The following is a 72,089-nucleotide window of genomic DNA, read 5'->3' as shown; positions in this document are numbered from 1 at the left end:
AGTGCCAGGACTATACAAAAGAGTGAAATTTTGATCCTGGTAAGTCTATATGCATATATATAGGTCTTTTATGATTGGTCCCAGTCTAAATAAGCCAAAAATGATCATAATTTGACATTTTTTGATAAAATACAAATTTTTTGAAAATTTTCGATGTCGAATCTAGAGTGCCAGCACTATACAAAAGAGTGAAATTTGGATCCAGGTAAGTCGATATGCATATATATATTTCTTTTATGATTGGTCCCAGTCTAAATGAGCCAAAAATGATCATAATTTGACATTTTTTGATAAAATACAAATTTTTTGAAAATTTTCGATGTCGAATCTAGAGTGCCAGGACTATACAAAAGAGTGAAATTTTGATCCAGGTAAGTCGATATGCATATTTATAGGTCTTTTATGATTGGTCCCAGTCTAAATAAGCCAAAAATGATCATAATTTGACATTTTTTGATAAAAAACAAATTTTTTGAAAATTTTCGATGTCGAATCTAGAGTGCCAGGACTATACAAAAGAGTGAAATTTTGATCCAGGTAAGTCGATATGCATATCTATAGGTCTTTTATGATTGGTCCCAGTCTACATAAGCCAAAAATGATCATAATTTGACATTTTTTGATAAAATACAAATTTTTTGAAAGTTTTCGATGTCGAATCTAGAGTGTCAGGACTATACAAAAGAGTGAAATTTTGATCCAGGTAAGTCGATATGCATATATATAGGTCTTTTATGATTGGTCCCAGTCTAAATAAGCCAAAAATGATTATAATTTGACATTTTTTGATAAAATACAAATTTTTTGAAAATTTTCGATGTCGAATCTAGAGTGCCAGGACTATACAAAAGAGTGAAATTTTGATCCAGGTAAGTCGATATGCATATCTATAGGTCTTTTATGATTGGTCCCAGTCTAAATAAGCCAAAAATGATCATAATTTGACATTTTTTGATAAAATACAAATTTTTTGAAAATTTTCGATGTCGAATCTAGAGTGCCAGGACTATACAAAAGAGTGAAATTTTGATCCAGGTAAGTCGATATGCATATATATAGGTCTTTTATGATTGGTCCCAGTCTAAATAAGCCAAAAATGATCATAATTGGACATTTTTTGATAAAAAACAACTTTTTTGAAAATTTTCGATGTCGAATCTAGAGTGCCAGGACTATACAAAAGAGTGAAATTTTGATCCAGGTAAGTCGATATGCATATATATAGGTCTTTTATGATTGGACACAGTCTAAATAAGCCAAAAATGATCATAATTTGATATTTTTTGATAAAATACAAATTTTTTGAAAATTTTCGATGTCGAATCTAGAGTGCCAGGACTATACAAAAGAGTGAAATTTTGATCCAGGTAAGTCGATATGCATATATATAGGTCTTTTATGATTGGTCCCAGTCTAAATAAGCCAAAAATGATCATAATTTGACATTTTTTCATAAAAAATAAATTTTTTGCAAATTTTCGATGTCGAATCTAGAGTGCCAGGACTATACAAAAGAGTGAAATTTTGATCCAGGTAAGTCGATATGCATATCTATAGGTCTCTTATGATTGGTCCCAGTCTAAATAAGCCAAAAATGATCATAATTTGACATTTTTTGATAAAATACAAATTTTTTGAAAATTTTCGATGTCGAATCTAGAGTGCCAGGACTATACAAAAGAGTGAAATTTTGATCCTGGTAAGTCTATATGCATATATATAGGTCTTTTATGATTGGTCCCAGTCTAAATAAGCCAAAAATGATCATAATTTGACATTTTTTGATAAAATACAAATTTTTTGAAAATTTTCGATGTCGAATCTAGAGTGCCAGCACTATACAAAAGAGTGAAATTTGGATCCAGGTAAGTCGATATGCATATATATATTTCTTTTATGATTGGTCCCAGTCTAAATGAGCCAAAAATGATCATAATTTGACATTTTTTGATAAAATACAAATTTTTTGAAAATTTTCGATGTCGAATCTAGAGTGCCAGGACTATACAAAAGAGTGAAATTTTGATCCAGGTAAGTCGATATGCATATTTATAGGTCTTTTATGATTGGTCCCAGTCTAAATAAGCCAAAAATGATCATAATTTGACATTTTTTGATAAAAAACAAATTTTTTGAAAATTTTCGATGTCGAATCTAGAGTGCCAGGACTATACAAAAGAGTGAAATTTTGATCCAGGTAAGTCGATATGCATATCTATAGGTCTTTTATGATTGGTCCCAGTCTAAATAAGCCAAAAATGATCATAATTTGACATTTTTTGATAAAATACAAATTTTTTGAAAGTTTTCGATGTCGAATCTAGAGTGTCAGGACTATACAAAAGAGTGAAATTTTGATCCAGGTAAGTCGATATGCATATATATAGGTCTTTTATGATTGGTCCCAGTCTAAATAAGCCAAAAATGATTATAATTTGACATTTTTTGATAAAATACAAATTTTTTGAAAATTTTCGATGTCGAATCTAGAGTGCCAGGACTATACAAAAGAGTGAAATTTTGATCCAGGTAAGTCGATATGCATATCTATAGGTCTTTTATGATTGGTCCCAGTCTAAATAAGCCAAAAATGATCATAATTTGACATTTTTTGATAAAATACAAATTTTTTGAAAATTTTCGATGTCGAATCTAGAGTGCCAGGACTATACAAAAGAGTGAAATTTTGATCCAGGTAAGTCGATATGCATATATATAGGTCTTTTATGATTGGTCCCAGTCTAAATAAGCCAAAAATGATCATAATTGGACATTTTTTGATAAAAAACAACTTTTTTGAAAATTTTCGATGTCGAATCTAGAGTGCCAGGACTATACAAAAGAGTGAAATTTTGATCCAGGTAAGTCGATATGCATATCTATAGGTCTTTTATGATTGGTCCCAGTCTAAATAAGCCAAAAATGATCATAATTTGACATTTTTTGATAAAATACAAATTTTTTGAAAATTTTCGATGTCGAATCTAGAGTGCCAGGACTATACAAAAGAGTGAAATTTTGATCCAGGTAAGTCGATATGCATATATATAGGTCTTTTATGATTGGTCCCAGTCTAAATAAGCCAAAAATGATCATAATTTGACATTTTTTGATAAAAAACAAATTTTTTGAAAATTTTCGATGTCGAATCTAGAGTGCCAGGACTATACAAAAGAGTGAAATTTTGATCCAGGTAAGTCGATATGCATATCTATAAGTCTTTTATGATTGGTCCCAGTCTAAATAAGCCAAAAATGATCATAATTTGACATTTTTTGACAAAATACAAAATTTTTGAAAATTTTCGATGTCGAATCTAGAGTGCCAGGACTATACAAAAGAGTGAAATTTTGATCCAGGTAAGTCGATATGCATATATATAGGTCTTTTATGATTGGTCCCAGTCTAAATAAGCCAAAAATGATCATAATTTGACATTTTTTGATAAAATACAAATTTTTTGAAAATTTTCGATGTCGAATCTAGAGTGCCAGGACTATACAAAAGAGTGAAATTTTGATCCAGGTTAGTCGATATGCATGATATAGGTCTTTTATGATTGGTCCCAGTCTAAATAAGCCAAAAATGATCATAATTTGACATTTTTTGATAAAATACAAAATTTTTGAAAATTTTCGATGTCGAATCTAGAGTGCCAGGACTATACAAAAGAGTGAAATTTTGATCCAGGTAAGTCGATATGCATATATATAGGTCTTTTATGATTGGTCCCAGTCTAAATAAGCCAAAAATGATCATAATTTGACATTTTTTCATAAAAAATAAATTTTTTGCAAATTTTCGATGTCGAATCTAGAGTGCCAGGACTATACAAAAGAGTGAAATTTTGATCCTGGTAAGTCTATATGCATATATATAGGTCTTTTATGATTGGTCCCAGTCTAAATAAGCCAAAAATGATCATAATTTGACATTTTTTGATAAAATACAAATTTTTTGAAAATTTTCGATGTCGAATCTAGAGTGCCAGCACTATACAAAAGAGTGAAATTTGGATCCAGGTAAGTCGATATGCATATATATATTTCTTTTATGATTGGTCCCAGTCTAAATGAGCCAAAAATGATCATAATTTGACATTTTTTGATAAAATACAAATTTTTTGAAAATTTTCGATGTCGAATCTAGAGTGCCAGGACTATACAAAAGAGTGAAATTTTGATCCAGGTAAGTCGATATGCATATTTATAGGTCTTTTATGATTGGTCCCAGTCTAAATAAGCCAAAAATGATCATAATTTGACATTTTTTGATAAAAAACAAATTTTTTGAAAATTTTCGATGTCGAATCTAGAGTGCCAGGACTATACAAAAGAGTGAAATTTTGATCCAGGTAAGTCGATATGCATATCTATAGGTCTTTTATGATTGGTCCCAGTCTACATAAGCCAAAAATGATCATAATTTGACATTTTTTGATAAAATACAAATTTTTTGAAAGTTTTCGATGTCGAATCTAGAGTGCCAGGACTATACAAAAGAGTGAAATTTTGATCCAGGTAAGTCGATATGCATATATATAGGTCTTTTATGATTGGTCCCAGTCTAAATAAGCCAAAAATGATTATAATTTGACATTTTTTGATAAAATACAAATTTTTTGAAAATTTTCGATGTCGAATCTAGAGTGCCAGGACTATACAAAAGAGTGAAATTTTGATCCAGGTAAGTCGATACGCATATCTATAAGTCTTTTATGATTGGTCCCAGTCTAAATAAGCCAAAAATGATCATAATTTGACATTTTTTGATAAAATACAAATTTTTTGAAAATTTTCGATGTCGAATCTAGAGTGCCAGCACTATACAAAAGAGTGAAATTTGGATCCAGGTAAGTCGATATGCATATATATATTTCTTTTATGATTGGTCCCAGTCTAAATGAGCCAAAAATGATCATAATTTGACATTTTTTGATAAAATACAAATTTTTTGAAAATTTTCGATGTCGAATCTAGAGTGCCAGGACTATACAAAAGAGTGAAATTTTGATCCAGGTAAGTCGATATGCATATTTATAGGTCTTTTATGATTGGTCCCAGTCTAAATAAGCCAAAAATGATCATAATTTGACATTTTTTGATAAAAAACAAATTTTTTGAAAATTTTCGATGTCGAATCTAGAGTGCCAGGACTATACAAAAGAGTGAAATTTTGATCCAGGTAAGTCGATATGCATATCTATAGGTCTTTTATGATTGGTCCCAGTCTACATAAGCCAAAAATGATCATAATTTGACATTTTTTGATAAAATACAAATTTTTTGAAAGTTTTCGATGTCGAATCTAGAGTGCCAGGACTATACAAAAGAGTGAAATTTTGATCCAGGTAAGTCGATATGCATATATATAGGTCTTTTATGATTGGTCCCAGTCTAAATAAGCCAAAAATGATTATAATTTGACATTTTTTGATAAAATACAAATTTTTTGAAAATTTTCGATGTCGAATCTAGAGTGCCAGGACTATACAAAAGAGTGAAATTTTGATCCAGGTAAGTCGATATGCATATCTATAGGTCTTTTATGATTGGTCCCAGTCTAAATAAGCCAAAAATGATCATAATTTGACATTTTTTGATAAAATACAAATTTTTTGAAAATTTTCGATGTCGAATCTAGAGTGCCAGGACTATACAAAAGAGTGAAATTTTGATCCAGGTAAGTCGATATGCATATATATAGGTCTTTTATGATTGGTCCCAGTCTAAATAAGCCAAAAATGATCATAATTGGACATTTTTTGATAAAAAACAACTTTTTTGAAAATTTTCGATGTCGAATCTAGAGTGCCAGGACTATACAAAAGAGTGAAATTTTGATACAGGTAAGTCGATATGCATATCTATAGGTCTTTTATGATTGGTCCCAGTCTAAATAAGCCAAAAATGATCATAATTTGACATTTTTTGATAAAATACAAATTTTTTGAAAATTTTCGATGTCGAATCTAGAGTGCCAGGACTATACAAAAGAGTGAAATTTTGATCCAGGTAAGTCGATATGCATATATATAGGTCTTTTATGATTGGTCCCAGTCTAAATAAGCCAAAAATGATCATAATTTGACATTTTTTCATAAAAAATAAATTTTTTGCAAATTTTCGATGTCGAATCTAGAGTGCCAGGACTATACAAAAGAGTGAAATTTTGATCCAGGTAAGTCGATATGCATATCTATAGGTCTCTTATGATTGGTCCCAGTCTAAATAAGCCAAAAATGATCATAATTTGACATTTTTTGATAAAATACAAATTTTTTGAAAATTTTCGATGTCGAATCTAGAGTGCCAGGACTATACAAAAGAGTGAAATTTTGATCCTGGTAAGTCTATATGCATATATATAGGTCTTTTATGATTGGTCCCAGTCTAAATAAGCCAAAAATGATCATAATTTGACATTTTTTGATAAAATACAAATTTTTTGAAAATTTTCGATGTCGAATCTAGAGTGCCAGCACTATACAAAAGAGTGAAATTTGGATCCAGGTAAGTCGATATGCATATATATATTTCTTTTATGATTGGTCCCAGTCTAAATGAGCCAAAAATGATCATAATTTGACATTTTTTGATAAAATACAAATTTTTTGAAAATTTTCGATGTCGAATCTAGAGTGCCAGGACTATACAAAAGAGTGAAATTTTGATCCAGGTAAGTCGATATGCATATTTATAGGTCTTTTATGATTGGTCCCAGTCTAAATAAGCCAAAAATGATCATAATTTGACATTTTTTGATAAAAAACAAATTTTTTGAAAATTTTCGATGTCGAATCTAGAGTGCCAGGACTATACAAAAGAGTGAAATTTTGATCCAGGTAAGTCGATATGCATATCTATAGGTCTTTTATGATTGGTCCCAGTCTACATAAGCCAAAAATGATCATAATTTGACATTTTTTGATAAAATACAAATTTTTTGAAAGTTTTCGATGTCGAATCTAGAGTGCCAGGACTATACAAAAGAGTGAAATTTTGATCCAGGTAAGTCGATATGCATATATATAGGTCTTTTATGATTGGTCCCAGTCTAAATAAGCCAAAAATGATTATAATTTGACATTTTTTGATAAAATACAAATTTTTTGAAAATTTTCGATGTCGAATCTAGAGTGCCAGGACTATACAAAAGAGTGAAATTTTGATCCAGGTAAGTCGATATGCATATCTATAGGTCTTTTATGATTGGTCCCAGTCTAAATAAGCCAAAAATGATCATAATTTGACATTTTTTGATAAAATACAAATTTTTTGAAAATTTTCGATGTCGAATCTAGAGTGCCAGGACTATACAAAAGAGTGAAATTTTGATCCAGGTAAGTCGATATGCATATATATAGGTCTTTTATGATTGGTCCCAGTCTAAATAAGCCAAAAATGATCATAATTGGACATTTTTTGATAAAAAACAACTTTTTTGAAAATTTTCGATGTCGAATCTAGAGTGCCAGGACTATACAAAAGAGTGAAATTTTGATACAGGTAAGTCGATATGCATATCTATAGGTCTTTTATGATTGGTCCCAGTCTAAATAAGCCAAAAATGATCATAATTTGACATTTTTTGATAAAATACAAATTTTTTGAAAATTTTCGATGTCGAATCTAGAGTGCCAGGACTATACAAAAGAGTGAAATTTTGATCCAGGTAAGTCGATATGCATATATATAGGTCTTTTATGATTGGTCCCAGTCTAAATAAGCCAAAAATGATCATAATTTGACATTTTTTCATAAAAAATAAATTTTTTGCAAATTTTCGATGTCGAATCTAGAGTGCCAGGACTATACAAAAGAGTGAAATTTTGATCCAGGTAAGTCGATATGCATATCTATAGGTCTCTTATGATTGGTCCCAGTCTAAATAAGCCAAAAATGATCATAATTTGACATTTTTTGATAAAATACAAATTTTTTGAAAATTTTCGATGTCGAATCTAGAGTGCCAGGACTATACAAAAGAGTGAAATTTTGATCCTGGTAAGTCTATATGCATATATATAGGTCTTTTATGATTGGTCCCAGTCTAAATAAGCCAAAAATGATCATAATTTGACATTTTTTGATAAAATACAAATTTTTTGAAAATTTTCGATGTCGAATCTAGAGTGCCAGCACTATACAAAAGAGTGAAATTTGGATCCAGGTAAGTCGATATGCATATATATATTTCTTTTATGATTGGTCCCAGTCTAAATGAGCCAAAAATGATCATAATTTGACATTTTTTGATAAAATACAAATTTTTTGAAAATTTTCGATGTCGAATCTAGAGTGCCAGGACTATACAAAAGAGTGAAATTTTGATCCAGGTAAGTCGATATGCATATTTATAGGTCTTTTATGATTGGTCCCAGTCTAAATAAGCCAAAAATGATCATAATTTGACATTTTTTGATAAAAAACAAATTTTTTGAAAATTTTCGATGTCGAATCTAGAGTGCCAGGACTATACAAAAGAGTGAAATTTTGATCCAGGTAAGTCGATATGCATATCTATAGGTCTTTTATGATTGGTCCCAGTCTACATAAGCCAAAAATGATCATAATTTGACATTTTTTGATAAAATACAAATTTTTTGAAAGTTTTCGATGTCGAATCTAGAGTGCCAGGACTATACAAAAGAGTGAAATTTTGATCCAGGTAAGTCGATATGCATATATATAGGTCTTTTATGATTGGTCCCAGTCTAAATAAGCCAAAAATGATTATAATTTGACATTTTTTGATAAAATACAAATTTTTTGAAAATTTTCGATGTCGAATCTAGAGTGCCAGGACTATACAAAAGAGTGAAATTTTGATCCAGGTAAGTCGATATGCATATCTATAGGTCTTTTATGATTGGTCCCAGTCTAAATAAGCCAAAAATGATCATAATTTGACATTTTTTGATAAAATACAAATTTTTTGAAAATTTTCGATGTCGAATCTAGAGTGCCAGGACTATACAAAAGAGTGAAATTTTGATCCAGGTAAGTCGATATGCATATATATAGGTCTTTTATGATTGGTCCCAGTCTAAATAAGCCAAAAATGATCATAATTGGACATTTTTTGATAAAAAACAACTTTTTTGAAAATTTTCGATGTCGAATCTAGAGTGCCAGGACTATACAAAAGAGTGAAATTTTGATCCAGGTAAGTCGATATGCAAATCTATAGGTCTTTTATGATTGGTCCCAGTCTAAATAAGCCAAAAATGATCATAATTTGACATTTTTTGATAAAATACAAATTTTTTGAAAATTTTCGATGTCGAATCTAGAGTGCCAGGACTATACAAAAGAGTGAAATTTTGATCCAGGTAAGTCGATATGCATATATATAGGTCTTTTATGATTGGTCCCAGTCTAAATAAGCCAAAAATGATCATAATTTGACATTTTTTGATAAAAAACAAATTTTTTGAAAATTTTCGATGTCGAATCTAGAGTGCCAGGACTATACAAAAGAGTGAAATTTTGATCCAGGTAAGTCGATATGCATATCTATAAGTCTTTTATGATTGGTCCCAGTCTAAATAAGCCAAAAATGATCATAATTTGACATTTTTTGATAAAATACAAAATTTTTGAAAATTTTCGATGTCGAATCTAGAGTGCCAGGACTATACAAAAGAGTGAAATTTTGATCCAGGTAAGTCGATATGCATATATATAGGTCTTTTATGATTGGTCCCAGTCTAAATAAGCCAAAAATGATCATAATTTGACATTTTTTGATAAAATACAAATTTTTTGAAAATTTTCGATGTCGAATCTAGAGTGCCAGCACTATACAAAAGAGTGAAATTTGGATCCAGGTAAGTCGATATGCATATATATATTTCTTTTATGATTGGTCCCAGTCTAAATGAGCCAAAAATGATCATAATTTGACATTTTTTGATAAAATACAAATTTTTTGAAAATTTTCGATGTCGAATCTAGAGTGCCAGGACTATACAAAAGAGTGAAATTTTGATCCAGGTAAGTCGATATGCATATTTATAGGTCTTTTATGATTGGTCCCAGTCTAAATAAGCCAAAAATGATCATAATTTGACATTTTTTGATAAAAAACAAATTTTTTGAAAATTTTCGATGTCGAATCTAGAGTGCCAGGACTATACAAAAGAGTGAAATTTTGATCCAGGTAAGTCGATATGCATATCTATAGGTCTTTTATGATTGGTCCCAGTCTACATAAGCCAAAAATGATCATAATTTGACATTTTTTGATAAAATACAAATTTTTTGAAAGTTTTCGATGTCGAATCTAGAGTGCCAGGACTATACAAAAGAGTGAAATTTTGATCCAGGTAAGTCGATATGCATATATATAGGTCTTTTATGATTGGTCCCAGTCTAAATAAGCCAAAAATGATTATAATTTGACATTTTTTGATAAAATACAAATTTTTTGAAAATTTTCGATGTCGAATCTAGAGTGCCAGGACTATACAAAAGAGTGAAATTTTGATCCAGGTAAGTCGATATGCATATCTATAGGTCTTTTATGATTGGTCCCAGTCTAAATAAGCCAAAAATGATCATAATTTGACATTTTTTGATAAAATACAAATTTTTTGAAAATTTTCGATGTCGAATCTAGAGTGCCAGGACTATACAAAAGAGTGAAATTTTGATCCAGGTAAGTCGATATGCATATATATAGGTCTTTTATGATTGGTCCCAGTCTAAATAAGCCAAAAATGATCATAATTGGACATTTTTTGATAAAAAACAACTTTTTTGAAAATTTTCGATGTCGAATCTAGAGTGCCAGGACTATACAAAAGAGTGAAATTTTGATACAGGTAAGTCGATATGCATATCTATAGGTCTTTTATGATTGGTCCCAGTCTAAATAAGCCAAAAATGATCATAATTTGACATTTTTTGATAAAATACAAATTTTTTGAAAATTTTCGATGTCGAATCTAGAGTGCCAGGACTATACAAAAGAGTGAAATTTTGATCCAGGTAAGTCGATATGCATATATATAGGTCTTTTATGATTGGTCCCAGTCTAAATAAGCCAAAAATGATCATAATTTGACATTTTTTCATAAAAAATAAATTTTTTGCAAATTTTCGATGTCGAATCTAGAGTGCCAGGACTATACAAAAGAGTGAAATTTTGATCCAGGTAAGTCGATATGCATATCTATAGGTCTCTTATGATTGGTCCCAGTCTAAATAAGCCAAAAATGATCATAATTTGACATTTTTTGATAAAATACAAATTTTTTGAAAATTTTCGATGTCGAATCTAGAGTGCCAGGACTATACAAAAGAGTGAAATTTTGATCCTGGTAAGTCTATATGCATATATATAGGTCTTTTATGATTGGTCCCAGTCTAAATAAGCCAAAAATGATCATAATTTGACATTTTTTGATAAAATACAAATTTTTTGAAAATTTTCGATGTCGAATCTAGAGTGCCAGCACTATACAAAAGAGTGAAATTTGGATCCAGGTAAGTCGATATGCATATATATATTTCTTTTATGATTGGTCCCAGTCTAAATGAGCCAAAAATGATCATAATTTGACATTTTTTGATAAAATACAAATTTTTTGAAAATTTTCGATGTCGAATCTAGAGTGCCAGGACTATACAAAAGAGTGAAATTTTGATCCAGGTAAGTCGATATGCATATTTATAGGTCTTTTATGATTGGTCCCAGTCTAAATAAGCCAAAAATGATCATAATTTGACATTTTTTGATAAAAAACAAATTTTTTGAAAATTTTCGATGTCGAATCTAGAGTGCCAGGACTATACAAAAGAGTGAAATTTTGATCCAGGTAAGTCGATATGCATATCTATAGGTCTTTTATGATTGGTCCCAGTCTACATAAGCCAAAAATGATCATAATTTGACATTTTTTGATAAAATACAAATTTTTTGAAAGTTTTCGATGTCGAATCTAGAGTGCCAGGACTATACAAAAGAGTGAAATTTTGATCCAGGTAAGTCGATATGCATATATATAGGTCTTTTATGATTGGTCCCAGTCTAAATAAGCCAAAAATGATTATAATTTGACATTTTTTGATAAAATACAAATTTTTTGAAAATTTTCGATGTCGAATCTAGAGTGCCAGGACTATACAAAAGAGTGAAATTTTGATCCAGGTAAGTCGATATGCATATCTATAGGTCTTTTATGATTGGTCCCAGTCTAAATAAGCCAAAAATGATCATAATTTGACATTTTTTGATAAAATACAAATTTTTTGAAAATTTTCGATGTCGAATCTAGAGTGCCAGGACTATACAAAAGAGTGAAATTTTGATCCAGGTAAGTCGATATGCATATATATAGGTCTTTTATGATTGGTCCCAGTCTAAATAAGCCAAAAATGATCATAATTGGACATTTTTTGATAAAAAACAACTTTTTTGAAAATTTTCGATGTCGAATCTAGAGTGCCAGGACTATACAAAAGAGTGAAATTTTGATACAGGTAAGTCGATATGCATATCTATAGGTCTTTTATGATTGGTCCCAGTCTAAATAAGCCAAAAATGATCATAATTTGACATTTTTTGATAAAATACAAATTTTTTGAAAATTTTCGATGTCGAATCTAGAGTGCCAGGACTATACAAAAGAGTGAAATTTTGATCCAGGTAAGTCGATATGCATATATATAGGTCTTTTATGATTGGTCCCAGTCTAAATAAGCCAAAAATGATCATAATTTGACATTTTTTCATAAAAAATAAATTTTTTGCAAATTTTCGATGTCGAATCTAGAGTGCCAGGACTATACAAAAGAGTGAAATTTTGATCCAGGTAAGTCGATATGCATATCTATAGGTCTCTTATGATTGGTCCCAGTCTAAATAAGCCAAAAATGATCATAATTTGACATTTTTTGATAAAATACAAATTTTTTGAAAATTTTCGATGTCGAATCTAGAGTGCCAGGACTATACAAAAGAGTGAAATTTTGATCCTGGTAAGTCGATATGCATATATATAGGTCTTTTATGATTGGTCCCAGTCTAAATAAGCCAAAAATGATCATAATTTGACATTTTTTGATAAAATACAAATTTTTTGAAAATTTTCGATGTCGAATCTAGAGTGCCAGCACTATACAAAAGAGTGAAATTTGGATCCAGGTAAGTCGATATGCATATATATATTTCTTTTATGATTGGTCCCAGTCTAAATGAGCCAAAAATGATCATAATTTGACATTTTTTGATAAAATACAAATTTTTTGAAAATTTTCGATGTCGAATCTAGAGTGCCAGGACTATACAAAAGAGTGAAATTTTGATCCAGGTAAGTCGATATGCATATTTATAGGTCTTTTATGATTGGTCCCAGTCTAAATAAGCCAAAAATGATCATAATTTGACATTTTTTGATAAAAAACAAATTTTTTGAAAATTTTCGATGTCGAATCTAGAGTGCCAGGACTATACAAAAGAGTGAAATTTTGATCCAGGTAAGTCGATATGCATATCTATAGGTCTTTTATGATTGGTCCCAGTCTACATAAGCCAAAAATGATCATAATTTGACATTTTTTGATAAAATACAAATTTTTTGAAAGTTTTCGATGTCGAATCTAGAGTGCCAGGACTATACAAAAGAGTGAAATTTTGATCCAGGTAAGTCGATATGCATATATATAGGTCTTTTATGATTGGTCCCAGTCTAAATAAGCCAAAAATGATTATAATTTGACATTTTTTGATAAAATACAAATTTTTTGAAAATTTTCGATGTCGAATCTAGAGTGCCAGGACTATACAAAAGAGTGAAATTTTGATCCAGGTAAGTCGATATGCATATCTATAGGTCTTTTATGATTGGTCCCAGTCTAAATAAGCCAAAAATGATCATAATTTGACATTTTTTGATAAAATACAAATTTTTTGAAAATTTTCGATGTCGAATCTAGAGTGCCAGGACTATACAAAAGAGTGAAATTTTGATCCAGGTAAGTCGATATGCATATATATAGGTCTTTTATGATTGGTCCCAGTCTAAATAAGCCAAAAATGATCATAATTGGACATTTTTTGATAAAAAACAACTTTTTTGAAAATTTTCGATGTCGAATCTAGAGTGCCAGGACTATACAAAAGAGTGAAATTTTGATCCAGGTAAGTCGATATGCAAATCTATAGGTCTTTTATGATTGGTCCCAGTCTAAATAAGCCAAAAATGATCATAATTTGACATTTTTTGATAAAATACAAATTTTTTGAAAATTTTCGATGTCGAATCTAGAGTGCCAGGACTATACAAAAGAGTGAAATTTTGATCCAGGTAAGTCGATATGCATATATATAGGTCTTTTATGATTGGTCCCAGTCTAAATAAGCCAAAAATGATCATAATTTGACATTTTTTGATAAAAAACAAATTTTTTGAAAATTTTCGATGTCGAATCTAGAGTGCCAGGACTATACAAAAGAGTGAAATTTTGATCCAGGTAAGTCGATATGCATATCTATAAGTCTTTTATGATTGGTCCCAGTCTAAATAAGCCAAAAATGATCATAATTTGACATTTTTTGATAAAATACAAAATTTTTGAAAATTTTCGATGTCGAATCTAGAGTGCCAGGACTATACAAAAGAGTGAAATTTTGATCCAGGTAAGTCGATATGCATATATATAGGTCTTTTATGATTGGTCCCAGTCTAAATAAGCCAAAAATGATCATAATTTGACATTTTTTGATAAAATACAAATTTTTTGAAAATTTTCGATGTCGAATCTAGAGTGCCAGGACTATACAAAAGAGTGAAATTTTGATCCAGGTTAGTCGATATGCATGATATAGGTCTTTTATGATTGGTCCCAGTCTAAATAAGCCAAAAATGATCATAATTTGACATTTTTTGATAAAATACAAAATTTTTGAAAATTTTCGATGTCGAATCTAGAGTGCCAGGACTATACAAAAGAGTGAAATTTTGATCCAGGTAAGTCGATATGCATATATATAGGTCTTTTATGATTGGTCCCAGTCTAAATAAGCCAAAAATGATCATAATTTGACATTTTCTGATAAAAAACAAATTTTTTGAAAATTTTCGATGTCGAATCTAAAGTGCCAGGACTATACAAAAGAGTGAAATTTTGATCCAGGTAAGTCGATATGCATATCTATAGGTCTATTATGATTGGTCCCAGTCTAAATAAGCCAAAAATGATCATAATTTGACATTTTTTGATAAAATACAAATTTTTTGAAAATTTTCGATGTCGAATCTAGAGTGCCAGGACTATACAAAAGAGTGAAATTTTGATCCAGGTAGGTCGATTTGCATATATATAGGTCTTTTATGATTGGTCCCAGTCTAAATAAGCCAAAAATGATCATAATTTGACATTTTTGATAAAAAACAAATTTTTTGAAAATTTTCGATGTCGAATCTAGAGTGCCAGGACTGTACAAAAGAGTGAAATTTTGATCCAGGTAAGTCGATATGCATATATATAGGTCTTTTATGATTGGTCCCAGTCTAAATAAGCCAAAAATGATCATAATTTGACATTTTTTGATAAAATACAAATTTTTTGAAAATTTTCGATGTCGAATCTAGAGTGCCAGGACTATACAAAAGAGTGAAATTTTGATCCAGGTAAGTCGATATGCATATAAATAGGTCTTTATGATTGGTCCCAGTCTAAATAAGCCAAAAATGATCATAATTTGTCATTTTTTGATAAAATACAAATTTTTTGAAAATTTTCGATGTCGAATCTAGAGTGCCAGGACTATACAAAAGAGTGAAATTTTGATCCAGGTAAGTCGATATGCATTTATATAGGTCTTTTATGATTGGTCCCAGTCTAAAAAAGCCAAAAATGATATTAATTTGACATTTTTTGATAAAATACAAATTTTTTGAAAATTTTCGATGTCGAATCTAGAGTGCCAGGACTATACAAAAGAGTGGAATTTTGATCCAGGTAAGTCGATATGCATATATATAGGTCTTTTATGATTGGTCCCAGTCTAAATAAGCCAAAAATGATCATAATTTGACATTTTTTGATAAAATACAAAATTTTTGAAAATTTTCAATGTCGAATCTAAAGTGCTAGGACTATACAAAAGAGTGAAATTTTGATCCAGGTAAGTCGATATGCATATCTATAGGTCTTTTATGATTGGTCCCAGTCTAAATAAGCCAAAAATGATCATAATTTGACATTTTTTGATAAAATACAAATTTTTTGAAAATATTCGATGTCGAATCTAGAGTGCCAGGACTATACAAAAGAGTGAAATTTTGATCCAGGTAAGTCGATATGCATATATATAGGTCTTTTATGATTGGTCCCAGTCGAAATAAGCCAAAAATGATCATAATTTGACATTTTTTGATAAAATACAAATTTTTTGAAAATTTTCGATGTCGAATCTAGAGTGACAGGACTATACAAAAGAGTGAAATTTTGATCCAGGTAAGTCGATATGCATATATATAGGTCTTTTATGATTGGTCCCAGTCTAAATAAGCCAAAAATGATCATAATTTGATATTTTTTGATAAAATACAAATTTTTTGAAAATTTTCGATGTCGAATCTAGAGTGCCAGGACTATACAAAAGAGTGAAATTTTGATCCAGGTAAGTCGATATGCATATATATAGGTCTTTTATGATTGGTCCCAGTCTAAATAAGCCAAAAATGATCATAATTGGACATTTTTTGATAAAAAACAACTTTTTTGAAAATTTTCGATGTCGAATCTAGAGTGCCAGGACTATACAAAAGAGTGAAATTTTGATCCAGGTAAGTCGATATGCATATCTATAGGTCTTTTATGATTGGTCCCAGTCTAAATAAGCCAAAAATGATCATAATTTGACATTTTTTGATAAAATACAAATTTTTTGAAAATTTTCGATGTCGAATCTAGAGTGCCAGGACTATACAAAAGAGTGAAATTTTGATCCAGGTAAGTCGATATGCATATATATAGGTCTTTTATGATTGGTCCCAGTCTAAATAAGCCAAAAATGATCATAATTTGACATTTTTTGATAAAAAACAAATTTTTTGAAAATTTTCGATGTCGAATCTAGAGTGCCAGGACTATACAAAAGAGTGAAATTTTGATCCAGGTAAGTCGATATGCATATCTATAAGTCTTTTATGATTGGTCCCAGTCTAAATAAGCCAAAAATGATCATAATTTGACATTTTTTGATAAAATACAAAATTTTTGAAAATTTTCGATGTCGAATCTAGAGTGCCAGGACTATACAAAAGAGTGAAATTTTGATCCAGGTAAGTCGATATGCATATATATAGGTCTTTTATGATTGGTCCCAGTCTAAATAAGCCAAAAATGATCATAATTTGACATTTTTTGATAAAATACAAATTTTTTGAAAATTTTCGATGTCGAATCTAGAGTGCCAGGACTATACAAAAGAGTGAAATTTTGATCCAGGTTAGTCGATATGCATGATATAGGTCTTTTTTGATTGGTCCCAGTCTAAATAAGCCAAAAATGATCATAATTTGACATTTTTTGATAAAATACAAAATTTTTGAAAATTTTCGATGTCGAATCTAGAGTGCAAGGACTATACAAAAGAGTGAAATTTTGATCCAGGTAAGTCGATATGCATATATATAGGTCTTTTATGATTGGTCCCAGTCTAAATAAGCCAAAAATGATCATAATTTGACATTTTCTGATAAAAAACAAATTTTTTGAAAATTTTCGATGTCGAATCTAAAGTGCCAGGACTATACAAAAGAGTGAAATTTTGATCCAGGTAAGTCGATATGCATATCTATAGGTCTTTTATGATTGGTCCCAGTCTAAATAAGCCAAAAATGATCATAATTTGACATTTTTTGATAAAATACAAATTTTTTGAAAATTTTCGATGACGAATCTAGAGTGCCAGGACTATACAAAAGAATGAAATTTTGATCCAGGTAAGTCGATATGCATATATATAGGTCTTTTATGATTGGTCCCAGTCTAAATAAGCCAAAAATGATCATAATTTGACATTTTTTGATAAAAAACAAATTTTTTGAAAATTTTCGATGTCGAATCTAGAGTGCCAGGACTATACAAAAGAGTGAAATTTTGATACAGGTAAGTCGATATGCATATCTATAGGTCTTTTATGATTGGTCCTAGTCTAAATAAGCCAAAAATGATCATAATTTGACATTTTTTGATAAAATACAAATTTTTTGAAAATTTTCGATGACGAATCTAGAGTGCCAGGACTATACAAAAGAGTGAAATTTTGATCCAGGTTAGTCGATATGCATATATATATGTCTTTTATGATTGGTCCCAGTCTAAATAAGCCAAAAATGATCATAATTTGACATTTTTTGATAAAATACAAATTTTTTGAAAATTTTCGATGTCGAATCTAGAGTGCCAGGACTATACAAAAGAGTGAAATTTTGATCCAGGTAGGTCGATTTGCATATATATAGGTCTTTTATGATTGGTCCCAGTCTAAATAAGCCAAAAATGATCATAATTTGACATTTTTGATAAAAGACAAATTTTTTGAAAATTTTCGATGTCGAATCTAGAGTGCCAGGACTGTACAAAAGAGTGAAATTTTGATCCAGGTAAGTCGATATGCATATATATAGGTCTTTTATGATTGGTCCCAGTCTAAATAAGCCAAAAATGATCATAATTTGACATTTTTTGATAAAATACAAATTTTTTGAAAATTTTCGATGTCGAATCTAGAGTGCCAGGACTATACAAAAGAGTGAAATTTTGATCCAGGTAAGTCGATATGCATATAAATAGGTCTTTATGATTGGTCCCAGTCTAAATAAGCCAAAAATGATCATAATTTGTCATTTTTTGATAAAATACAAATTTTTTGAAAATTTTCGATGTCGAATCTAGAGTGCCAGGACTATACAAAAGAGTGAAATTTTGATCCAGGTAAGTCGATATGCATTTATATAGGTCTTTTATGATTGGTCCCAGTCTAAAAAAGCCAAAAATGATATTAATTTGACATTTTTTGATAAAATACAAATTTTTTGAATATTTTCGATGTCGAATCTAGAGTGCCAGGACTATACAAAAGAGTGAAATTTTGATCCAGGTAAGTCGATATGCATATATATAGGTCTTTTATGATTGGTCCCAGTCTAAATAAGCCAAAAGCGATCATAATTTGACATTTTTTGATAAAAAACAAATTTTTTGAAAATTTTCGATGTCGAATCTAGAGTGCCAGGACTATACAAAAGAGTGAAATTTTGATCCAGGTAAGTCGATATGCATATCTATAGGTCTTTTATGATTGGTCCCAGTCTAAATAAGCCAAAAATGATCATAATTTGACATTTTTTGATAAAATACAAATTTTTTGAAAATTTTCGATGTCGAATCTAGAGTGCCAGGACTATACAAAAGAGTGAAATTTTGATCCAGGTAAGTCGATATGCATATATATAGGTCTTTTTTGATTGGTCCCAGTCTAAATAAGCCAAAAATGATCATAATTTGACATTTTTTATTAAAATACAAATTTTTTGAAAATTTTCGATGTCGAATCTAGAGTGCCAGGACTATACAAAAGAGTGAAATTTTGATCCAGGTAAGTCGATATGCATATATATAGGTCTTTTATGATTGGTCCCTGTCTAAATAAGTCAAAAATGATCATAATTTGACATTTTTTGATAAAATACAAATTTTTTGAAAATTTTCGATGTCGAATCTAGAGTGCCAGGACTATACAAAAGAGTGAAATTTTGATCCAGGTAAGTCGATATGCATATATATAGGTCTTTTGTGATTGGTCCCAGTCTAAATAAGCCAGAAATGATCATAATTTGACATTTTTTGATAAAATACAAATTTTTTGAAAATTTTCGATGTCGAATCTAGAGTGCCAGGACTATACAAAAGAGTGAAATTTTGATCCAGGTAAGTCGATATGCATATATATAGGTCTTTTATGATTGGTCCCAGTCTAAATAAGCCAAAAATGATCATAATTTGACATTTTTTGATAAAATACAAATTTTTTGAAAATTTCCGATGTCGAATCTAGAGTGCCAGGACTATACAAAAGAGTGAAATTTTGATCCAGGTAAGTCGATATGCATATCTATAGGTCTTTTATGATTGGTCCTAGTCTAAATAAGCCAAAAATGATCATAATTTGACATTTTTTGATAAAATACAAATTTTTTGAAAATTTTCGATGACGAATCTAGAGTGCCAGGACTATACAAAAGAGTGAAATTTTGATCCAGGTTAGTCGATATGCATATATATAGGTCTTTTATGATTGGTCCCAGTCTAAATAAGCCAAAAATGATCATAATTTGACATTTTTTGATAAAATACAAATTTTTTGAAAATTTTCGATGTCGAATCTAGAGTGCCAGGACTATACAAAAGAGTGAAATTTTGATCCAGGTAGGTCGATTTGCATATATATAGGTCTTTTATGATTGGTCCCAGTCTAAATAAGCCAAAAATGATCATAATTTGACATTTTTGATAAAAAACAAATTTTTTGAAAATTTTCGATGTCGAATCTAGAGGGCCAGGACTGTACAAAAGAGTGAAATTTTGATCCAGGTAAGTCGATATGCATATATATAGGTCTTTTATGATTGGTCCCAGTCTAAATAAGCCAAAAATGATCATAATTTGACATTTTTTGATAAAATACAAATTTTTTGAAAATTTTCGATGTCGAATCTAGAGTGCCAGGACTATACAAAAGAGTGAAATTTTGATCCAGGTAAGTCGATATGCATATAAATAGGTCTTTATGATTGGTCCCAGTCTAAATAAGCCAAAAATGATCATAATTTGTCATTTTTTGATAAAATACAAATGTTTGAAAATTTTCGATGTCGAATCTAGAGTGCCAGGACTATACAAAAGAGTGAAATTTTGATCCAGGTAAGTCGATATGCATTTATATAGGTCTTTTATGATTGGTCCCAGTCTAAAAAAGCCAAAAATGATATTAATTTGACATTTTTTGATAAAATACAAATTTTTTGAAAATTTTCGATGTCGAATCTAGAGTGCCAGGACTATACAAAAGAGTGAAATTTTGATCCAGGTAAGTCGATATGCATATATATAGGTCTTTTATGATTGGTCCCAGTCTAAATAAGCCAAAAGCGATCATAATTTGACATTTTTTGATAAAAAACAAATTTTTTGAAAATTTTCGATGTCGAATCTAGAGTGCCAGGACTATACAAAAGAGTGAAATTTTGATCCAGGTAAGTCGATATGCATATCTATAGGTCTTTTATGATTGGTCCCAGTCTAAATAAGCCAAAAATGATCATAATTTGACATTTTTTGATAAAATACAAATTTTTTGAAAATTTTCGATGTCGAATCTAGAGTGCCAGGACTATACAAAAGAGTGAAATTTTGATCCAGGTAAGTCGATATGCATATATATAGGTCTTTTTTGATTGGTCCCAGTCTAAATAAGCCAAAAATGATCATAATTTGACATTTTTTATTAAAATACAAATTTTTTGAAAATTTTCGATGTCGAATCTAGAGTGCCAGGACTATACAAAAGAGTGAAATTTTGATCCAGGTAAGTCGATATGCATATATATAGGTCTTTTATGATTGGTCCCTGTCTAAATAAGTCAAAAATGATCATAATTTGACATTTTTTGATAAAATACAAATTTTTTGAAAATTTTCGATGTCGAATCTAGAGTGCCAGGACTATACAAAAGAGTGAAATTTTGATCCAGGTAAGTCGATATGCATATATATAGGTCTTTTGTGATTGGTCCCAGTCTAAATAAGCCAGAAATGATCATAATTTGACATTTTTTGATAAAATACAAATTTTTTGAAAATTTTCGATGTCGAATCTAGAGTGCCAGGACTATACAAAAGAGTGAAATTTTGATCCAGGTAAGTCGATATGCATATATATAGGTCTTTTATGATTGGTCTCAGTCTAAATAAGCCAAAAATGATCATAATTTGACATTTTTTGATAAAATACAAATTTTTTGAAAATTTCCGATGTCGAATCTAGAGTGCCAGGACTATACAAAAGAGTGAAATTTTGATCCAGGTAAGTCGATATGCATATCTTTAGGTCTTTTATGATTGGTCCCAGTCTAAATAAGCCAAAAATGATCATAATTTGACATTTTTTGATAAAATACAAATTTTTTGAAAATTTTCGATGTCGAATCTAGAGTGCCAGGACTATACAAAAGAGTGAAATTTTGATCCAGGAAAGTCGATATGCATATATATAGGTCTTTTATGATTGGTCCCAGTCTAAATAAGCCAAAAATGATCATAATTTGACATTTTTTGATAAAAAACAAATGTTTTGAAAATTTTCGATGTCGAATCTAGAGTGCCAGGACTATACAAAAGAGTGAAATTTTGATCCAGGTAAGTCGATATGCATATCTATAGGTCTTTTATGATTGGTCCCAGTCTAAATAAGCCAAAAATGATCATAATTTGACATTTTTTGATAAAAAACAAATTTTTTGAAAATTTTCGATGTCGAATCTAGAGTGCCAGGACTATACAAAAGAGTGAAATTTTGATCCAGGTAAGTCGATATGCACATATATAGGTCCTTTATGATTGTTCCAGTCTAAATAAGACAAAAATGATCATAATTTGACATTTTTTGATAAAAAACAAATTTTTTGAAAATTTTCGATGTCGAATCTAGAGTGCCAGGACTATACAAAAGAGTGAAATTTTGATCCAGGTAAGTCGATATGCATATCTATAGGTCTTTTATGATTGGTCCCAGTCTAAATAAGCCAAAAATGATCATAATTTGACATTTTTTGATAAAATACAAATTTTTTTAAAATTTTCGATGTCGAATCTAGAGTGCCAGGACTATACAAAAGAGTGAAATTTTGATCCAGGTAAGTCGATATGCATATCTATAGGTCTTTTATGATTGGTCCCAGTCTAAATAAGCCAAAAATGATCATAATTTGACATTTTTTGATAAAATACAAAATTTTTGAAAATTTTCGATGTCGAATCTAGAGTGCCAGGACTATACAAAAGAGTCAAATTTTGATCCAGGTAAGTCGATATGCATATATATAGGTCTTTTATGATTGGTCCCAGTCTAAATAAGCCAAAAATGATCATAATTTGACATTTTTTGATAAAATACAAATTTTTTGAAAATTTTCGATGTCGAATCTAGAGTGCCAGGACTATACAAAAGAGTGAAATTTTGATCCAGGTAAGTCGATATGCATATATATAGGTCTTTTTTGATTGGTCCCAGTCTAAATAAGCCAAAAATGATCATAATTTGACATTTTTTGATAAAATACAAATTTTTTGAAAATTTTCGATGTCGAATCTAGAGTGCCAGGACTATACAAAAGAGTGAAATTTTGATCCAGGTAAGTCGATATGCATATATATAGGTCTTTTATGATTGGTCCCAGTCTAAATAAGCCAAAAATGATCATAATTTGACATTTTCTGATAAAAAACAAATTTTTTGAAAATTTTCGATGTCGAATCTAGAGTGCCAGGACTATACAAAAGAGTGAAATTTTGATCCAGGTAAGTCGATATGCATATATATAGGTCTTTTATGATTGGTCCCAGTCTAAATAAGCCAAAAATGATCATAATTTGACATTTTTTGATAAAATACAAATTTTTTGAAAATTTTCGATGTCGAATCTAGAGTGCCAGGACTATACAAAAGAGTGAAATTTTGATCCAGGTTAGTCGATATGCATATCTATAGGTCTTTTATGATTGGTCCCAGTCTAAATAAGCCAAAAATGATCATAATTTGACATTTTTTGATAAAATACAAATTTTTTGAAAATTTTCGATGACGAATCTAGAGTGCCAGGACTATACAAAAGAGTGAAATTTTGATCCAGGTAAGTCAATATGCATATATATAGGTCTTTTATGATTGGTCCCAGTCTAAATAAGCCAAAAATGATCATAATTTGACATTTTTTGATAAAAAACAAATTTTTTGAAAATTTTCGATGTCGAATCTAGAGTGCCAGGACTATACAAAAGAGTGAAATTTTTATCCAGGTAAGTCGATATGCATATATATAGGTCTTTTATGATTGGTCCCAGTCTAAATAAGCCAAAAATGATCATAATTTGACATTTTTTGATAAAAAACAAATTTTTTGAAAATTTTCGATGTCGAATCTAGAGTGCCAGGACTATACAAAAGAGTGAAATTTTGATCCAGGTAAGTCGATATGCATATCTATAGGTCTTTTATGATTGGTCCCAGTCTAAATAAGCCAAAAATGATCATAATTTGACATTTTTTGATAAAATACAAATTTTTTGAAAATTTTCGATGTCGAATCTAGAGTGCCAGGACTATACAAAAGAGTGAAATTTTGATCCAGGTAAGTCGATATGCATATATATAGGTCTTTTATGATTGGTCCCAGTCTAAATAAGCCAAAAATGATCATAATTTGACATTTTTTGATAAAAAACAAATTTTTTGAAAATTTTCGATGTCGAATCTAGAGTGCCAGGACTATACAAAAGAGTGAAATTTTGATCCAGGTAAGTCGATATGCATATCTATAGGTCTTTTATGATTGGTTCCAGTCTAAATAAGCCAAAAATGATCATAATTTGACATTTTTTGATAAAATACAAATTTTTTTGAAAATTTTCGATGTCGAATCTAGAGTGCCAGGACTATACAAAAGAGTGAAATTTTGATCCAGGTAAGTCGATATGCATATATATAGGTCTTTTATGATTGGTCCCAGTCTAAATAAGCCAAAATTGATCATAATTTGACATTTTTTTATAAAATACAAAATTTTTGAGAATTTTCGATGTCGAATCTAGAGTGCCAGGACTATACAAAAGAGTGAAATTTTGATCCAGGTAAGTCGATATGCATATATATAGGTCTTTTATGATTGGTCCCAGTCTAAATAAGCCAAAAATGATCATAATTTGACATTTTTTGATAAAATACAAATTTTTTGAAAATTTTCGATGTCGAATCTAGAGTGCCAGGACTATACAAAAGAGTGAAATTTTTATCCAGGTAAGTCGATATGCATATATATAGGTCTTTTATGATTGGTCCCAGTCTAAATAAACCAAAAATGATCATAATTTGACATTTTTTGGTAAAATACAAATTTTTTTGAAAATTTTCGATGTCGAATCTAGAGTGCCAGGACTATACAAAAGAGTGAAATTTTGATCCAGGTAAGTCGATATGCATATATATAGGTCTTTTATGATTGGTCCCAGTCTAAATAAGCCAAAAATGATCATAATTTGACATTTTTTGATAAAATACAAATTTTTTGAAAATTTTCGATGTCGAATCTAGAGTGCCAGGACTATACAAAAGAGTGAAATTTTGATCCAGGTAAGTCGACATGCATATATATAGGTCTTTTATGATTGGTCCCAGTCTAAATAAACCAAAAATGATCATAATTTGACATTTTTTGATAAAATACAAATTTTTTGAAAATTTTCGATGTCGAATCTAGAGTGCCAGGACTATACAAAAGAGTGAAATTTTGATCCAGGTAAGTCGATATGCATATCTATAGGTCTTTTATGATTGGTTCCAGTCTAAATTAGCCAAAAATGATCATAATTTGACATTTTTTGATAAAATACAAATTTTTTGAAAATTTTCCATGTCGAATCTAGAGTGCCAGGACTATACAAAAGAGTGAAATTTTGATCCAGGTAAGTCGATATGCATATATATAGGTCTTTTATGATTGGTCCCAGTCTAAATAAGCCAAAAATGATCATAATTTGACAATTTTTGATAAAATACAAATTTTTTGAAAATTTTCGATGTCGAATCTAGAGGGCCAGGACTATACAAAAGAATGAAATTTTGATCCAGGTAAGTCGATATGCATATATATAGGTCTTTTATGATTGGTCCCAGTCTAAATAAGCCAAAAATGATCATAATTTGACATTTTTTGATAAAATACAAATTTTTTGAAAATTTTCGATGTCAAATCTAGACTGCCAGGACTATACAAAAGAGTGAAATTTTGATCCAGGTAAGTCGATATGCATATATATAGGTCTTTTATGATTGGTCCCAGTCTAAATAAGCCAAAAATGATCATAATTTGACATTTTTTGATAAAATACAAATTTTTTGAAAATTTTCGATGTCGAATCTAGAGTGCCAGGACTATACAAAAGAGTGAAATTTTGATCCAGGTAAGTCGATATGCATATATATAGGTCTTTTATGATTGGTCCCAGTCTAAATAAGCCAAAAATGATCATAATTTGACATTTTTTGATAAAATACAAATTTTTTGAAAATTTTCGATGTCGAATCTAGAGAGCCAGGACTATACAAAAGAGTGAAATTTTGATCCAGGTAAGTCGATATGCATATATATAGGTCTTTTATGATTGGTCCCAGTCTAAATAAGCCAAAAATGATCATAATTTGACATTTTTTGATAAAATACAAATTTTTTGAAAATTTTCGATGACGAAATCTAGAGTGCCAGGACTATACAAAAGAGTGAAATTTTGATCCAGGTAAGTCGATATGCATATATATAGGTCTTTTATGATTGGTCCCAGTCTAAATAAGCCAAAAATGATCATAATTTGACATTTTTTGATAAAATACAAATTTTTTGAAAATTTTCGATGTCGAATCTAGAGTGCCAGGACTATACAAAAGAGTGAAATTTTGATCCAGGTAAGTCGATATGCATATATACAGGTCTTTTATGATTGGTCCCAGTCTAAATAAGCCAAAAATGATCATAATTTGACATTTTTTGATAAAATACAAATTATTTGAAAATTTTCGATGACGAATCTAGAGTGCCAGGACTATAGAAAAGAGTGAAATTTTGATCCAGGTTAGTCGATATGCATATATATAGGTCTTTTATGATTGGTCCCAGTCTAAATAAGCCAAAAATGATCATAATTTGACATTTTTTGGTAAAATACAAATTTTTTAAAAATTTTCGATGTCGAATCTAGAGTGCCAGGACTATACAAAAGAGTGTAATTTTGATCCAGGTAAGTCGATATGCATATATATAGGTCTTTTATGATTGGTCCCAGTCTAAATAAGCCAAAAATGATCATAATTTGACATTTTTTGATAAAATAAAAATTTTTTGAAAATTTTCGATGTCGAATCTAGAGTGCCAGGACTATACAAAAGAGTGAAATTTTGATCCAGGTAAGTCGATATGCATATATATAGGTCTTTTATTATTGGTCCCTGTCTAAATAAGCCAAAAATGATCATAATTTGACATTTTTTGGTAAAATACAAATTTTTTGAAAATTTTCGATGTCGAATCTAGAGTGCCAGGGCTATACAAAAGAATGAAATTTTGATCCAGGTAAGTCGATATGCATATATATAGGTCTTTTATGATTGGTCCCAGTCTAAATGAGCCAAAAATGATCATAATTTGACATTTTTTGATAAAATACAAATTTTTTGAAAATTTTCGATGTCGAATCTAGAGTGCCAGGACTATACAAAAGAGTGAAATTTTGATCCAGGTAAGTCGATATGCATATATATAGGTCTTTTATGATTGGTCCCAGTCTAAATAAGCCAAAAATGATCATAATTTGACATTTTTTGATAAAATACAAATTTTTTGAAAATTTTCGATGTCGAATCTAGAGTGCCAGGACTATACAAAAGAGTGAAATTTTGATCCAGGTAAGTCGATTTGCATATATATAGGTCTTTTATGATTGGTCCCAGTCTAAATAAGCCAAAAATGATCATAATTTGACATTTTTTGATAAAATACAAATTTTTTGAAAATTTTCGATGTCGAATCTAGAGTGTCAGGACTATACAAAAGAGTGAAATTTTGATCCAGGTAAGTCGATATGCATATATATAGGTCTTTTATGATTGGTCCCAGTCTAAATAAGCCAAAAATGATCATAATTTGACATTTTTTGATAAAATACAAATTTTTTGAAAATTTTCGATGTCGAATCTAGAGTGCCAGGACTATACAAAAGAGTGAAATTTTGATCCGGGTAAGTCGATATGCATATATATAGGTCTTTTATGATTGGTCCCAGTCTAAATAAGCCAAAAATGATCATAATTTGACATTTTTTGATAAAATACAAATTTTTTGAAAATTTTCGATGTCGAATCTAGAGTGCCAGGACTATACAAAAGAGTGAAATTTTGATCCAGGTAAGTCGATATGCATATATATAGGTCTTTTATGATTGGTCCCAGTCTAAATAAGCCAAAAATGATCATAATTTGACATTTTTTGATAAAATACAATTTTTTTGAAAATTTTCGATGTCGAATCTAGAGTGCCAGGACTATACAAAAGAGTGAAATTTTGATCCAGGTAAGTCGATATGCATATATATAGGTCTTTTATGATTGGTCCCAGTCTAAATAAGCAAAAAATGATCATAATTTGACATTTTTTGATAAAATACAAATTTTTTGAAAATTTTCGATGTCGAATCTAGAGTGCCAGGACTATACAAAAGAGTGAAATTTTGATCCAGGTAAGTCGATATGCATATATATAGGTCTTTTATGATTGGTCCCAGTCTAAATAAGCCAAAAATGATCATAATTTGACATTTTTTGATAAAATACAAATTTTTTGAAAATTTTCGATGTCGAATCTAGAGTGCCAGGACTATACAAAAGAGTGAAATTTTGATCCAGGTAAGTCGATATGCATATATATAGGTCTTTTATGATTGGTCCCAGTCTAAATAAGCCAAAAATGATCATAATTTGACATTTTTTGATAAAAAACAAATTTTTTGAAAATTTTCGATGTCGAATCTAGAGTGCCAGGACTATACAAAAGAGTGAAATTTTGATCCAGGTAAGTCGATATGCATATATATAGGTCTTTTATGATTGTTTCCAGTCTAAATAAGCCAAAAATGATCATAATTTGACATTTTTTGATAAAATACAAATTTTTTGAAAATTTTCGATGTCGAATCTAGAGTGCCAGGACTATACAAAAGAGTGAAATTTTGATCCAGGTAAGTCGATATGCATATATATAGGTCTTTTATGTTTTGTCCCAGTCTAAATAAGCCAAAAATGATCATAATTTGACATTTTTTGATAAAATACAAATTTTTTGAAAATTTTTCATGTCGAATCTAGAGTGCCAGGACTATACAAAAGAGTGAAGTTTTGATCCAGGTAAGTCGATATGCATATATATAGGTCTTTTATGATTGGTCCCAGTCTAAATAAGCCAAAAATGATCATAATTTGACATTTTTTGATAAAATACAAATTTTTTGAAAATTTTCGATGTCGAATCTAGAGTGTCAAGACTATACAAAAGAGTGAAATTTTGATCCAGGTACGTCGATATGCATATATATAGGTCTATAATGATTGGTCCCAGTCTAAATAAGCCAAAAATGATCATAATTTGACATTTTTTGATAAAAGACAAATTTTTTGAAAATTTTCGATGTCGAATCTAGAGTGCCAGGACTATACAAAAGAGTGAAATTTTGATCCAGGTAAGTCGATATGCATATATATAGGTCTTTTATGATTGGTCCCAGTCTAAATAAACCAAAAATGATCATAATTTGACATTTTTTGATAAAATACAAATTTTTTGAAAATTTTCGATGTCGAATCTAGAGTGCCAGGACTATACAAAAGAGTGAAATTTTGATCCAGGTAAGTCGATATGCATATATATAGGTCTTTTATGATTGGTCCCAGTCTAAATAAGCCAAAAATGATCATAATTTGACATTTTTTGATAAAATACATATTTTTTGAAAATTTTCGATGTCAAATCTAGAGTGCCAGGACTATACAAAAGAGTGAAATTTTGATCCAGGTAAGTCGATATGCATATATATAGGTCTTTTATGATTGGTCCCAGTCTAAATAAGCCAAAAATGACCATAATTTTACATTTTTTGATAAAATACAAATTTTTTGAAAATTTTCGATGTCGAATCTAGAGTGCCAGGACTATACAAAAGAGTGAAATTTTGATCCAGGTAAGTCGATATGCATATATATAGGTCTTTTATGATTGGTCCCAGTCTAAATAAGCCAAAAATGATCATAATTTGACAATTTTTGATAAAATACAAATTTTTTGAAAATTTTCGATGTCGAATCTAGAGTGCCAGGACTATACAAAAGAGTGAAATTTTGATCCAGGTAAGTCGATATGCATATATATAGGTCTTTTATGATTGGTCCCAGTCTAAATAAGACAAAAAAAGAGCATAATTTGACATTTTTTGATAAAATACAAATTTTTTGAAAATTTTCGATGTCGAATCTAGAGTACCAGGACTATACAAAAGAGTGAAATTTTGATCCAGGTAAGTCGACATGCATATATATAGGTCTTTTATGATTGGTCCCAGTCTAAATAAGCCAAAAATGATCATAATTTGACATTTTTTGATAAAATACAAATTTTTTGAAAATTTTCGATGTCGAATCTAGAGTGCCAGGACTATACAAAAGAGTGAAATTTTGATCCAGGTAAGTCGATATGCATATATATAGGTCTTTTATGATTGGTCCCAGTCTAAATAAGCCAAAAATGATCATAATTTGACATTTTTTGATAAAATACAAATTTTTTGAAAATTTTCGATGTCGAATCTAGAGTGCCAGGACTATACAAAAGATTGAAATTTTGATCCAGGTAAGTCGATATGCATATATATATTTCTTTTATGATTGGTCCCAGTCTAAATAAGCCAAAAATGATCATAATTTGACATTTTTTGATAAAATACAAATTTTTTGAAAATTTTCGATGTCGAATCTAGAGTGCCAGGACTATACAAAAGAGTGAAATTTTGATCCAGGTAAGTCGATGTGCATATATATAGTTCTTTTATGATTGGTCCCAGTCTAAATAAGCCAAAAATGACCATAATTTTACATTTTTTGATAAAATACAAATTTTTTGAAAATTTTCGATGTCGAATCTAGAGTGCCAGGACTATACAAAAGAGTGAAATTTTGATCCAGGTAAGTCGATATGCATATATATAGGTCTTTTATGATTGGTCCCAGTCTAAATAAGCCAAAAATGATCATAATTTGACATTTTTTGATAAAAATCAAATTTTCTGAAAATTTTCGATGTCGAATCTAGAGTGCCAGGACTATACAAAAGAGTGAAATTTTGATCCAGGTAAGTCGATATGCATATCTATAGGTCTTTTATGATTGGTCCCAGTCTAAATAAGCCAAAAATGATCATAATTTGACATTTTTTGATAAAATACAAATTTTTTGAAAATTTTCGATGTCGAATCTAGAGTGCCAGGACTATACAAAAGAGTGAAATTTTGATCCAGGTAAGTCGATATGCATATATATAGGTCTTTTATGATTGGTCCCAGTCTAAATAAGCCAAAAATTATCATAATTTGACATTTTTTGATAAAATACAAATTTTTTGAAAATTTTCGATGTCGAATCTAGAGTACCAGGACTATACAAAAGAGTGAAATTTTGATCCAGGTAAGTCGATATGCATATATATAGGTCTTTTATGATTGGTCCCAGTCTAAATAAGCCAAAAATGATCATAATTTGACATTTTTTGATAAAATACAAATTTTTTGAAAATTTTCGATGTCGAATCTAGAGTACCAGGACTATACAAAAGAGTGAAATTTTGATCCAGGTAAGTCGATATGCATATATATAGGTCTTTTATGATTGGTCCCAGTCTAAATAAGCCAAAAATGATCATAAGTTGACATTTTTTGATAAAATACAAATTTTTTGAAAATTTTCGATGTCGAATCTAGAGTGCCAGGACTATACAAAAGAGTGAAATTTTGATCCAGGTAAGTCGATATGCATATATATAGGTCTTTTATGATTGGTCCCAGTCTAAATAAGCCAAAAATGATCATAATTTGACATTTTTTGATAAAATACAAATTTTTTGAAAATTTTCGATGTCGAATCTAGAGTGCCAGGACTATACAAAAGAGTGAAATTTTGATCCAGGTAAGTCGATATGCATATCTATAGGTCTTTTATGATTGGTCCCAGTCTAAATAAGCCAAAAATGATCATAATTTGACATTTTTTGATAAAATACAAATTTTTTGAAAATTTTCGATGTCGAATCTAGAGTGCCAGGACTATACAAAAGAGTGAAATTTTGATCCAGGTAAGTCGATATGCATATATATAGGTCTCTTATGATTGGTCCCAGTCTAAATAAACCAAAAATGATCATAATTTGACATTTTTTGATAAAATACAAATTTTTTGAAAATTTTCGATGTCAAATCTAGAGTGCCAGGACTATACAAAAGAGTGAAATTTTGATCCAGGTAAGTCGATGTGCATATATATAGTTCTTTTATGATTGGTCCCAGTCTAAATAAGCCAAAAATGACCATAATTTTACATTTTTTGATAAAATACAAATTTTTTGAAAATTTTCGATGTCGAATCTAGAGTGCCAGGACTATACAAAAGAGTGAAATTTTGATCCAGGTAAGTCGATATGCATATATATAGGTCTTTTATGATTGGTCCCAGTCTAAATAAGCGAAAAATGATCATAATTTGACATTTTTTGATAAAAAACAAATTTTTTGAAAATTTTCGATGTCGAATCTAGAGTGCCAGGACTATACAAAAGAGTGAAATTTTGATCCAGGTAAGTCGATATGCATATCTATAGGTCTTTTATGATTGGTCCCAGTCTAAATAAGCCAAAAATGATCATAATTTGACATTTTTTGATAAAATACAAATTTTTTGAAAATTTTCGATGTCGAATCTAGAGTGCCAGGACTATACAAAAGAGTGAAATTTTGATCCAGGTAAGTCGATATGCATATATATAGGTCTTTTATGATTGGTCCCAGTCTAAATAAGCCAAAAATGATCATAATTTGACATTTTTTGATAAAATACAAATTTTTTGAAAATTTTCGATGTCGAATCTAGAGTACCAGGACTATACAAAAGAGTGAAATTTTGATCCAGGTAAGTCGATATGCATATATATAGGTCTTTTATGATTGGTCCCAGTCTAAATAAGCCAAAAATGATCATAAGTTGACATTTTTTGATAAAATACAAATTTTTTGAAAATTTTCGATGTCGAATCTAGAGTGCCAGGACTATACAAAAGAGTGAAATTTTGATCCAGGTAAGTCGATATGCATATATATAGGTCTTTTATGATTGGTCCCAGTCTAAATAAGCCAAAAATGATCATAATTTGACATTTTTTGATAAAATACAAATTTTTTGAAAATTTTCGATGTCGAATCTAGAGTGCCAGGACTATACAAAAGAGTGAAATTTTGATCCAGGTAAGTCGATATGCATATCTATAGGTCTTTTATGATTGGTCCCAGTCTAAATAAGCCAAAAATGATCATAATTTGACATTTTTTGATAAAATACAAATTTTTTGAAAATTTTCGATGTCGAATCTAGAGTGCCAGGACTATACAAAAGAGTGAAATTTTGATCCAGGTAAGTCGATATGCATATATATAGGTCTCTTATGATTGGTCCCAGTCTAAATAAACCAAAAATGATCATAATTTGACATTTTTTGATAAAATACAAATTTTTTGAAAATTTTCGATGTCAAATCTAGAGTGCCAGGACTATACAAAAGAGTGAAATTTTGATCCAGGTAAGTCGATGTGCATATATATAGTTCTTTTATGATTGGTCCCAGTCTAAATAAGCCAAAAATGACCATAATTTTACATTTTTTGATAAAATACAAATTTTTTGAAAATTTTCGATGTCGAATCTAGAGTGCCAGGACTATACAAAAGAGTGAAATTTTGATCCAGGTAAGTCGATATGCATATATATAGGTCTTTTATGATTGGTCCCAGTCTAAATAAGCGAAAAATGATCATAATTTGACATTTTTTGATAAAAAACAAATTTTTTGAAAATTTTCGATGTCGAATCTAGAGTGCCAGGACTATACAAAAGAGTGAAATTTTTATCCAGGTAAGTCGATATGCATATATATAGGTCTTTTATGATTGGTCCCAGTCTAAATAAGCCAAAAATGATCATAATTTGACATTTTTTGATAAAATACAAATTTTTTGAAAATTTTCGATGTCGAATCTAGAGTGCCAGGACTATACTAAAGAGTGAAATTTTGATCCAGGTAAGTCGATATGCATATATAGAGGTCTTTTATGATTGGTCCCAGTCTAAATAAGCCAAAAATGATCATAATTTGACATTTTTTGATAAAATACAAATTTCTTGAAAATTTTCGATGTCGAATCTAGAGTGCCAGGACTATACAAAAGAGTGAAATTTTGATCCAGGTAAGTCGATATGCATATATATAGGTCTTTTATGATTGGTCCCAGTCTAAATAAACCAAAAATGATCATAATTTGACATTTTTTGATAAAATACAAATTTTTTATAAATTTTCGATGTCGAATCTAGAGTGCCAGGACTATACAAAAGAGTGAAATTTTGATCCAGGTAAGTCGATATGCATATATATAGGTCTTTTATGATTGGTCCCAGTCTAAATAAGCCAAAAATGATCATAATTTGACATTTTTTGATAAAATACAAATTTTTTGAAAATTTTCGATGTCGAATCTAGAGTGCCAGGACTATACAAAAGAGTGAAATTTTGATCCAGGTAAGTCGATATGCATATATATAGGTCTTTTATGATTGGACCCAGTCTAAATAAGCCAAAAATGATCATAATTTGACATTTTTTATAAAATACAAATTTTTTGAAAATTTTCGATGTCGAATCTAGAGTGCCAGGACTATACAAAAGAGTGAAATTTTGATCCAGGTAAGTCGATATGCATATATATAGGTCTTTTATGATTGGTCCAAGTCTAAATAAGCCAAAAATGATCATAATTTGACATTTTTTGATAAAATACAAATTTTTTGAAAATTTTCGATGTCGAATCTAGAGTGCCAGGACTATACAAAAGAGTGAAATTTTGATCCAGGTAAGTGGATATGCATATCTTTAGGTCTTTTATGATTGGTCCCAGTCTAAATAAGCCAAAAATGATCATAATTTGACATTTTTTGATAAAATACAAATTTTTTGAAAATTTTCGATGTCGAATCTAGAGTGCCAGGACTATACAAAAGAGTGAAATTTTGATCCAGGTAAGTCGATATGCATATATATAGGTCTTTTATGATTGGTCCCAGTCTAAATAAGCCAAAAATGATCATAATTTGACATTTTTTGATAAAATACAAATTTTTTGAAAATTTTCGATGTCGAATCTAGAGTGCCAGGACAATACAAAAGAGTGAAATTTTGATCCAGGTAAGTCGATGTGCATATATATAGGTCTTTTATGATTGGTCCCAGTCTAAATAAGCCAAAAATGATCATAATTTGACATTTTTTGATAAAATACAAATTTTTTGAAAATTTTCGATGTTGAATCTAGAGTGCCAGGACTATACAAAAGAGTGAAATTTTGATCCAGGTAAGTCGATATGCATATCTATAGGTCTTTTATGATTGGTCCCAGTCTAAATAAGCCAAAAATGATCATAATTTGACATTTTTTGATAAAAAACAAATTTTTTGAAAATTTTCGATGTCGAATCTAGAGTGCCAGGACTATACAAAAGAGTGAAATTTTGATCCAGGTAAGTCGATATGCATATATATAGGTCTTTTATGATTGGTCCCAGTCTAAATAAGCCAAAAATGATCATAATTTGACATTTTTTGATAAAATACAAATTTTTTGAAAATTTTCGATGTCGAATCTAGAGTGCCAGGACTATACAAAAGAGTGAAATTTTGATCCAGGTAAGTCGATATGCATATATATAGGTCTTTTATGATTGGTCCCAGTCTAAATAAGCCAAAAATGATCATAATTTGACATTTTTTGATAAAAAACAAATTTTTTGAAAATTTTCGATGTCGAATCTAGAGTGCCAGGACTATACAAAAGAGTGAAATTTTGATCCAGGTAAGTCGATATGCATATATATAGGTCTTTTATGATTGGTCCCAGTCTAAATAAGCCAAAAATGATCATAATTTGACATTTTTTGATAAAATACAAATTTTTTGAAAATTTTCGATGTCGAATCTAGAGTGCCAGGACTATACAAAAGAGTGAAATTTTGATCCAGGTAAGTCGATATGCATATATATAGGTCTTTTATGATTGGTCCCAGTCTAAATAAGCCAAAAATGATCATAATTTGACATTTTTTGATAAAATACAAATTTTTTGAAAATTTTCGATGTCGAATCTAGAGTGCCAGGACTATACAAAAGAGTGAAATTTTGATCCAGGTAAGTCGATATGCATATCTATAGGTCTTTTATGATTGGTCCCAGTCTAAATAAGCCAAAAATGATCATAATTTGACATTTTTTGATAAAATACTAATTTTTTGAAAATTTTCGATGTCGAATCTAGAGTGCCAGGACTATACAAAAGAGTGAAATTTTGATCCAGGTAAGTCGATATGCATATATATAGGTCTTTTATGATTGGTCCCAGTCTAAATAAGCCAAAAATGATCATAATTTGACATTTTTTGAAAAAATACAAATTTTTTGAAAATTTTCGATGTCGAATCTAGAGTGCCAGGACTATACAAAAGAGTGAAATTTTGATCCAGGTAAGTCGATATGCATATATATAGGTCTTTTATGATTGGTCCCAGTCTAAATAAGCCAAAAATAATCATAATTTGACATTTTTTGATAAAATACAAATTTTTTGAAAATTTTCGATGTCGAATCTAGAGTGCCAGGACTATACAAAAGAGTGAAATTTTGATCCAGGTAAGTCGATATGCATATATATAGGTCTTTTATGATTGGAACCAGTCTAAATAAGCCAAAAATGATCATAATTTGACATTTTTTGATAAAATACAAATTTTTTGAAAATTTTCGATGTCGAATCTAGAGTGCCAGGACTATACAAAAGAGTGAAATTTTGATCCAGGTAAGTCGATATGCATATATATAGGTCTTTTATGATTGGTCCCAGTCTAAATAAGCCAAAAATGACCATAATTTGACATTTTTTGATAAAATACAAATTTTTTGAAAATTTTCGATGTCGAATCTAGAGTGCCAGGACTATACAAAAGAGTGAAATTTTGATCCAGGTAAGTCGATATGCATATATATAGGTCTTTTATGATTGGTCCCAGTCTAAATAAGCCAAAAATGATCATAATTTGACATTTTTTGATAAAATACAAATTTTTTGAAAATTTTCGATGTCGAATCTAGAGTGCCAGGACTATACAAAAGAGTGAAATTTTGATCCAGGTAAGTCGATATGCATATATATAGGTCTTTTATGATTTTTCCCAGTCTAAATAAGCCAAAAATGATCATAATTTGACATTTTTTGATAAAATACAAATTTTTTGAAAATTTTCGATGTCGAATCTAGAGTGCCAGGACTATACAAAAGAGTGAAATTTTGATCCAGGTAAGTCGATATGCATATATATAGGTCTTTTATGATTGGTCCCAGTCTAAATAAGCAAAAAATGATCATAATTTGACATTTTTTGATAAAATACAAATTTTTTAAAAATTTTCGATGTCGAATCTAGAGTGCCAGGACTATACAAAAGAGTGAAATTTTGATCCAGGTAAGTCGATATGCATATATATAGGTCTTTTATGATTGGTCCCAGTCTAAATAAGCCAAAAATTATCATAATTTGACATTTTTTGATAAAATACAAATTTTTTGAAAATTTTCGATGTCGAATCTAGAGTGCCAGGACTATACAAAAGAGTGAAATTTTGATCCAGGTAAGTCGATATGCATATATATAGGTCTTTTATGATTGGACCCAGTCTAAATAAACCAAAAATGATCATAATTTGACATTTTTTGATAAAATACAAATTTTTTAAAAATTTTCGATGTCGAATCTAGAGTGCCAGGACTATACAAAAGAGTGAAATTTTGATCCAGGTAAGTCGATATGCAAGTATATAGGTCTTTTATGATTGGTCCCAGTCTAAATAAGCCAAAAATGATCATAATTTGACATTTTTTGATAAAATACAAATTTTTTGAAAATTTTCGATGTCGAATCTAGAGTGCCAGGACTATACGAAAGAGTGAAATTTTGATCCAGGTAAGTCGATATGCATATATATAGGTCTTTTATGATTGGACCCAGTCTAAATAAGCCAAAAATGATCATAATTTGACATTTTTTATAAAATACAAATTTTTTGAAAATTTTCGATGTCGAATCTAGAGTGCCAGGACTATACAAAAGAGTGAAATTTTGATCCAGGTAAGTCGATATGCATATATACAGGTCTTTTATGATTGGTCCCAGTCTAAATAAGCCAAAAATGATCATAATTTGACGTTTTTTGATAAAATACAAATTTATTGAAAATTTTCGATGTCGAATCTAGAGTGCCAGGACTATACAAAAGAGTGAAATTTTGATCCAGGTAAGTCGATATGCATATATATAGGTCTTTTATGATTGGTCCCAGTCTAAATAAGCCAGAAATGATCATAATTTGACATTTTTTGATAAAATACAAATTTTTTGAAAATTTTCGATGTCGAATCTAGAGTGCCAGGACTATACAAAAGAGTGAAATTTTGATCCAGGTAAGTCGATATGCATATATATAGGTCTTTTATGATAGGTCCCAGTCTAAATAAGCCAAAAATGATCATAATTTGACATTTTTTGATAAAATACAAATTTTTTGAAAATTTTCGATGTCGAATCTAGAGTGCCAGGACTATACAGAAGAGTGAAATTTTGATCCAGGTAAGTCGATATGCATATATATAGGTCTTTTATGATTGGTCCCAGTCTAAATAAGCCAAAAATGATCATAATTTGACATTTTTTGATAAAATACAAATTTTTTGAAAATTTTTGATGTCGAATCTAGAGTGCCAGGACTATACAAAAGAGTGAAATTTTGATCCAGGTAAGTCAATATGCATATATTTAGGTCTTTTATGATTGGTCCCAGTCTAACTAAGCCAAAAATGATCATAATTTGACATTTTTTGATAAAAAACAAATTTTTTGAAAATTTTCGATGTCGAATCTAGAGTGCCAGGACTATACAAAAGAGTGAAATTTTGATCCAGGAAAGTCGATATGCATATATATAGGTCTTTTATGATTGGTCCCAGTCTAAATAAGCCAAAAATGATCATAATTTGACATTTTTTGATAAAATACAAATTTTTTGAAAATTTTCGATGTCGAATCTAGAGTGCCAGGACTATACAAAAGAGTGAAATTTTGATCCAGGTTAGTCGATATTCATATATATAGGTCTTTTATGATTGGTCCCAGTCTAAATAAGCCAAAAATGATCATAATTTGACAATTTTTGATAAAATACAAATTTTTTGAAAATTTTCGATGTCGAATCTAGAGTGCCAGGACTATACAAAAGAGTGAAATTTTGATCCAGGTAAGTCGATATGCATATATATAGGCCTTTTATGATTGGTCCCAGTCTAAATAAGCCAAAAATGATCATAATTTGACATTTTTTGATAAAAAACAAATTTTTTGAAAATTTTCGATGTCGAATCTAGAGTGCCAGGACTATACAAAAGAGTGAAATTTTGATCCAGGTAAGTCGATATGCATATATATAGGTCTTTTATGATTGGTCCCAGTCTAAATAAGCCAAAAATGATCATAATTTGACATTTTTTGATAAAATACAAATTTTTTGAAAATTTTCGATGTCGAATCTAGAGTGCCAGGACTATACAAAAGAGTGAAATTTTGATCCAGGTAAGTCGATATGCATATATATAGGTCTTTTATGATTGGTCCCAGTCTAAATAAGCCAAAAATGATCATAATTTGACATTTTTTGATAAAATACAAATTTTTTGAAAATTTTCGATGTCGAATCTAGAGTGCCAGGACTATACAAAAGAGTGAAATTTTGATCCAGGTAAGTCGATATGCATATATATAGGTCTTTTATGATTAGTCCCAGTCTAAATAAGCTAAAAATGATCATAATTTCACATTTTTTGATAAAATACAAATTTTTTGAAAATTTTCGATGTCGATCCTGAGTGCCAGGACTATACAAAAGAGTGAAATTTTGATCCAGGTAAGTCGATATGCATATATATAGGTCTTTTATGATTGGCCCCAGTCTAAATAAGCCAAAAATGATCATAATTTGACATTTTTTGATAAAATACAAATTTTTTGAAAATTTTCGATGTCGAATCTAGAGTGCCAGGACTATACAAAAGAGTGAAATTTTGATCCAGGTAAGTCGATATGCATATATATAGGTCTTTTATGATTGGTCCCAGTCTAAATAAGCCAAAAATGATCATAATTTGACATTTTTTGATAAAATACAAATTTTTTGAAAATTTTCGATGTCGAATCTAGAGTGCCAGGACTAAACAAAAAAGAGTGAAATTTTGATCCAGGTAAGTCGATATGCATATATATAGGTCTTTAATGATTGGCCCCAGTCTAAATAAGCCAAAAATGATCATAATTTGACATTTTTTGATAAAATACAAATTTTTTGAAAATTTTCGATGTCGAATCTAGAGTGCCAGGGCTATACAAAAGTGTGAAATTTTGATCCAGGTAAGTCGATATGCATATATATAGGTCTTTTATGATTGGTCCCAGTCTAAATAAGCCAAAAATGATCATAATTTGACATTTTTTGATAAAATACAAATTTTTTGAAAATTTTCGATGTCGAATCTTGAGTGCCAGGACTATACAAAAGAGTGAAATTTTGATCCAGGTAAGTCGATATGCATATCTATAGGTCTTTTATGATTGGTCCCAGTCTAAATAAGCCAAAAATGATCATAATTTGACATTTTTTGTAAAATACAAATTTTTTGAAAATTTTCGATGTCGAATCTAGAGTGCCAGGACTATACAAAAGAGTGAAATTTTGATCCAGGTAAGTCGATATGCATATATATAGGTCTTTTGTGATTGGTCCCAGTCTAAATAAGCCAAAAATGATCATAATTTGACATTTTTTGATAAAATACAAATTTTTTGAAAATTTTCGATGTCGAATCTAGAGTGCCAGGACTATACAAAAGAGTGAAATTTTGATCCAGTTAAGTCGATATGCATATCTATAGGTCTTTTATGATTGGTTCCAGTCTAAATAAGCCAAAAATGATCATAAATTGACATTTTTTGATAAAATACAAATTTTTTGAAAATTTTCGATGTCGAATCTTGAGTGCCAGGACTATACAAAAGAGTGAAATTTTGATCCAGGTAAGTCGATATGCATATATATAGGTCTTTTATGATTGGTCCCAGTCTAAATAAGCCAAAAATGATCATAATTTGACATTTTTTGATAAAATACAAATTTTTTGAAAATTTTCGATGTCGAATCTAGAGTGCCAGGACTATACAAAAGAGTGAAATTTTGATTCAGGTAAGTCGATATGCATATATATAGGTCTTTTATGATTAGTCAAAGTCTAAATAAGCCAAAAATGATCATAATTTGACATTTTTTGATAAAATACAAATTTTTTGAAAATTTTCGATGTCGAATCTAGAGTGCCAGGACTATACAAAAGAGTGAAATTTTGATCCAGGTAAGTCGATATGCATATATATAGGTCTTTTATGATTGGCCCCAGTCTAAATAAGCCAAAAATGATCATAATTTGACATTTTTTGATAAAATACAAATTTTTTGAAAATTTTCGATGTCGAATCTAGAGTGCCAGGGCTATACAAAAGAGTGAAATTTTGATTCAGGTAAGTCGATATGCATATATATAGGTCTTTTATGATTAGTCCCAGTCTAAATAAGCCAAAAATGATCATAATTTGACATTTTTTGATAAAATACAAATTTTTTGAAAATTTTCGATCTCGAATCTAGAGTGCCAGGACTAAACAAAAAAGAGTGAAATTTTGATCCAGGTAAGTCGATATGCATATATATAGGTCTTTTATGATTGGCCCCAGTCTAAATAAGCCAAAAATGATCATAATTTGACATTTTTTGATAAAATACAAATTTTTTGAAAATTTTCGATGTCGAATCTAGAGTGCCAGGACTATACAAAAGAATGAAATTTTGATCCAGGTAAGTCGATATGCATATATATAGGTCTTTTATGATTGGTCCCAGTCTAAATAAGCCAAAAATGATCATAATTTGACATTTTTTGATAAAATACAAATTTTTTGAAAATTTTCGATGTCGAATCTAGAGTGTCAGGACTATACAAAAGAGTGAAATTTTGATCCAGGTAAGTCGATATGCATATATATAGGTCTTTTATGATTGGTCCCAGTCTAAAAAGCCAAAAATGATCATAATTTGACATTTTTTGATAAAATACAAATTTTTGAAAATTTTCGATGTCGAATCTAGAGTGCCAGGACTATACAAAAGAGTGAAATTTTGATCCAGGTACGTCGATATGCATATATATAGGTCTATAATGATTGGTCCCAGTCTAAATAAGCCAAAAATGATCATAATTTGACATTTTTTGATAAAAGACAAATTTTTTGAAAATTTTCGATGTCGAATCTAGAGTGCCAGGACTATACAAAAGAGTGAAATTTTGATCCAGGTAAGTCGATATGCATATATATAGGTCTTTTATGATTGGTCCCAGTCTAAATAAGCCAAAAATGATCATAATTTGACATTTTTTGATAAAAAACAAATTTTTTGAAAATTTTCGATGTCGAATCTAGAGTGCCAGGACTATACAAAAGAGTGAAATTTTGATCCAGGTAAGTCGATATGCATATATATAGGTCTTTTATGATTGGTTCCAGTCTAAATAAGCCAAAAATGATCATAATTTGACATTTTTTGATAAAATACAAATTTTTTGAAAATTTTCGATGTCGAATCTAGAGCGCCAGGACTATACAAAAGAGTGAAATTTTGATCCAGGTAAGTCGATATGCATATATATAGGTCTTTTATGATTGGTCCCAGTCTAAATAAGCCAAAAATGATCATAATTTGACATTTTTTGAAAAAATACCAATTTTTTGAAAATTTTCGATGTCGAATCTAGAGTGCCAGGACTATACAAAAGAGTGAAGTTTTGATCCAGGTAAGTCGATATGCATATATATAGGTCTTTTATGATTGGTCCCAGTCTAAATAAGCCAAAAATGATCATAATTTGACATTTTTTGATAAAATACAAATTTTTTGAAAATTTTCGATGTCGAATCTAGAGTGCCAGGACTATACAAAAGAGTGAAATTTTGATCCAGGTAAGTCGATTTGCATATATATAGGTCTTTTATGATTGGTCCCAGTCTAAATAAGCCAAAAATGATCATAATTTGACATTCTTTGATAAAATACAAATTTTTTGAAAATTTTCGATGTCGAATCTAGAGTGCCAGGAGTAGACAAAAGAGTGAAATTTTGATCCAGGTTAGTCAATATGCATATATATAGGTCTTTTATGATTGGTCCCAGTCTAAATAAGCCAAAAATGATCATAATTTGACATTTTTTGATAAAATGCAAATTTTTTGAAAATTTTCGATGTCGAATCTAGAGTGCCAGGACAATACAAAAGAGTGAAATTTTGATCCAGGTAAGTCGATATGCATATATATAGGTCTTTTATGATTGGTCCCAGTCTAAATAAGCCAAAAATGATCATAATTTGACATTTTTTGGTAAAATACAAATTTTTTGAAAATTTTCGATGTCGAATCTAGAGTGCCAGGACTATACAAATGAGTGAAATTTTGATCCAGGTTAGTCGATATCCATATATATAGGTCTTTTATGATTGGTCCCAGTCTAAATAAGCCAAAAATGATCATAATTTGACAATTTTTGATAAAAATCAAATTTTTTGAAAATTTTCGATGTCGAATTTAGAGTGCCAGGACTATACAAAAGAGTGAAATTTTGATCCAAATAAGTCGATATGCATATATATTGGTCTTTTATGATTGGTCCCAGTCTAAATAAGCCAAAAATGATCATAATTTGACATTTTTTGATAAAATACAAATTTTTTGAAAATTTTCGATGTCGAATCTAGAGTGCCAGGACTATACAAAAGAGTGAAATTTTGATCCAGGTAAGTCGATATGCATATATATAGGTCTTTTATGATTGGTCCCAGTCTAAATAAGCCAAAAATGATCATAATTTGACATTTTTTGATAAAATACAAATTTTTTGAAAATTTTCGATGTCGAATCTAGAGTGCCAGGACTATACAAAAGAGTGAAATTTTGATCCAGGTAAGTCGATATGCATATAAATAGGTCTTTTATGATTGGTCCCAGTCTAAATAAGCCAAAAATGATCATAATTTGACATTTTTTGATAAAATACAAATTTTTTGAAAATTTTCGATGTCGAATCTAGAGTGTCAGGACTATACAAAAGAGTGAAATTTTCATCCAGGTAAGTCGATATGCATATATATAGGTCTTTTATGATTGGTCCCAGTCTAAATAAGCCAAAAATGATCATAATTTGACATTTTTTGATAAAATACAAATTTTTTGAAAATTTTCGATGTCGAATCTAGAGTGCCAGGACTATACAAAAGAGTGAAATTTTGATCCAGGTAAGTCGATATGCATATATATAGGTCTTTTATGATTGGTCCCAGTCTAAATAAGCCAAAAATGATCATAATTTGACATTTTTTGATAAAAAACAAATTTTTTGAAAATTTTCGATGTCGAATCTAGAGTGCCAGGACTATACAAAAGAGTGAAATTTTGATCCAGGTAAGTCGATATGCATATATATAGGTCTTTTATGATTGGTCCCAGTCTAAATAAGCCAAAAATGATCATAATTTGACATTTTTTGATAAAATACAAATTTTTTGAAAATTTTCGATGTCGAATCTAGAGTGCCAGGACTATACAAAAGAGTGAAATTTTGATCCAGGTAAGTCGATATGCATATATATAGGTCTTTTATGATTGGTCCCAGTCTAAATAAGCCAAAAATGATCATAATTTGACATTTTTTGATAAAATACAAATTTTTGGAAAATTTTCGATGTCGAATCTAGAGTGCCAGGACTATACAAAAGAGTGAAATTTTGATCCAGGTAAGTCGATATGCATATATATAGATCTTTTATGATTGGTCCCAGTCTAAATAAGCCAAAAATGATCATAATTTGACATTTTTTGATAAAATACAAATTTTTTGAAAATTTTCGATGTCGAATCTAGAGTGCCAGGACTATACAAAAGAGTGAAATTTTGATCCAGGTAAGTCGATATGCATATATATAGGTCTTTTATGATTGGTCCCAGTCTAAATAAGCCAAAAATGATCATAATTTGACATTTTTTGATAAAATACAAATTTTTTGAAAATTTTCGATGTCGAATCTAGAGTGCCAGGACTATACAAAAGAGTGAAATTTTGATCCAGGTAAGTCGATATGCATATATATAGGTCTTTTATGATTGGTCCCAGTCTAAATAAGCCAAAAATGATCATAATTTGACATTTTTTGATAAAATACAAATTTTTTGAAAATTTTCGATGTCGAATCTAGAGTGCCAGGACTATACAAAAGAGTGAAATTTTGATCCAGGTAAGTCGATATGCATATATATAGGTCTTTTATGATTGGTCCCAGTCTAAATAAGCCAAAAATGATCATAATTTGACATTTTTTGATAAAATACAAATTTTTTGAAAATTTTCGATGTCGAATCTAGAGTGCCAGGACTATACAAAAGAGTGAAATTTTGATCCAGGTAAGTCGATATGCATATATATAGGTCTTTTATGATTGGTCCCAGTCTAAATAAGCCAAAAATGATCATAATTTGACATTTTTTGATAAAATACAAATTTTTTGAAAATTTTCGATGTCGAATCTAGAGTGCCAGGACTATACAAAAGAGTGAAATTTTAATCCAGGTAAGTCGATATGCATATATATAGGTCTTTTATGATTGGTCCCAGTCTAAATAAGCCAAAAATGATCATAATTTGACATTTTTTGATAAAATACAAATTTTTTGAAAATTTTCGATGTCGAATCAAGAGTGCCAGGACTATCCAAAGAGTGAAATTTTGATCCAGGTAAGTCGATATGCATATATATAGGTCTTTTATGATTGGTCCCAGTCTAAATAAGCCAAAAATGATCATAATTTGACATTTTTTGATAAAATACAAATTTTTTGAAAATTTTCGATGTCGAATCTAGAGTGCCAGGACTATACAAAAGAGTGAAATTTTGATCCAGGTTAGTCGATATGCATATATATAGGTCTTTTATGATTGGTCCCAGTCTAAATAAGCCAAAAATGATCATAATTTGACATTTTTTGGTAAAATACAAATTTTTTGAAAATTTTCGATGTCGAATCTAGAGGGCCAGGACTATACAAAAGAATGAAATTTTGATCCAGGTAAGTCGATATGCATATATATAGGTCTTTTATGATTGGTCCCAGTCTAAATAAGCCAAAAATGATCATAATTTGACATTTTTTTATAAAATACAAATTTTTTGAAAATTTTCGATGTCAAATCTAGACTGCCAGGACTATACAAAAGAGTGAAATTTTGATCCAGGTAAGTCGATATGCATATATATAGGTCTTTTATGATTGGTCCCAGTCTAAATAAGCCAAAAATGATCATAATTTGACATTTTTTGATAAAATACAAATTTTTTGAAAATTTTCGATGTCGAATCTAGAGTGCCAGGACTATACAAAAGAGTGAAATTTTGATCCAGGTAAGTCGATATGCATATATATAGGTCTTTTATGATTGGTCCCAGTCTAAATAAGCCAAAAATGATCATAATTTGACATTTTTTGATAAAATACAAATTTTTTGAAAATTTTCGATGTCGAATCTAGAGTGCCAAGACTATACAAAAGAGTGAAATTTTGATCCAGGTAAGTCGATATGCATATATATAGGTCTTTTATGATTGGTCCCAGTCTAAATAAGCCAAAAATGATCATAATTTGACATTTTTTGATAAAATACAAGTTTTTTGAAAATTTTCGATGTCGAATCTAGAGTGCCAGGACTATACAAAAGAGTGAAATTTTGATCCAGGTAAGTCGATATGCATATATATAGGTCTTTTATGATTGGTCCCAGTCTAAATAAGCCAAAAATGATCATAATTTGACATTTTTTGATAAAATACTAATTTTTTGAAAATTTTCGATGTCGAATCTAGAGAGCCAGGACTATACAAAAGAGTGAAATTTTGATCCAGGTAAGTCGATATGCATATATATAGGTCTTTTATGATTGGTCCCAGTCTAAATAAGCCAAAAATGATCATAATTTGACATTTTTTGATAAAATACAAATTTTTTGAAAATTTTCGATGTCGAATCTAGAGTGCCAGGACTATACAAAAGAGTGAAATTTTGATCCAGGTAAGTCGATATGCATATATATAGGTCTTTTATGATTGGTCCCAGTCTAAATAAGCCAAAAATGATCATAATTTGACATTTTTTGATAAAATACAAATTTTTTGAAAATTTTCGATGTCGAATCTAGAGTGCCAGGACTATACAAAAGAGTGAAATTTTGATCCAGGTAAGTCGATATGCATATATATAGGTCTTTTATGATTGGTCCCAGTCTAAATAAGCCAAAAATGATCATAATTTGACATTTTTTGATAAAATACAAATTATTTGAAAATTTTCGATGACGAATCTAGAGTGCCAGGACTATAGAAAAGAGTGAAATTTTGATCCAGGTTAGTCGATATGCATATATATAGGTCTTTTATGATTGGTCCCAGTCTAAATAAGCCAAAAATGATCATAATTTGACATTTTTTGATAAAATACAATTTTTTTGAAAATTTTCGATGTCGAATCTAGAGTGCCAGGACTATACAAAAGAGTGAAATTTTGATCCAGGTAAGTCGATATGCATATATATAGGTCTTTTATGATTGGTCCCAGTCTAAATAAGCCAAAAATGATCATAATTTGACATTTTTTGATAAAAAACAAATTTTTTGAAAATTTTCGATGTCGAATCTAGAGTGCCAGGACTATACAAAAGAGTGAAATTTTGATCCAGGTAAGTCGATATGCATATATATAGGTCTTTTATGATTGGTCCCAGTCTAAATAAGCCAAAAATGATCATAATTTGACATTTTTTGATAAAATACAAATTTTTTGAAAATTTTCGATGTCGAATCTAGAGTGCCAGGACTATACAAAAGAGTGAAATTTTGATCCAGGTAAGTCGATATGCATATATATAGGTCTTTTATGATTGGTCCCAGTCTAAATAAGCCAAAAATGATCATAATTTGACATTTTTTGATAAAATACAAATTTTTTGAAAATTTTCGATGTCGAATCTAGAGTGCCAGGACTATACAAAAGAGTGAAATTTTGATCCAGGTAAGTCGATATGCATATATATAGGTCTTTTATGATTGGTCCCAGTCTAAATAAGCCAAAAATGATCATAATTTGACATTTTTTGATAAAAAACAAATTTTTTGAAAATTTTCGATGTCGAATCTAGAGTGCCAGGACTATACAAAAGAGTGAAATTTTGATCCAGGTAAGTCGATATGCATATATATAGGTCTTTTATGATTGGTTCCAGTCTAAATAAGCCAAAAATGATCATAATTTGACATTTTTTGATAAAATACAAATTTTTTGAAAATTTTCGATGTCGAATCTAGAGTGCCAGGACTATACAAAAGAGTGAAATTAAGATCCAGGTAAGTCGATATGCATATATATAGGTCTTTTATGTTTTGTCCCAGTCTAAATAAGCCAAAAATGATCATAATTTGACATTTTTTGATAAAATACAAATTTTTTGAAAATTTTTCATGTCGAATCTAGAGTGCCAGGACTATACAAAAGAGTGAAGTTTTGATCCAGGTAAGTCGATATGCATATATATAGGTCTTTTATGATTGGTCCCAGTCTAAATAAGCCAAAAATGATCATAATTTGACATTTTTTGATAAAATACAAATTTTTTGAAAATTTTCGATGTCGAATCTAGAGTGTCAAGACTATACAAAAGAGTGAAATTTTGATCCAGGTACGTCGATATGCATATATATAGGTCTATAATGATTGGTCCCAGTCTAAATAAGCCAAAAATGATCATAATTTGACATTTTTTGATAAAAGACAAATTTTTTGAAAATTTTCGATGTCGAATCTGGAGTGCCAGGACTATACAAAAGAGTGAAATTTTGATCCAGGTAAGTCGATATGCATATATATAGGTCTTTTATGATTGGTCCCAGTCTAAATAAGCCAAAAATGATCATAATTTGACATTTTTTGATAAAAAACAAATTTTTTGAAAATTTTCGATGTCGAATCTAGAGTGCCAGGACTATACAAAAGAGTGCAATTTTGATCCAGGTAAGTCAATATGCATATATATAGGTCTTTTATGATTGGTCCCAGTCTAAATGAGCCAAAAATAATCATAATTTGACATTTTTTGATAAAATACAAATTTTTTGAAAATTTTCGATGTCGAATCTAGAGTGCCAGGACTATACAAAAGAGAGAAATTTTGATCCAGGTAAGTCGATATGCATATATATAGGTCTTTTATGATTGGTCCCAGTCTAAATAAGCCAAAAATGATCATAATTTGACATTTTTTGATAAAAAACAAATTTTTTGAAAATTTTCGATGTCGAATCTAGAGTGCCAGGACTATACAAAAGAGTGCAATTTTGATCCAGGTAAGTCAATATGCATATATATAGGTCTTTTATGATTGGTCCCAGTCTAAATGAGCCAAAAATAATCATAATTTGACATTTTTTGATAAAATACAAATTTTTTGAAAATTTTCGATGTCGAATCTAGAGTGCCAGGACTATACAAAAGAGAGAAATTTTGATCCAGGTAAGTCGATATGCATATATATAGGTCTTTTATGATTGGTCCCAGTCTAAATAAGCCAAAAATGATCATAATTTGACATTTTTTGATAAAATACAAATTTTTTGAAAATTTTCGATGTCGAATCTAGAGTGCCAGGACTATACAAAAGAGTGAAATTTTGATCCAGGTAAGTCGATATGCATATATATAGGTCTTTTATGATTGGTCCCAGTCTAAATAAGCCAAAAATGATCATAATTTGACATTTTTTGATAAAATACAAATTTTTTGAAAATTTTCGATGTCGAATCTAGAGTGTCAGGACTATACAAAAGAGTGAAATTTTGATCCAGGTACGTCGATATGCATATATATAGGTCTATAATGATTGGTCCCAGTCTAAATAAGCCAAAAATGATCATAATTTGACATTTTTTGATAAAAGACAAATTTTTTGAAAATTTTCGATGTCGAATCTAGAGTGCCAGGACTATACAAAAGAGTGAAATTTTGATCCAGGTAAGTCGATATGCATATATATAGGTCTTTTATGATTGGTCCCAGTCTAAATAAGCCAAAAATGATCATAATTTGACATTTTTTGATAAAATACAAATTTTTTGAAAATTTTCGATGTCGAATCTAGAGTGTCAAGACTATACAAAAGAGTGAAATTTTGATCCAGGTACGTCGATATGCATATATATAGGTCTATAATGATTGGTCCCAGTCTAAATAAGCCAAAAATGATCATAATTTGACATTTTTTGATAAAAGACAAATTTTTTGAAAATTTTCGATGTCGAATCTAGAGTGCCAGGACTATACAAAAGAGTGAAATTTTGATCCAGGTAAGTCGATATGCATATATATAGGTCTTTTATGATTGGTCCCAGTCTAAATAAGCCAAAAATGATCATAATTTGACATTTTTTGATAAAAAACAAATTTTTTGAAAATTTTCGATGTCGAATCTAGAGTGCCAGGACTATACAAAAGAGTGAAATTTTGATCCAGGTAAGTCAATATGCATATATATAGGTCTTTTATGATTGGTCCCAGTCTAAATGAGCCAAAAATAATCATAATTTGACATTTTTTGATAAAATACAAATTTTTTGAAAATTTTCGATGTCGAATCTAGAGTGCCAGGACTATACAAAAGAGAGAAATTTTGATCCAGGTAAGTCGATATGCATATATATAGGTCTTTTATGATTGGTCCCAGTCTAAATAAGCCAAAAATGATCATAATTTGACATTTTTTGATAAAAAACAAATTTTTTGAAAATTTTCGATGTCGAATCTAGAGTGCCAGGACTATACAAAAGAGTGAAATTTTGATCCAGGTAAGTCAATATGCATATATATAGGTCTTTTATGATTGGTCCCAGTCTAAATAAGCCAAAAATGATCATAATTTGACATTTTTTGATAAAATACAAATTTTTTGAAAATTTTCGATGTCGAATCTAGAGTGTCAAGACTATACAAAAGAGTGAAATTTTGATCCAGGTACGTCGATATGCATATATATAGGTCTATAATGATTGGTCCCAGTCTAAATAAGCCAAAAATGATCATAATTTGACATTTTTTGATAAAAGACAAATTTTTTGAAAATTTTCGATGTCGAATCTAGAGTGCCAGGACTATACAAAAGAGTGAAATTTTGATCCAGGTAAGTCGATATGCATATATATAGGTCTTTTATGATTGGTCCCAGTCTAAATAAGCCAAAAATGATCATAATTTGACATTTTTTGATAAAAAACAAATTTTTTGAAAATTTTCGATGTCGAATCTAGAGTGCCAGGACTATACAAAAGAGTGAAATTTTGATCCAGGTAAGTCAATATGCATATATATAGGTCTTTTATGATTGGTCCCAGTCTAAATGAGCCAAAAATAATCATAATTTGACATTTTTTGATAAAATACAAATTTTTTGAAAATTTTCGATGTCGAATCTAGAGTGCCAGGACTATACAAAAGAGTGAAATTTTGATCCAGGTAAGTCGATATGCATATATATAGGTCTTTTATGATTGGTCCCAGTCTAAATAAGCCAAAAATGATCATAATTTGACATTTTTTGATAAAAAACAAATTTTTTGAAAATTTTCGATGTTGAATCTAGAGTGCCAGGACTATACAAAAGAGTGAAATTTTGATCCAGTTAAGTCGATATGCATTTCTATAGATCTTTTATGATTGGTCCCAGTCTAAATAAGCCAAAAATGATCATAATTTGACATTTTTTGATAAAATACAAATTTTTTGAAAATTTTCGATGTCGAATCTAGAGTGCCAGGACTATACAAAAGAGTGAAATTTTGATCCAGGTAAGTCGATATGCATATATATAGGTCTTTTATGATTGGTCCCAGTCTAAATAAGCCAAAAATGATCATAATTTGACATTTTTTGATAAAATACAAATTATTTGAAAATTTTCGATGACGAATCTAGAGTGCCAGGACTATAGAAAAGAGTGAAATTTTGATCCAGGTTAGTCGATATGCATATATATAGGTCTTTTATGATTGGTCCCAGTCTAAATAAGCCAAAAATGATCATAATTTGACATTTTTTGATAAAATACAATTTTTTTGAAAATTTTCGATGTCGAATCTAGAGTGCCAGGACTATACAAAAGAGTGAAATTTTGATCCAGGTAAGTCGATATGCATATATATAGGTCTTTTATGATTGGTCCCAGTCTAAATAAGCCAAAAATGATCATAATTTGACATTTTTTGATAAAAAACAAATTTTTTGAAAATTTTCGATGTCGAATCTAGAGTGCCAGGACTATACAAAAGAGTGAAATTTTGATCCAGGTAAGTCGATATGCATATATATAGGTCTTTTATGATTGGTCCCAGTCTAAATAAGCCAAAAATGATCATAATTTGACATTTTTTGATAAAATACAAATTTTTTGAAAATTTTCGATGTCGAATCTAGAGTGCCAGGACTATACAAAAGAGTGAAATTTTGATCCAGGTAAGTCGATATGCATATATATAGGTCTTTTATGATTGGTCCCAGTCTAAATAAGCCAAAAATGATCATAATTTGACATTTTTTGATAAAATACAAATTTTTTGAAAATTTTCGATGTCGAATCTAGAGTGCCAGGACTATACAAAAGAGTGAAATTTTGATCCAGGTAAGTCGATATGCATATATATAGGTCTTTTATGATTGGTCCCAGTCTAAATAAGCCAAAAATGATCATAATTTGACATTTTTTGATAAAAAACAAATTTTTTGAAAATTTTCGATGTCGAATCTAGAGTGCCAGGACTATACAAAAGAGTGAAATTTTGATCCAGGTAAGTCGATATGCATATATATAGGTCTTTTATGATTGGTTCCAGTCTAAATAAGCCAAAAATGATCATAATTTGACATTTTTTGATAAAATACAAATTTTTTGAAAATTTTCGATGTCGAATCTAGAGTGCCAGGACTATACAAAAGAGTGAAATTAAGATCCAGGTAAGTCGATATGCATATATATAGGTCTTTTATGTTTTGTCCCAGTCTAAATAAGCCAAAAATGATCATAATTTGACATTTTTTGATAAAATACAAATTTTTTGAAAATTTTTCATGTCGAATCTAGAGTGCCAGGACTATACAAAAGAGTGAAGTTTTGATCCAGGTAAGTCGATATGCATATATATAGGTCTTTTATGATTGGTCCCAGTCTAAATAAGCCAAAAATGATCATAATTTGACATTTTTTGATAAAATACAAATTTTTTGAAAATTTTCGATGTCGAATCTAGAGTGTCAAGACTATACAAAAGAGTGAAATTTTGATCCAGGTACGTCGATATGCATATATATAGGTCTATAATGATTGGTCCCAGTCTAAATAAGCCAAAAATGATCATAATTTGACATTTTTTGATAAAAGACAAATTTTTTGAAAATTTTCGATGTCGAATCTGGAGTGCCAGGACTATACAAAAGAGTGAAATTTTGATCCAGGTAAGTCGATATGCATATATATAGGTCTTTTATGATTGGTCCCAGTCTAAATAAGCCAAAAATGATCATAATTTGACATTTTTTGATAAAAAACAAATTTTTTGAAAATTTTCGATGTCGAATCTAGAGTGCCAGGACTATACAAAAGAGTGCAATTTTGATCCAGGTAAGTCAATATGCATATATATAGGTCTTTTATGATTGGTCCCAGTCTAAATGAGCCAAAAATAATCATAATTTGACATTTTTTGATAAAATACAAATTTTTTGAAAATTTTCGATGTCGAATCTAGAGTGCCAGGACTATACAAAAGAGAGAAATTTTGATCCAGGTAAGTCGATATGCATATATATAGGTCTTTTATGATTGGTCCCAGTCTAAATAAGCCAAAAATGATCATAATTTGACATTTTTTGATAAAAAACAAATTTTTTGAAAATTTTCGATGTCGAATCTAGAGTGCCAGGACTATACAAAAGAGTGCAATTTTGATCCAGGTAAGTCAATATGCATATATATAGGTCTTTTATGATTGGTCCCAGTCTAAATGAGCCAAAAATAATCATAATTTGACATTTTTTGATAAAATACAAATTTTTTGAAAATTTTCGATGTCGAATCTAGAGTGCCAGGACTATACAAAAGAGAGAAATTTTGATCCAGGTAAGTCGATATGCATATATATAGGTCTTTTATGATTGGTCCCAGTCTAAATAAGCCAAAAATGATCATAATTTGACATTTTTTGATAAAATACAAATTTTTTGAAAATTTTCGATGTCGAATCTAGAGTGCCAGGACTATACAAAAGAGTGAAATTTTGATCCAGGTAAGTCGATATGCATATATATAGGTCTTTTATGATTGGTCCCAGTCTAAATAAGCCAAAAATGATCATAATTTGACATTTTTTGATAAAATACAAATTTTTTGAAAATTTTCGATGTCGAATCTAGAGTGTCAGGACTATACAAAAGAGTGAAATTTTGATCCAGGTACGTCGATATGCATATATATAGGTCTATAATGATTGGTCCCAGTCTAAATAAGCCAAAAATGATCATAATTTGACATTTTTTGATAAAAGACAAATTTTTTGAAAATTTTCGATGTCGAATCTAGAGTGCCAGGACTATACAAAAGAGTGAAATTTTGATCCAGGTAAGTCGATATGCATATATATAGGTCTTTTATGATTGGTCCCAGTCTAAATAAGCCAAAAATGATCATAATTTGACATTTTTTGATAAAATACAAATTTTTTGAAAATTTTCGATGTCGAATCTAGAGTGTCAAGACTATACAAAAGAGTGAAATTTTGATCCAGGTACGTCGATATGCATATATATAGGTCTATAATGATTGGTCCCAGTCTAAATAAGCCAAAAATGATCATAATTTGACATTTTTTGATAAAAGACAAATTTTTTGAAAATTTTCGATGTCGAATCTAGAGTGCCAGGACTATACAAAAGAGTGAAATTTTGATCCAGGTAAGTCGATATGCATATATATAGGTCTTTTATGATTGGTCCCAGTCTAAATAAGCCAAAAATGATCATAATTTGACATTTTTTGATAAAAAACAAATTTTTTGAAAATTTTCGATGTCGAATCTAGAGTGCCAGGACTATACAAAAGAGTGAAATTTTGATCCAGGTAAGTCAATATGCATATATATAGGTCTTTTATGATTGGTCCCAGTCTAAATGAGCCAAAAATAATCATAATTTGACATTTTTTGATAAAATACAAATTTTTTGAAAATTTTCGATGTCGAATCTAGAGTGCCAGGACTATACAAAAGAGAGAAATTTTGATCCAGGTAAGTCGATATGCATACATATAGGTCTTTTATGATTGGTCCCAGTCTAAATAAGCCAAAAATGATCATAATTTGACATTTTTTGATAAAAAACAAATTTTTTGAAAATTTTCGATGTCGAATCTAGAGTGCCAGGACTATACAAAAGAGTGAAATTTTGATCCAGGTAAGTCAATATGCATATATATAGGTCTTTTATGATTGGTCCCAGTCTAAATAAGCCAAAAATGATCATAATTTGACATTTTTTGATAAAATACAAATTTTTTGAAAATTTTCGATGTCGAATCTAGAGTGTCAAGACTATACAAAAGAGTGAAATTTTGATCCAGGTACGTCGATATGCATATATATAGGTCTATAATGATTGGTCCCAGTCTAAATAAGCCAAAAATGATCATAATTTGACATTTTTTGATAAAAGACAAATTTTTTGAAAATTTTCGATGTCGAATCTAGAGTGCCAGGACTATACAAAAGAGTGAAATTTTGATCCAGGTAAGTCGATATGCATATATATAGGTCTTTTATGATTGGTCCCAGTCTAAATAAGCCAAAAATGATCATAATTTGACATTTTTTGATAAAAAACAAATTTTTTGAAAATTTTCGATGTCGAATCTAGAGTGCCAGGACTATACAAAAGAGTGAAATTTTGATCCAGGTAAGTCAATATGCATATATATAGGTCTTTTATGATTGGTCCCAGTCTAAATGAGCCAAAAATAATCATAATTTGACATTTTTTGATAAAATACAAATTTTTTGAAAATTTTCGATGTCGAATCTAGAGTGCCAGGACTATACAAAAGAGTGAAATTTTGATCCAGGTAAGTCGATATGCATATATATAGGTCTTTTATGATTGGTCCCAGTCTAAATAAGCCAAAAATGATCATAATTTGACATTTTTTGATAAAAAACAAATTTTTTGAAAATTTTCGATGTTGAATCTAGAGTGCCAGGACTATACAAAAGAGTGAAATTTTGATCCAGTTAAGTCGATATGCATTTCTATAGATCTTTTATGATTGGTCCCAGTCTAAATAAGCCAAAAATGATCATAATTTGACATTTTTTGATAAAATACAAATTTTTTGAAAATTTTCGATGTCGAATCTAGAGTGCCAGGACTATACAAAAGAGTGAAATTTTGATCCAGGTAAGTCGATATGCATATATATAGGTCTTTTATGATTGGTCCCAGTCTAAATAAGCCAAAAATGATCATAATTTGACATTTTTTGATAAAAAACAAATTTTTTGAAAATTTTCGATGTCGAATCTAGAGTGCCAGGACTATACAAAAGAGTGAAATTTTGATCCAGGAGAGTCGATATGCATATATATAGGTCTTTTATGATTGGTCCCAGTCTAAATAAGCCAAAAATGATCATAATTTGACATTTTTTGATAAAATACAAATTTTTTGAAAATTTTCGATGTCGAATCTAGAGTGCCAGGACTATACAAAAGAGTGAAATTTTGATGCAGGTAAGTCGATATGCATATATATAGGTCTTTTATGATTGGTCCCAGTCTAAATAAGCCAAAAATGATCATAATTTGACATTTTTTGATAAAATACAAATTTTTTGAAAATTTTCGATGTCGAATCTAGACTGCCAGGACTATACAAAAGAGTGCAATTTTGATCCAGGTAAGTCAATATGCATATATATAGGTCTTTTATGATTGGTCCCAGTCTAAATAAGCCAAAAATGATCATAATTTGACATTTTTTGATAAAAAACAAATTTTTTGAAAATTTTCGATGTTGAATCTAGAGTGCCAGGACTATACAAAAGAGTGAAATTTTGATCCAGTTAAGTCGATATGCATTTCTATAGATCTTTTATGATTGGTCCCAGTCTAAATAAGCCAAAAATGATCATAATTTGACATTTTTTGATAAAATACAAATTTTTTGAAAATTTTCGATGTCGAATCTAGAGTGCCAGGACTATACAAAAGAGTGAAATTTTGATCCAGGTAAGTCGATATGCATATATATAGGTCTTTTATGATTGGTCCCAGTCTAAATAAGCCAAAAATGATCATAATTTGACATTTTTTGATAAAAAACAAATTTTTTGAAAATTTTCGATGTCGAATCTAGAGTGCCAGGACTATACAAAAGAGTGCAATTTTGATCCAGGTAAGTCAATATGCATATATATAGGTCTTTTATGATTGGTCCCAGTCTAAATAAGCCAAAAATGATCATAATTTGACATTTTTTGATAAAAAACAAATTTTTTGAAAATTTTCGATGTTGAATCTAGAGTGCCAGGACTATACAAAAGAGTGAAATTTTGATCCAGTTAAGTCGATATGCATTTCTATAGATCTTTTATGATTGGTCCCAGTCTAAATAAGCCAAAAATGATCATAATTTGACATTTTTTGATAAAATACAAATTTTTTGAAAATTTTCGATGTCGAATCTAGAGTGCCAGGACTATACAAAAGAGTGAAATTTTGATCCAGGTAAGTCGATATGCATATATATAGGTCTTTTATGATTGGTCCCAGTCTAAATAAGCCAAAAATGATCATAATTTGACATTTTTTGATAAAAAACAAATTTTTTGAAAATTTTCGATGTCGAATCTAGAGTGCCAGGACTATACAAAAGAGTGAAATTTTGATCCAGGAGAGTCGATATGCATATATATAGGTCTTTTATGATTGGTCCCAGTCTAAATAAGCCAAAAATGATCATAATTTGACATTTTTTGATAAAATACAAATTTTTTGAAAATTTTCGATGTCGAATCTAGAGTGCCAGGACTATACAAAAGAGTGAAATTTTGATGCAGGTAAGTCGATATGCATATATATAGGTCTTTTATGATTGGTCCCAGTCTAAATAAGCCAAAAATGATCATAATTTGACATTTTTTGATAAAAAACAAATTTTTTGAAAATTTTCGATGTCGAATCTAGAGTGCCAGGACTATACAAAAGAGTGCAATTTTGATCCAGGTAAGTCAATATGCATATATATAGGTCTTTTATGATTGGTCCCAGTCTAAATGAGCCAAAAATAATCATAATTTGACATTTTTTGATAAAATACAAATTTTTTGAAAATTTTCGATGTCGAATCTAGAGTGCCAGGACTATACAAAAGAGAGAAATTTTGATCCAGGTAAGTCGATATGCATATATATAGGTCTTTTATGATTGGTCCCAGTCTAAATAAGCCAAAAATGATCATAATTTGACATTTTTTGATAAAATACAAATTTTTTGAAAATTTTCGATGTCGAATCTAGAGTGCCAGGACTATACAAAAGAGTGAAATTTTGATCCAGGTAAGTCGATATGCATATATATAGGTCTTTTATGATTGGTCCCAGTCTAAATAAGCCAAAAATGATCATAATTTGACATTTTTTGATAAAATACAAATTTTTTGAAAATTTTCGATGTCGAATCTAGAGTGCCAGGACTATACAAAAGAGTGAAATTTTGATCCAGGTAAGTCGATATGCATATATATAGGTCTTTTATGATTGGTCCCAGTCTAAATAAGCCAAAAATGATCATAATTTGACATTTTTTGATAAAATACAAATTTTTTGAAAATTTTCGATGTCGAATCTAGAGTGCAAGGACTATACAAAAGAGTGAAATTTTGATCCAGGTAAGTCGATATGCATATATATAGGTCTTTTATGATTGGTCCCAGTCTAAATAAGCCAAAAATGATCATAATTTGACATTTTTTGATAAAAAACAAATTTTTTGAAAATTTTCGATGTCGAATCTAGAGTGCCAGGACTATACAAAAGAGAGAAATTTTGATCCAGGTAAGTCGATATGCATATATATTGGTCTTTTATGATTGGTCCCAGTCTAAATAAGCCAAAAATGATCATAATTTGACATTTTTTGATAAAATACAAATTTTTTGAAAATTTTCGATGTCGAATCTAGACTGCCAGGACTATACAAAAGAGTGAAATTTTGATCCAGGTAAGTCAATATGCATATATATAGGCCTTTTATGATTGGTCCCAGTCTAAATGAGCCAAAAATAATCATAATTTGACATTTTTTGATAAAATACAAATTTTTTGAAAATTTTCGATGTCGAATCTAGAGTGCCAGTACTATACAAAAGAGAGAAATTTTGATCCAGGTAAGTCGATATGCATATATATAGGTCTTTTATGATTGGTCCCAGTCTAAATAAGCCAAAAATGATCATAATTTGACATTTTTTGATAAAATACAAATTTTTTGAAAATTTTCGATGTCGAATCTAGAGTGCCAGGACTATACAAAAGAGTGAAATTTTGATCCAGGTAAGTCGATATGCATATATATAGGTCTTTTATGATTGGTCCCAGTCTAAATAAGCCAAAAATGATCATAATTTGACATTTTTTGATAAAAGACAAATTTTTTGAAAATTTTCGATGTCGAATCTAGAGTGCCAGGACTATACAAAAGAGTGAAATTTTGATCCAGGTAAGTCGATATGCATATATATAGGTCTTTTATGATTGGTCCCAGTGTAAATAAGCCAAAAATGATCATAATTTGACATTTTTTGATAAAAAACAAATTTTTTGAAAATTTTCGATGTCGAATCTAGAGTGCCAGGACTATACAAAAGAGTGAAATTTTGATCCAGGTAAGTCAATATGCATATATATAGGTCTTTTATGATTGGTCCCAGTCTAAATGAGCCAAAAATAATCATAATTTGACATTTTTTGATAAAATACAAATTTTTTGAAAATTTTCGATGTCGAATCTAGAGTGCCAGGACTATACAAAAGAGAGAAATTTTGATCCAGGTAAGTCGATATGCATATATATAGGTCTTTTATGATTGGTCCCAGTCTAAATAAGCCAAAAATGATCATAATTTGACATTTTTTGATAAAATACAAATTTTTTGAAAATTTTCGATGTCGAATCTAGAGTGCCAGGACTATACAAAAGAGTGAAATTTTGATCCAGGTAAGTCGATATGCATATATATAGGTCTTTTATAATTGGTCCCAGTCTAAATAAGCCAAAAATGATCATAATTTGACATTTTTTGATAAAATACAAATTTTTTGAAAATTTTCGATGTCGAATCTAGAGTGCCAGGACTATACAAAAGAGTGAAATTTTGATCCAGGTAAGTCGATATGCATATATATAGGTCTTTTATGATTGGTCCCAGTCTAAATAAGCCAAAAATGATCATAATTTGACATTTTTTGATAAAATACAAATTTTTTGAAAATTTTCGATGTCGAATCTAGAGTGCCAGGACTATACAAAAGAGTGAAATTTTGATCCAGGTAAGTCGATATGCATATATATAGGTCTTTTATGATTGGTCCCAGTCTAAATAAGCCAAAAATGATCATAATTTGACATTTTTTGATAAAATACAAATTTTTTGAAAATTTTCGATGTCGAATCTAGAGTGTCAAGACTATACAAAAGAGTGAAATTTTGATCCAGGTACGTCGATATGCATATATATAGGTCTATAATGATTGGTCCCAGTCTAAATAAGCCAAAAATGATCATAATTTGACATTTTTTGATAAAAGACAAATTTTTTGAAAATTTTCGATGTCGAATCTAGAGTGCCAGGACTATACAAAAGAGTGAAATTTTGATCCAGGTAAGTCGATATGCATATTTATAGGTCTTTTATGATTGGTCCCAGTCTAAATAAGCCAAAAATGATCATAATTTGACATTTTTTGATAAAAAACAAATTTTTTGAAAATTTTCGATGTCGAATCTAGAGTGCCAGGACTATACAAAAGAGAGAAATTTTGATCCAGGTAAGTCGATATGCATATATATAGGTCTTTTATGATTGGTCCCAGTCTAAATAAGCCAAAAATGATCATAATTTGACATTTTTTGATAAAAAACAAATTTTTGAAAAATTTCGATGTCGAATCTAGAGTGCCAGGACTATACAAAAGAGAGAAATTTTGATCCAGGTAGGTCGATATGCATATATATAGGTCTTTTATGATTGGTCCCAGTCTAAATAAGCCAAAAATGATCATAATTTGACATTTTTTGATAAAAAACAAATTTTTTGAAAATTTTCGATGTCGAATCTAGATTGCCAGGACTATACAAAAGAGTGAAATTTTGATCCAGGTAAGTCGATATGCATAAATATAGGTCTTTTATGATTGGTCCCAGTCTAAATAAGCCAAAAATGATCATAATTTGACATTTTTTGATAAAATACAAATTTTTTGAAAATTTTCGATGTCGAATCTAGAGTGCCAGGACTATACAAAAGAGTAAAATTTTGATGCAGGTAAGTCGATATGCATATATTTAGGTCTTTTATGATTGGTCCCAGTCTAAATAAGCCAAAAATGATCATAATTTGACATTTTTTGATAAAAAACAAATTTTTTGAAAATTTTCGATGTCGAATCTAGAGTGCCAGGACTATACAAAAGAGTGAAATTTTGATCCAGGTAAGTCAATATGCATATATATAGGTCTTTTATGATTGGTCCCAGTCTAAATGAGCCAAAAATAATCATAATTTGACATTTTTTTATAAAATACAAATTTTTTGAAAATTTTCGATGTCGAATCTAGAGTGCCAGGACTATACAAAAGAGAGAAATTTTGATCCAGGTAAGTCGATATGCATATATATAGGTCTTTTATGATTGGTCCCAGTCTAAATAAGCCAAAAATGATCATAATTTGACATTTTTTGATAAAATACAAATTTTTTGAAAATTTTCGATGACGAATCTAGAGTGCCAGGACTATACAAAAGAGTGAAATTTTGATCCAGGTAAGTCGATATGCATATATATAGGTCTTTTATGATTGGTCCCAGTCTAAATAAGCCAAAAATGATCATAATTTGACATTTTTTGATAAAATACAAATTTTTTGAAAATTTTCGATGTCGAATCTAGAGTGCCAGGACTATACAAAAGAGTGAAATTTTGATCCAGGTAAGTCGATATGCATATATATAGGTCTTTTATGATTGGTCCAAGTCTAAATAAGCCAAAAATGATCATAATTTGACATTTTTTGATAAAATACAAATTTTTTGAAAATTTTCGATGTCGAATCTAGAGTGTCAGGACTATACAAAAGAGTGAAATTTTGATCCAGGTAAGTCGATATGCATATATATAGGTCTTTTATGATTGGTCCCAGTCTAAATAAGCCAAAAATGATCATAATTTGACATTTTTTGATAAAATACAAATTTTTTGAAAATTTTCGATGTCGAATCTAGAGTGCCAGGACTATACAAAAGAGTGAAATTTTGATCCAAGTAAGTCGATATGCATATATATAGGTCTTTTATGATTGGTTGCAGTCTAAATAAGCCAAAAATGATCATAATTTGACATTTTTTGATAAAAAACAAATTTTTTGAAAATTTTCTATGTCGAATCTAGAGTGCCAGGACTATACAAAAGAGTGAAATTTTGATCCAGGTAAGTCGATATGCATATTTATAGGTCTTTTATGATTGGTCCCAGTCTAAATAAGCCAAAAATGATCATAATTTGACATTTTTTGATAAAATACAAATTTTTTGAAAATTTTCGATGTCGAATCAAGAGTGCCAGGACTATACAAAAGAGTGAAATTTTGATCAAGGTAAGTCTATATGCATATATAGGTCTTTTATGATTGGTCCCAGTCTAAATAAGCCAAAAATGATCATAATTTGACATTTTTTGATAAAATACAAATTTTTTGAAAATTTTCGATGTCTAATCTAGAGTGCCAGGACTATACAAAAGAGTGAAATTTTGATCCAGGTAAGTCGATATGCATATATATAGGTCTTTTATGATTGGTCCCAGTCTAGATAAGCCAAAAATGATCATAATTTGACATTTTTTGATAAAATACAAATTTTTTGAAAATTTTCGATGTCGAATCTAGAGTGCCAGGACTATACAAAAGAGTGAAATTTTGATCCAGGTAAGTCGATATGCATATATATAGGTCTTTTATGATTGGTCCCAGTCTAAATAAGCCAAAAATGATCATAATTTGACATTTTTTGATAAAATACAAATTTTTTGAAAATTTTCGATGTCGAATCTAGAGTGCCAGGACTATACAAAAGAGTGAAATTTTGATCCAGGTAAGTCGATATGCATATATATAGGTCTATTATGATTGGTCCCAGTCTAAATAAGCCAAAAATGATCATAATTTGACATTTTTTGATAAAATACAAATTTTTTGAAAATTTTCGATGTCGAATCTAGAGTGCCAGGACTATACAAAAGAGTGAAATTTTGATCAAGGTAAGTCGATATGCATATATATAGGTCTTTTATGATTGGTCCCAGTCTAAATAAGCCAAAAATGATCATAATTTGACATTTTTTGATAAAATACAAATTTTTTGAAAATTTTCGATGTCGAATCTAGAGCGCCAGGACTATACAAAAGAGTGAAATTTTGATCCAGGTAAGTCGATATGCATATATATAGGTCTTTTATGATTGGTCCCAGTCTAAATAAGCCAAAAATGATCATAATTTGACATTTTTTGATAAAATACAAATTTTTTGAAAATTTTCGATGTCGAATCAAGAGTGCCAGGACTATACAAAAGAGTGAAATTTTGATCCAGGTAAGTCGATATGCATATATATAGGTCTTTTATGATTGGTCCCAGTCTAAATAAGCCAAAAATGATCATAATTTGACATTTTTTGATAAAATACAAATTTTTTGAAAATTTTCGATGTCGAATCTAGAGCGCCAGGACTATACAAAAGAGTGAAATTTTGATCCAGGTAAGTCGATATGCATATATATAGGTCTTTTATGATTGGTCCCAGTCTAAATAAGCCAAAAATGATCATAATTTGACATTTTTTGATAAAATACAAATTTTTTGAAAATTTTCGATGTCGAATCTAGAGTGCCAGGACTATACAAAAGAATGAAATTTTGATCCAGGTAAGTCGATATGCATATATATAGGTCTTTTATGATTGGTCCCAGTCTAAATAAGCCAAAAATGATCATAATTTGACATTTTTTGATAAAATACAAATTTTTTGAAAATTTTCGATGTCGAATCTAGAGTGCCAGGACTATACAAAAGAGTGAAATTTTAATCCAGGTAAGTCGATATGCATATATATAGGTATTTTATGATTGGTCCCAGTCTAAATAAGCCAAAAATGATCATAATTTGACATTTTTTGATAAAATACAAATTTTTTGAAAATTTTCGATGTCGAATCAAGAGTGCCAGGACTATACAAAAGAGTGAAATTTTGATCCAGGTAAGTCGATATGCATATATATAGGTCTTTTATGATTGGTCCCAGTCTAAATAAGCCAAAAATGATCATAATTTGACATTTTTTGATAAAATACAAATTTTTTGAAAATTTTCGGTGTCGAATCTAGAGTGCCAGGACTATACAAAAGAGTGAAATTTTGATCCAGGTAGGTCGATATGCATATATATAGGTCTTTTATGATTGGTCCCAGTCTAAATAAGCCAAAAATGATCATAATTTGACATTTTTTGATAAAATACAAATTTTTTGAAAATTTTCGATGTCGAATCTAGAGTGCCAGGACTATACAAAAGAGTGAAATTTTGATCCAGGTAAGTCGATATGCATATATATAGGTCTTTTATGATTGGTCCCAGTCTAAATAAGCCAAAAATGATCATAATTTGACATTTTTTGGTAAAATACAAATTTTTTGAAAATTTTCGATGTCGAATCTAGAGTGCCAGGACTATACAAAAGAGTGAAATTTTGATCCAGGTAACTCATAATGCATATATATAGGTCTTTTATGATTGGTCCCAGTCTAAATAAGCCAAAAATGATCATAATTTGACATTTTTTGATAAAAAACATTTTTTTTGAAAATTTTCGATGTCGAATCTAGAGTGCCAGGACTATACAAAAGAGTGAAATTTTGATCTAGGTAAGTCGATATGCATATATTTTGGTCTTTTATGATTGGTCCCAATCTAAATAAGCCAAAAATGATCATAATTTGACATTTTTTGATAAAATACAAATTTTTTGAAAATTTTCGATGTCGAATCTAGAGTGCCAGGACTATACAAAAGAGTGAAATTTTGATCCAGGTAAGTCGATATGCATATATATAGGTCTTTTATGATTGGTCCCAGTCTAAATAAGCCAAAAATGATCATAATTTGACATTTTTTGGTAAAATACAAATTTTTTGAAAATTTTCGATGACGAATCTAGAGTGCCAGGACTATACAAAAGAGTGAAATTTTGATCCAGGTTAGTCGATATGCATATATATAGGTCTTTTATGATTGGTCCCAGTCTAAATAAGCCAAAAATGATCATAATTTGACATTTTTTGGTAAAATACAAATTTTTTGAAAATTTTCGATGTCGAATCTAGAGTGCCAGGACTATACAAAAGAGTGTAATTTTGATCCAGGTAAGTCGATATGCATATATATAGGTCTTTTATGATTGGTCCCAGTCTAAATAAGCCAAAAATGATCATAATTTGACAATTTTTGATAAAATACAAATTTTTTGAAAATTTTCGATGTCGAATCTAGAGTGCCAGGACTATACAAAAGAGTGAAATTTTGATCCAGGTAAGTCGATATGCATATATATAGGTCTTTTATGATTGGTCCCAGTCTAAATAAGCCAAAAATGATCATAATTTGACATTTTTTGATAAAATACAAATTTTTTGAAAATTTTCGGTGTCGAATCTAGAGTGCCAGGACTATACAAAAGAGTGAAATTTTGATCCAGGTAGGTCGATATGCATATATATAGGTCTTTTATGATTGGTCCCAGTCTAAATAAGCCAAAAATGATCATAATTTGACATTTTTTGATAAAATACAAATTTTTTGAAAATTTTCGATGTCGAATCTAGAGTGCCAGGACTATACAAAAGAGTGAAATTTTGATCCAGGTAAGTCGATATGCATATATATAGGTCTTTTATGATTGGTCCCAGTCTAAATAAGCCAAAAATGATCATAATTTGACATTTTTTGGTAAAATACAAATTTTTTGAAAATTTTCGATGTCGAATCTAGAGTGCCAGGACTATACAAAAGAGTGAAATTTTGATCCAGGTAACTCATAATGCATATATATAGGTCTTTTATGATTGGTCCCAGTCTAAATAAGCCAAAAATGATCATAATTTGACATTTTTTGATAAAAAACATTTTTTTTGAAAATTTTCGATGTCGAATCTAGAGTGCCAGGACTATACAAAAGAGTGAAATTTTGATCTAGGTAAGTCGATATGCATATATTTTGGTCTTTTATGATTGGTCCCAATCTAAATAAGCCAAAAATGATCATAATTTGACATTTTTTGATAAAATACAAATTTTTTGAAAATTTTCGATGTCGAATCTAGAGTGCCAGGACTATACAAAAGAGTGAAATTTTGATCCAGGTAAGTCGATATGCATATATATAGGTCTTTTATGATTGGTCCCAGTCTAAATAAGCCAAAAATGATCATAATTTGACATTTTTTGGTAAAATACAAATTTTTTGAAAATTTTCGATGACGAATCTAGAGTGCCAGGACTATACAAAAGAGTGAAATTTTGATCCAGGTTAGTCGATATGCATATATATAGGTCTTTTATGATTGGTCCCAGTCTAAATAAGCCAAAAATGATCATAATTTGACATTTTTTGGTAAAATACAAATTTTTTGAAAATTTTCGATGTCGAATCTAGAGTGCCAGGACTATACAAAAGAGTGTAATTTTGATCCAGGTAAGTCGATATGCATATATATAGGTCTTTTATGATTGGTCCCAGTCTAAATAAGCCAAAAATGATCATAATTTGACAATTTTTGATAAAATACAAATTTTTTGAAAATTTTCGATGTCGAATCTAGAGTGCCAGGACTATACAAAAGAGTGAAATTTTGATCCAGGTAAGTCGATATGCATATATATAGGTCTTTTATGATTGGTCCCCGTCTAAATAAGCCAAAAATGATCATAATTTGACATTTTTTGGTAAAATACAAATTTTTTGAAAATTTTCGATGTCGAATCTAGAGTGCCAGGACTATACAAAAGAATGAAATTTTGATCCAGGTAAGTCAATATGCATATATATAGGTCTTTTATGATTGGTCCCAGTCTAAATAAGCCAAAAATGATCATAATTTGACATTTTTTGATAAAATACAAATTTTTTGAAAATTTTCGATGTCGAATCTAGAGTGCCAGGACTATACAAAAGAGTGAAATTTTGATCCAGGTAAGTCGATATGCATATATATAGGTCTTTTATGATTGGTCCCAGTCTAAATAAGCCAAAAATGATCATAATTTGACATTTTTTTATAAAATACAAATTTTTTGAAAATTTTCGATGTCGAATCTAGAGTGCCAGGACTATACAAAAGAGTGAAATTTTGATCCAGGTAAGTCAATTTGCATATATATAGGTCTTTTATGATTGGTCCCAGTCTAAATAAGCCAAAAATGATCATAATTTGACATTTTTTGATAAAATACAAATTTTTTGAAAATTTTCGATGTCGAATCTAGAGTGTCAGGACTATACAAAAGAGTGAAATTTTGATCCAGGTAAGTCGATATGCATATATATAGGTCTTTTATGATTGGTCCCAGTCTAAATAAGCCAAAAATGATCATAATTTGACATTTTTTGATAAAATACAAATTTTTTGAAAATTTTCGATGTCGAATCTAGAGTGCCAGGACTATACAAAAGAGTGAAATTTTGATCCAGGTAAGTCGATATGCATATATATAGGTCTTTTATGATTGGTCCCAGTCTAAATAAGCCAAAAATGATCATAATTTGACATTTTTTGATAAAATACAAATTTTTTGAAAATTTTCGATGTCGAATCTAGAGTGCCAGGACTATACAAAAGAGTGAAATTTTGATCCAGGTAAGTCGATATGCATATATATAGGTCTTTTATGTTTTGTCCCAGTCTAAATAAGCCAAAAATGATCATAATTTGACATTTTTTGATAAAATACAAATTTTTTGAAAATTTTTCATGTCGAATCTAGAGTGCCAGGACTATACAAAAGAGTGAAATTTTGATCCAGGTAAGTCGATATGCATATATATAGGTCTTTTATGATTGGTCCCAGTCTAAATAAGCCAAAAATGATCATAATTTGACATTTTTTGATAAAATACAAATTTTTTTAAAATTTTCGATGTCGAATCTAGAGTGCCAGGACTATACAAAAGTGTGAAATTTTGATCCAGGTAAGTCGATATGCATATATATAGGTCTTTTATGATTGGTCCCAGTCTAAATAAGCCAAAAATGATCATAATTTGACATTTTTTGATAAAATACAAATTTTTTGAAAATTTTCGATGTCGAATCTAGAGTGCCAGGACTATACAAAAGAGTGAAATTTTGATCCAGGTAAGTCGATATGCATATATATAGGTCTTTTATGATTGGTCCCAGTCTAAATAAGCCAAAAATGATCATAATTTGACATTTTTTGATAAAATACAAATTTTTTGAAAATTTTCGATGTCGAATCTAGAGTGCCAGGACTATACAAAAGAGTAAAATTTTGATCCAGGTAAGTCGATATGCATATATATAGGTCTTTTATGATTGGTCCCAGTCTAAATAAGTCAAAAATGATCATAATTTGACATTTTTTGATAAAATACAAATTTTTTGAAAATTTTCGATGTCGAATCTAGAGTGCCAGGACTATACAAAAGAGTGAAATTTTGATCCAGGTAAGTCGATATGCATATATATAGGTCTTTTATGATTGGTCCCAGTCTAAATAAGCCAAAAATGATCATAATTTGACATTTTTAGATAAAAACAAATTTTTTGAAAATTTTCGATGTCGAATCTAGAGTGCCAGGACTGTACAAAAGAGTGAAATTTTGATCCAGGTAAGTCGATATGCATATATATAGGTCTTTTATGATTGGTCCCAGTCTAAAAAAGCCAAAAATGATCATAATTTGACATTTTTTGATAAAATACAAATTTTTTGAAAATTTTTCATGTCGAATCTAGAGTGCCAGGACTATACAAAAGAGTGAAATTTTGATCCAGGTAAGTCGATATGCATATATATAGGTCTTTTATGATTGGTCCCAGTCTAAATAAGCCAAAAATGAGCATAATTTGACATTTTTTGATAAAATACAAATTTTTTGAAAATTTTCGATGTCGATTCTAGAGTGCCAGGACTATACAAAAGAGTGAAATTTTCATCCAGGTAAGTCGATATGCATATATATAGGTCTTTTATGATTGGTCCCAGTCTAAATAAGCCAAAAATGATCATAATTTGACATTTTTTGATAAAATACAAATTTTTTGAAAATTTTCGATGTCGAATCTAGAGTGTCAGGACTATACAAAAGAGTGAAATTTTGATCCAGGTAAGTCGATATGCATATATATAGGTCTTTTATGATTGGTCCCAGTCTAAATAAGCCAAAAATGATCATAATTTGACATTTTTTGATAAAATACAAATTTTTTGAAAATTTTCGATGTCGAATCTAGAGTGCCAGGACTATACAAAAGAGTGAAATTTTGATCCAGGTAAGTCGATATGCATATATATAGGTCTTTTATGATTGGTCCCAGTCTAAATAAGCCAAAAATGATCATAATTTGACATTTTTTGATAAAATACAAATTTTTTGAAAATTTTCGATGTCGAATCTAGAGTGCCAGGACTATACAAAAGAGTGAAATTTTGATCCAGGTAAGTCGATATGCATATATATAGGTCTTTTATGTTTTGTCCCAGTCTAAATAAGCCAAAAATGATCATAATTTGACATTTTTTGATAAAATACAAATTTTTTGAAAATTTTTCATGTCGAATCTAGAGTGCCAGGACTATACAAAAGAGTGAAATTTTGATCCAGGTAAGTCGATATGCATATATATAGGTCTTTTATGATTGGTCCCAGTCTAAATAAGCCAAAAATGATCATAATTTGACATTTTTTGATAAAATACAAATTTTTTTAAAATTTTCGATGTCGAATCTAGAGTGCCAGGACTATACAAAAGTGTGAAATTTTGATCCAGGTAAGTCGATATGCATATATATAGGTCTTTTATGATTGGTCCCAGTCTAAATAAGCCAAAAATGATCATAATTTGACATTTTTTGATAAAATACAAATTTTTTGAAAATTTTCGATGTCGAATCTAGAGTGCCAGGACTATACAAAAGAGTGAAATTTTGATCCAGGTAAGTCGATATGCATATATATAGGTCTTTTATGATTGGTCCCAGTCTAAATAAGCCAAAAATGATCATAATTTGACATTTTTTGATAAAATACAAATTTTTTGAAAATTTTCGATGTCGAATCTAGAGTGCCAGGACTATACAAAAGAGTAAAATTTTGATCCAGGTAAGTCGATATGCATATATATAGGTCTTTTATGATTGGTCCCAGTCTAAATAAGTCAAAAATGATCATAATTTGACATTTTTTGATAAAATACAAATTTTTTGAAAATTTTCGATGTCGAATCTAGAGTGCCAGGACTATACAAAAGAGTGAAATTTTGATCCAGGTAAGTCGATATGCATATATATAGGTCTTTTATGATTGGTCCCAGTCTAAATAAGCCAAAAATGATCATAATTTGACATTTTTAGATAAAAACAAATTTTTTGAAAATTTTCGATGTCGAATCTAGAGTGCCAGGACTGTACAAAAGAGTGAAATTTTGATCCAGGTAAGTCGATATGCATATATATAGGTCTTTTATGATTGGTCCCAGTCTAAATAAGCCAAAAATGATCATAATTTGACATTTTTTGATAAAATACAAATTTTTTGAAAATTTTTCATGTCGAATCTAGAGTGCCAGGACTATACAAAAGAGTGAAATTTTGATCCAGGTAAGTCGATATGCATATATATAGGTCTTTTATGATTGGTCCCAGTCTAAATAAGCCAAAAATGAGCATAATTTGACATTTTTTGATAAAATACAAATTTTTTGAAAATTTTCGATGTCGATTCTAGAGTGCCAGGACTATACAAAAGAGTGAAATTTTCATCCAGGTAAGTCGATATGCATATATATAGGTCTTTTATGATTGGTCCCAGTCTAAATAAGCCAAAAATGATCATAATTTGACATTTTTTGATAAAATACAAATTTTTTGAAAATTTTCGATGTCGAATCTAGAGTGCCAGGACTGTACAAAAGAGTGAAATTTTGATCCAGGTAAGTCGATATGCATATATA

This window comes from Chrysoperla carnea, unplaced genomic scaffold (genome assembly GCF_905475395.1).
Source record: "Chrysoperla carnea unplaced genomic scaffold, inChrCarn1.1, whole genome shotgun sequence".
Taxonomy (NCBI): Eukaryota; Metazoa; Arthropoda; class Insecta; order Neuroptera; family Chrysopidae; genus Chrysoperla; species Chrysoperla carnea.
This window is presented reverse-complemented; position numbering follows the sequence as displayed.